This window comes from Natator depressus, chromosome 24, assembly GCF_965152275.1.
Source record: "Natator depressus isolate rNatDep1 chromosome 24, rNatDep2.hap1, whole genome shotgun sequence".
In the NCBI taxonomy this organism is placed as follows: domain Eukaryota; kingdom Metazoa; phylum Chordata; order Testudines; family Cheloniidae; genus Natator; species Natator depressus.
In genome coordinates, this window is record NC_134257.1 from 14,839,340 (window position 1) to 14,900,287 (window position 60,948).

A 60,948-nucleotide genomic window follows, 5' to 3' on the forward strand; every position below is an offset into this window, starting at 1 on the left:
CCCCAAACCGAGCGTTGATGAGTGACTCGGCTGTGATGAGCCCTGAAAGGGAAAGAGAGTCAGGGGTAGCGATGCCAGCTGCTGCCTGGACCTCCCCAACCCCCACTGCCCAGCGACCCCAGATGCAGCCCCTCCCCCGAGGGACCCCACAAATCGCAGCTGCAGTTATACACAAGCATCACAATTTAGTTCACAGACGGAAGAATGGAGGCACAAAGGCACTGAAATGATGGACTCAAAAGTCACCCAGTCAGTGGCAAAGTCAGGAAGAGAACCCAGGAGTCCTGTGTCCCAGCCCCCCCAACCACTAGGCCCCACCTCCCTCCCAGAGCCAGGAATAGAACCCAGGAGTCCTGGCTCCCAGACTCCTCGGCTTTCACCCAGTGGCCCCCAGCCTGGTCTCTGCCCCGGGACTTCTGGGCTGGAGCTCCAGGGGTCCCCCCACTGCAGGGGGAAGGGGAGGGGCAGAAGCAGTGACCCACCTCACACAGGAGGCGGGGGGGGGGGGGAAGAGAAGACTGAGCTCTGATTGGTTGCTCCGCCCCTAGTATAGGCGGGGCAGTGAGGCAGACAGCCAATCAGAAGGCAACTTCCCTCAGTACTTGTTCAGATAATTGGCCGCGTCTCCCTGGCGGGATTTAAGCCCCGCGCTGGGGAGAGACCAGCGGCACCCGCTGCACCGCCCGCCCCCGCCCCCGGCCCCGGCCCCGCCCCGCGGGGAGAGCTCGGGGCGGCTCCCACTGCCCGGCCGCTCCCGCGCCTGGCTCACCCGCGGGGAACCTCACAGGGGGCGGGGTGGGAAGGCGCAGGGACCCCAGACCCCGCCGGGGCCGGTCCTCCCCCCACAGCGCCCCCCCTTCCCGCCCGCGGCCGGCAGGGGGCGGTCCTCCCCCCACAGCGCCCCCCCTTCCCGCCCGCGGCCGGCAGGGGGCGGTCCTCCCCCCCCCACGCGGCCCCCCTTCCCGCCCGCGGCCGGCAGGGGGCGGTCCTCCCCCCCCACGCGGCCCCCACGCGGCCGGCAGGGGCGGTTCTCACCCCACAGCGACCCCCACGCGGCCAGCAGGAGCAGGGGGCGGCCGGAGCCCGGGACCATCGCGCTGCAGAGGGGCGAGAGCAGCTGGAAGAGATGGGGGGAGAGTGGGTGTTAGCAGGGGCCGGGCCCAGCATCTGCCACCAGCGGGGGGGACTGGGCTCTGCCACTGCCCCCTCCGCCCCATCGCATCCCCCCCGCACTGCCGGTCACCGGCCCCAGCCCCACACGCACCTGCCCGTCTCCGAGAGAGTGTTGGGGCCGGCGTCAGGGAGTGGGGGGGTTTGAATCTGCCGCGTGCGATCCTATTGGACAACCTGCTCCCAGCAGCGCCGCCCCCGTCTCCCTTACCCCCGTTGATTGCGTTGGGCCCCCGCCCACACAGCCCGCCCCCCGTTCCCTTGTAAATCTGCCTCCCTGGACGCTGGGAAGTCTGCCCCGGGCGGGAGCCCAGCTCTGCCCCCACCCACGTGGGGCTCGGAGTCCAGCCGGGGCGGGGCGCTACCCCCTGCAGCAGGGCTGGAAGAGCCAGAAACCGAAGAAGCTCGATCTGGTTCCTTTCTCCCGGGGAGGGACTTGATCCCGGTCTGTCAGCGCCCCCCGGGACAAGGGCCGAGGGAGACCCGACGGCCAGAGCCAGACCAATCCCGACTGCAAACAAGCGGCAGATTTTCCTCAAGGAAGGGAATTGACCCTTGGAACAACTGCCCCAGGGACAGGATGGCCCCTCCAGCCCTTGGAGTGGCTCCATGGAGATTGGGTGTCTGCCTGTAAACGTGCTGTGCTAGCTCTCCCATCAGATGTGGGCTGAAGGCAGGGGTGTGTGTGTGTGTGTGTATGCTCCTCACCTACCCATCACCCCCAGCCCTCCGGAGCTCAGCATCGGGCCCCTTCCCCACAAGCCTCCCCAGCCACTCCCTCCCCCAAGCAGGCTGAGCAACACCCAGCCCCTCCGCCTCCAAATCAAGCCTAGGAAACAGCTGTACACCCTTGTGCTTCACACCATGTTTCCCTTGCTCTCACATCCTGCCCCACACCAAATGGTGAGACCTACTGTGACCTGCAGAGGGCAGAGAACCCCAGGAGGGCAGCCTGCACCCCACTCTGGATCCATAGCCCATCAGGCGTATCAGCTGCCTGCTCATCCACGGAGCCATGAGCCCAGGCATGTAGTTGGTATGGTGCACAAACTCCTGACACCGGCCCCTTCTGCAGCAAGGGAGACCCTGGCACACATCTGCAAAGGGCGTGTCAGCATGCAGCCCCTCCAAACCTTCTGTCTAGATTCTGACTGCACTTGTCCCCCCACCTCCCAATCCATGTGCACCCTGGCCACACAAAGTCACGGGACTTCCTCGGCAGCCTGCTCCCAGTGCTCGCCGCAACTGCCGTCCCTCTGGAGCGATGGAAACTGGACACTCCCCCCCCCCCCCGAATCACACCTTCCACTGGTGTCCACTGACTCTTTAGATGAGTGGGGGGTGCTATCGGGGGCTCTCTGCTCATTGTTCCCCCCCCCTTGACTTTTAACCCTCCCTCCCATCTCTGCTTTTTCATTGGTTGACCCCAGAACTTCAGTCCCATGGCTCCTCCCCTTGGATTGAGGGGTCCTTTACCTGGGGGTGGGGGGGCCTTAGGCCAGCAGTCTCTTGCTAATCCAATAGGGCACAGCTGTTGTGCCACTTTGACAGCACCAGTCTAGTGAAAGCTACACCAGCCTGCTAGGGGGGTGGGGGGGATGATACCATTACAAAACTGCTTGTACTGGTCTAGCTTGTTCCCGGTACAGGAAGGCCCCTTTATCCTCGTCTACCAGCAGGGAACAGACTGGTGTGATGACAGCAGTCCCAGGACACGGCTCAGCAAACTGGGTAGACTGGCACAAAAGCCAGCCACAGATCAGAGCTAATTCTCACCCCTTCATTACAGTGTTGCATGTCATCAGGGTGAAGAAACATTTATGAGATGTGTCAGTCAAATGCCTTGAGGACACAGAGCAAGACCTGGCATGTACTAGGTGCTGTACAAACCCATAACGCTGCAGTAATGGGAAAAGTGCCAATGGCCAAAGAGGCAGAGAGCAGCCGGGAGAGCAGGGGTTAAACGCTGCAGGAGACAGGAATTCCCGCTTGAAGGGTTGGGGAAGAACAGACAGGCTAGCGCCCAGCCATCAGCATTCGCCGGTGGAGCGACCTAGGCCGGGATCGTCAGGATGTCTGAACGAGTTGAGGGTGGAGAGGTAGCTCAGCTCTCTCTGGTTCAGGGTGGGGGCTAGCGGTGCTGTGCCCCCTGTTGCTATTCATTGCCTCTCTACCGCAGAGAGCTGCCACCAGGAAGCGCTGCAACAAGCTTGCCAAGCTGAGGCACAAGCAGCCCAAGTTCCAGACAGCCTCCTGCCACATGACGTCTCTTCCTTTCATCCCCGCCTGCAACCCCCGGGGGGACGGGAGAGAGAACGGAGCTGCTTCCTCGGCGCAGAACGCAGGTTTAGAAGGGTGACAGAGGCTGGGCCAGTGTCACCCTCTAATTGCACATGCAAGACTCCTGGGTTCTCTCCCCAGCTGGGGGAGGGGAGTGGGGTCTAGTGGTTAGAGCCAGGGGGCTGGGAGAGAATAGCTCCTTAGCATATCCCGTCATGGTCCCAACGAAAGAGAGAGACAGATAATGTAGGTTTCATCCCTTTACTTTTATCATCAGAGTTTGCAAGGCCCAGACTCTGCCCCATCGCAGGACACCGAACTCTCGAGCAGATGGGACCGAAGACAAAGACAATCAAAGAATCGGCCGGAGACATCGAACCGAGGGGCCGAGCAGAGCCACTGTGCCCCGGGGCAAGGGGGCACAAGTGGCCGACGCACCAACACCAGCCAATCAGATCTTGCCGGGAAAGGTCCCTTCTGCCCGGCGCTCATCCCAGGCGTTGACCTGAAAGAGACCAACAGGTTCCATTGATCACCCATTCCTGCATGATCAGAAGAAAGGAGCTCCGGCTTGGGGCGGGAGGGGATGGCCAGGACTAAGGCTAGCTGGATAATGGCTTCTGGACTTTTCTGCACCATTTGTTTGCGGAAAAGCCAGAATTTTGATTAGTGCCTCATGGAAATTGTACTTCGGGGCCACCTCCCCCCCCCCCCCATTCTCTATTGGTGGAGCATCCTGGTTGGACTACAACTCCCATAATGCACAAGGATCTCCTCTTGGGGAGGCAGTTCATTCATGCTAACCCCTGACCACAGTGCATCATGGGAAATGTAATACAGCCAGGAAGCCTAGTTCATAGAGGGCAGGGGGCCAGGAAGAAAAACTACAATGCCCATGAGACATTGCAGCAGAGGAACCAAATGGAAATATTTTGGTTTTCAAGCATTCAGCTTTGATGACAATTTACGATTTTTCCTGCAAGAAGCAGACACTTGTCATGAAAAATTGTTCCGTTGTGGATCTGATTTTCCATCAGAATCACCCGACAGGGATGTGCCAGAGCTAGGACATGTAGATTAATCGCCTGTATAACAAGGCAACACTTTTTCTTAGTGCTCCAGCCAAGGGGCTACAGGCTGGGGATTCTCCAAAGGGAACTCCCTGTATCCCACAATCCTTTGGGTCTGCAAAGGATTATGGGAACTGGGTCCCTGGGCAATTTTTCAGGTGGAGGGGCAGGTGTGACTGAAGAGGACAGGGGCCCACACAGTTCCTGGGGCTCTAGATCACAGAGACCCTCATGTTGCAGCTTCCTAGCTATACCAATCAGCTCCTGCAGCCATCTCTAAACAGAATTAACGCAGATGCAGACCCAATTCCGAAAGGCGCTGAGCGCCCTCTGCCCTCCCCCACACGCCTGATAACCCTGCTTTCTAGCCAAGAACCTTTCAGCCCCAGTGACCTACCCAAGAGATGGGACAGAGGGACGTGTACACACGGCGGTACCACTGGCAGCATGTGGTGTCGGCTCCCTTGGCTGCCATGGCTTTCTCGCAGCGATGGAAGTCTACAAGAGAGAGAGAGAAGTTTCAAGGCTAGAAAAACTCCCCAAAGGACAATCCTGATGCTTCTGGGGCAGCAGTTTCATAGATTCCAAGGCCAGACGGGACCCCTATGATCATCTATCTGACCTCCTGTACAAAACAGGCCATAAAACTTCCCTGAATTCCTTCCCAGAGCAGATATTTTAGGAAAACATCCAATCTTGATTTAAAAATTGCCGGTGATGGAGAATCCACCACAACCCTTGGGAAACTGTTCCAATGGTTATTACTCAGTCAAAAATTAACACCTCATTTACAGTCTGAATTTCTCTAGCTTCAACTTGCAACCCCGGGATGAATCATAGAATATCAGGGTTAGAAGGGACCTCAGGAGGTCATCTAATCCAACCCCCTGCTCAAAGCAGGGCCAATCCCCAATTTTTGCCCCAGATCCCTAAATGGCCCCCTCAAGGATTGAACTCACAACCCTGGATTTAGCAGGCCAATGCTCAAACCACTGAGCTATCCCTCCCCCCAATCACTCCACTGACTTAACAGGACTTACCACAGGAATGAACTTGGGGAAAGCTGCCTGCCAGTTGGAGTACCGGGTTTAGTCTGGGGCAGGGGGGTCCAACACAATAGCCCTGCGTGTCCCCCTTGAGAGGCTAGTGACAGGGAGGGGGAGGATTTCTAGCCCTTGGCACAGCGGGAGCAGGAATCCTGCACTGCAAAGTGGCGTAACTCCAGCACCATCCCTGTGGATTGAGTCCTTGCTGAAGCCCCCGCCCTCCCGCCTCTCTTCTCCCCCCCCCCCAGTGTCTGGCTCACTCTCGGGATGGGCGAAGTCTGGGATCACCCCTTCCCTGCATAGTCTTGCTTTCCACTCCGTGGGTTTCTCTCTTGTTCCATTTTTATTTTCTATTTTTGCATACTAATTAGGTGCCTGCTTTTTAGTTTGGTTTTATGGCCTACATATTCTCCATGTTTCTCTGGCAGCTGATGGGTCTCTGGGGATTGCTGCAAATTGCTTATGATGCAAATTGCTTATGATGCTAGCAGATTGAGGGACGTGATCCTTCCCCTCTATTCAACATTGGTGAGACCTCATCTGGAGTACTGTGTCCAGTTTTGGGCCCCACACTACAAGAAGGATGTGGAGAAATTGGAGAGAATCCAGCGAAGGGCAACAAAAGTGATCAGGGGACTGGAACACGAGTTATGAGGAGAAGCTGAGGGAACTGGGATTGTTTAGTCTACGGAAGAGAAGAATGAGGGGGGATTTGATAGCTGCTTTTAACTACCTGAAAGGTGGATCCAAAGAGGATGGATCTAGACTATTCTCAGTGATAGCAAATGACAGGACAAGGATTAATGGTCTCAAGTTGCAGTGGGAGAGGTTTAGGTTGGATATTAGGAAAAACTTTTTCACTAGGAGGATGGTGACACACTGGAATGCGTTACCTAGGGAGGTGGTGGAATCCCCTTCCTTAGAAGTTTTTAAGGTCAGGCTTGACAAAGCCCTGGCTGGTATGATTTAGTTGGGATTGGTCCTGCTCTGGGCAGGGGGTTGCACTAGATGGCCTCCAGAGGTCCCTTCCAACTCTGTTATTCTGTGAAGCAGTAGGCCTCTTTTCCTCCGGTGGGTTCTCAGTGCGGGAGGAGCGGGCAAGGGATAAGTGAATCTCTGCAGACTGATCAGGCAGTCCCCTAACCTGTTCTCCTGAAGATTGAGCCGCACTTACAGCTGGAGCATTCATATTCTCCTCAGGTCTTCAGGAGTACGTGGACTGAGAGGGAGCAGTTTTTGGAATGAAAGTTTGGATGGTGTTAGACCTTCGTCTACCAGAGTGAAGAGCCCATTATTAAATATTTGTTCCCCACTGCAGGAATATAGGCCCATGTTACATGTGGGTGAACTGTGGTTTTAAACTGAGTTTGGATATTAGCACGAGCAACCAGCCCAAAGCACGTGAGATCAGGAATGAGAGGAGTAGCTGTGACACACATGTAGTGACCCATCATGGTATCGGCGTTATCTTACTTAAGGTTTGAGCTGAAGTAACAAATAAAACAAGGTTAATTGGGTACCGGGGGCAGTAAATAATTGGCTATTTAATGAACTGCTTCATCCAGCCATAGCTAAGGTCTGATAATTGGCAACGACATCATAGGTTTATTACAGGGTATTAAAGGATTCTCTGCAAATACCCGCCTGACCAAGTTGGAGGCAAGCAATATGGGGCCAAGTCTACACTGCAGGCTTATCTTGGCATAACTCCGTAGCTCAGGGGTGTGAAAAATCCACACCCTTGAGCGACTGAGTTATACCAACCTTAACGCCCCCACGTGTAGACAGTGCTATGTCAAAGGGAAAGCTTCTCCCATTGACCATCGACACAGCTACTGCCTCTTGAGGAGGTGGATTAACTACACCACGGGAGAGCTCTCTGTCATCGGTGGCGGAGCATCTTCACTTAAATGCTGCGCCGATGCAGCGTTTTAAGTGTAGACCTGCAGGATTTAGCACGTTTGTAAGTATCTTGGTCAAATGCTTATCAAGGTTTTGTTACTGTAGTAAACTGCTTATTATTTAGGTGTGTTTGGAGTAATTGAATTAATACCATTTGGCCTTTCGATTTAATAGAGGAATTTATGGTTAAATTAGTGTCATGGGAATACCCTGTATACCTCCTCCAACTCCCACACAAGCACTTACAGACTGGGATCAAGCCACCCCTTAACCTTCCCCTGAAGCTAAAGAGATTGAGCTCCTGGAGTTTCTCACCATAAGGCAGCTTTTCTAACCCTTTAATCTTTCTCCTGGCTCTTCTCTGAATCCTGCTAATTTATCAGCATTCTTCCTGAACTGTGGACACAGGACTCCAGTCGCGGTCGCACCAGTCCCGATTCAAAGGGAAATCAACCTCCCTGCTCCTGTTCAAGACTCCCCTGTTTACGCACCCCAGGATCGCATTAGCTCACATTGGGCCAATTACACACCATGACCCCAGATCTGTTTCAGAGTCACTGCTTCCCAGGAGAGAGTTCCCCAAATGAAAGGTTGAGGGATTAAAGACACCCATGGCTGATAGGCCTTGAGGAGGCTACACCGATGCTAATAGCGACAGGTGCTGAGCACTGGAAGTCAATGGAAATTGACAGCCAGCTGCTAGCCCTTATTCTGTACATGCTCAAGGACAAGCTTGCTTCTCCACTGCTCTCTAACGCACCTTAGATTGAGGGCTCGGTGCTAATCTGGCCCCCATTACCATTGTATCTGAGCACCTCAAAATTTTTTTCCATAGACCAGTTTTCCACTGGAAAATGCAGTTTCACCAGAATCACAGACTTTGCAAGAACATGTTGATTTCAAGAATTTTCAAGGGGAAAGAGTCAAAACGAGTCTTTTCATCAAGGTCAAAATGTTTTTTTGAGACTTTATCATTTAAATTTGTACATTATGTTAACTTTTTATACGATATTTATATTATATGAAGAGTCAAAACAAAACATCGTGATGGTTCTGAACCAAGTTCTGAGGGAATTTTCATTCCATGGAGAATTTTGAAAGTTCAGCTTTTTGTTCTGATTTGGTACCAAAATGTTCAGAATTTCCCACTGAATGGAAAACCAACTTCCAACCGGCTCTGCTTTAATGGGTTTATCCTCACCACACTCCCATGAAGCAGGGCAGTGCTATTACCCCATTGGACAGATGGGGAAAGTGAGGTACAGCGAGGCTAAATATCACACATGCAGTAGAGCAGGAAATTTAATCCCAGGTTTCTGCAATTCCAGGCTAGCAGTGCCCTAACCACTTGGCCATCCTCTCTCTCGTTACCAAGAGACAATATGCTACCAAAGCCTTTAAGAGAAGAAATTTTTTAAGCCGAATATTGTTTAGGCCTTATTAAATGAAAGCTAAAAAGCCCAGAGCTAGATTTCTCCTTGCAGTGCTGGAAGCCAGACACATCGGTGATATGGACACAGACATCAGCAGATTTTTTTTTTTTGGGGGGGGGGGGAGGGGGAAATCATTGAAGGTTCTCTCTGTCCTTCATACAGCAGCATAATTCCAATTTTCCATCCTTCACAGATGATGTTTGAACAAAAGCTGCTGCAGCTTTACTCACACGCGTCCAGTTGAGCTACTCACAGGAGTAACAGGCTGAGACACGGAGTAACTCAAGAGCCTGGGAAAAATGAGGTGTTCAAAGCAATTCTGGATTCATGGAAGCCTGTTTGGGCCAACTGAATTGGCCATTATGAAGCAGCAATTCAGGATGGATTGCCTAGGACTGGAAGTTCAGACAAGTCCATCATAGCATCTAATGAGGGCCTGTTAAATTAGATTAATAAACAAACTTCCCCCGTCACCTTTAGATTGACCTTTGGGGCAGGACTTCTGTACTGTGCACTGTACAACAACATCTAACAAACCAATCGTCTCACTGGTATCTCAAGTTTGGGATGGCATGTACCAGAGCTTTCTATTTCCTGGTTTTCGGAGGGTTAAGTTTAGCCCCTCCCCACATTCTGGAGGGCATGAGGTAGCACCAGCTGCCTTAAACTCTGCATTAACTAAATCTGGAGGCTGTTGACATGCACTTAATGGAATGTGAAGCAAATTGGTATTGGGCTCAAAACAGGGGAGGCCAGGTCAAATTCTCTGGCCTGGGTTATACGGAGGTCAGACTAGATGATTTAATGGGCCTTCTGGCCTTTAAATCTATTCATCTCATTCAGGGGACTTCAAAGGGTCTACACACCATGTGTAGAGCCCTGCAAATCTGTGGATATCCACTTTATATCTGCAGACCATGTTTGCAGATTGGATGCGGATACATATTTTGTATCCGCGCAGGGCTCTAACCGTGTGCAAAGTTATGCAGGTCCTTAAGTCTTTGCAGGATCAGGGCTTCAGGTTATAAACTCTTCAAGACAAGGACTGTCTTTTCATGGCACGTGTGCCGAGCATGCAGCACAATGGGGCCCCCATGGATGGAGGCCATTAGATGCTACCTTAGCAGTGCATAAATTTAGAGTCAGTTACAGGAGCCGAACGCAAATGTGTTTCATCATTACCTGGATATTTTTAACTATTTAAACAATAGACAAGAAGCGAAACTGACTAGGTCTGTGTCACCAGCCAAAGCGAACAAGCTGCATCAGAGTTCAGATCATTTGGTTGCTAACAGCCCATCTCACCGAGGTAGTTCTGCCAGCAGTTGCGAGTCTGGTTCTGATTCGGGAACCTGCTGTCGAAGGGGGCAGTTTTGTAGTTGTCCAGCTTGGCCTGGATGCTGTCAGCCATTTTTCTTGTTCTAGGGAGAGGGGGGAAAAGATCATGTCATTTGTATTGTGGCAGTGCCTAAAGATCCCCAAACAGGGCCCCATTGTGACAGACACAGAGTGAGAGAGAGTCCCTGCCCCAGCTGAGATTGGGGTCCCGTTGTGCCAGGCACTGCCCAGACAGACAGACAGAGCCAACCTCTACCTCAAGGAGCTAACAATTTAATCCCCCCAAAGCCTCTGAGCTTTGCGCAGCAGGGGAGCCCCAGCAAGAATGACAGCGCTCTGAGCACGGGCTTCACACCCCTTTGCTCCGGGATCTGGGTCCCCCACCATGGTATTTAGACTCGCAGCTACATTCCTGTCCATGGGAGGCAGCAAGTGAAGGCCCCTTCGAGGTACCACTGGGGCCGGTTTGCAACACCCCTACATCAATCGATCCAGGGAGCGCAGCCAGAACAGACTCAGAGAGCCAGCTCCAAGGCAGGGAAACCTTTGCGGTCTTCCTCCACTGACGGCTCCGCAAGGAGAGTCCTGAGGGGAAACCGGGGTGAGCTCGGGGGCCTCCCATCGCCCTCGCCATCTGCCGCAAGAGCCAGCCCCTGATCTCACCCCATCCGCCCCCTGGGGCTGAAACCCTTCGGATCGTGGCGGAGGGACCCGCCGCCGAGCACCCAGACCCCCCTCGCGGGCCGCTTCGCCCACGCCGGCTTCTGCGGGGGCGGGGGGGTTAAACCCCGGCGCGAACCCCCCCCCCGAGCCCTCCAGCGGGTGCCCCCCAGCGAGGAGGCCGGAGAAAGGCCGCCGATCCCGGCCAGGGCTGAGCCGAGTCCCGGGGGGGGGGGGGGGGGGTTGGCCCCAGGTTCGCGGGCTTCAGGGCGGGGGCTGCGGCCGCGCGAGGGGCCCGGGTTCGAGTCCTCGGGGCGGGGGTCCCCCCCAGGCACTGGCGGTGCCGGCGCGGAGGGAGGAGCCGGGGGACAGGGGGCGATCCCCCGCCCGGGTCCGGGTCCGGGTCCGGGTCCGGGTCCGGGTCCCGGTCCCGGTCCCGGCCTCACCTGGGCGGCGGCTCTTCTTCAAAGTGACTTTCACCCTGAAACCGACGGCCTCAGACCGGAACCACAGAGGCGGATGGGGCTAGAGAGGCGCCGGAAGTGACGGTTTATCATGCAGGAAGATGGCGGGGAGCATCGCTGCGACCTCCCGCTGCTACCATAATACCCGGACACACAGTGCAGAGACTTACCACAATACACATAATAAACGGGCACGAAAAAAAAGAGACACTGTTACCATAATACTCATTTCAGAGTAACAGCCGTGTTAGTCTGTATTCGCAAAAAGAAAAGGAGTACTTGTGGCACCTTAGGATTTGTGCTGGAAATGGCCCACCTTGATTATCATACACATTGTAAGGAGAGTGATCACTTTAGATAAGCTATTACCAGCAGGAGAGTGGGGTGGGGGGAGAGAAAACCTTTTGTAGTGGTAAACACCCATTTTTTCATGCTTTGTGTGTACAAAAAGATCTTCTATACTTTCCACTGAATGCATCCGATGAAGTGAGCTGTCGCTCACGAAAGCGTATGCTCAAATAAATTGGTTAGTCTCTAAGGTGCCACAAGTCCGCCTTTTCTTTTTGCATAATACTCATAATAGTCGGACACGCAGAGAAGACACTGTAGATTCCGCTCCCGCTGCTCAGCCACCAGCTGATCCCACCCCGCGTGCAGTGAGAGGCTCCCAGGGGGTGCTGCAGTCACCAGCCCAACCGGAAACGTTGCCCCAAGTGGCTCGGTAGAAGAACCATGCCAGTTGCCAGGCCCCTTTACACGCATCAAACACCCAGAGCCTCTGCCGGTCAGACCCAACCAGCCCCGAACTCCTTGCAGCTGCACCAGGCCCACTTTAGGCGTGAGCTGTGGGCCGGCTAGGTGATGGCCCAGGGCAGCTGGTTCAAGGGGGCACTAAGGGGGCTGTGCAAAGGGGGGTTGTCAGTGGGATGGTGCCGCTCTTAGGGTGACACCCATCCCTTATTTTAAGGGACATCCCTTGTTCATTTTAACATTACATTGAAGCTCATAGGAACATAAGAACGGCCATCCTGGGTCAGACCAAAGGTTCGTGTAGCCCAGTATCCTTCCTGTCTTCCGACAGTGGCCAAAGCCAGGTGCTTCAGAGGGTATGAACAGAACAGGGTAACCATCAAGTGATCCATTCCCAGCTTCTGGCGTTGCACTGTATGCGTGAGAGCAGTGGAAATGCAAACTGGAGAAAAAATATCCCATCTGCAAATGGAAATGGTGTTTCCTTCAATGTCCCTTAAAATAAAGGATCCTCCCTTATTTTCATGTCCTTTCCCCTTATTTCTGTCCAACAAAGGTGGTCACCCTGACCCCTAGGGAGGTGCTGTTCAATTTTAACTCTGAGGCCTGGTCTACACTTAAAATTTAGGCAGATGCTACGGCCCACGATGCTGTGATATATCCACCCCCCTGAATGTCGTAGTTATCATGACCTAACCCCTGCTATAGACACAGCTAGGCCAGTGGACGAATGCTTCTGTTGACCCAGCTGCTGTCGCTTGGGGAGGTGGTGTTCTTACAGGGTACGTCTACACTTAAAACATGGTGCCGTTGTAGCGCTTCAGGGTAGACACTCACTTCAGTGATGGGAGGGGTTCTCTCAGCCCTGGAGTTAATCCACCTCCCGGAGAGACGGACACTCTGTCAACAGAGGCCTCGTCTACACGAGAGAGTTAGGCCGACATAAAGCAGATTACGTCGATCTAACTCTGTAAGCGTCTACACTACAATGTAACTCCCCCTGATGTAACTCACCCACTACACTGACAGTAGTGTAGACATGGCCTAGGTTGTGCTGCTTTCAGGACACACACGTTTTGCTGTCTGCTGTGGGCTTGGCAGAATTCAATTTTTATTTCTTTTTATAATTTCAACAGAAAACCTTGATGTTTATTTATAAGCATTTGTAAAAGCTGTGTAACCATTTAAATTTTCACGGTTGTGGGACATTATGGTGGGCGGAGATCAGGCAATAATTATTCAATGACTGTAGGCATTGAGACCAACAAGTTAAAGCTTTATAACCATTGAAACACAAGGTGTCAACATCCCATGTCAAAATATACCAAGTAAATAGCCTTAAATCTGATACGTTCTCAAGCTGTGTTTTTCTTCCTTTGCCTCTCTGTATAGTCCGCTTATTCTCAGTGGAAATAGTTTTCTGTTGGTGTGTGCGTGCACAATGAAATCGACGCTCGGCAATGTTTACTGACACAAATTGAATCCTTCCAAACTTAACTGCCGTTCAGTTTTTAATTAATGTCAAGCTTCTTCCGCATTTCAGCGGCTTCAGCCCTGGCACGTTCCTGACTGGTGGTTTGGACTCTGTTTAAAGGGTGCTAGATGCTGTTTGACCCTCCCTGTCAAGTGTTTGAAGACAGAGCTAACCAGTCTGGTGTCTTCTCAGTTACCGTTAGCTCTGAAATCACTGATCCAGCTGGTCCAGGGGGCTGATGAGCTAGGATGGGGACAGTGTTGTGGTGGAAGACAATGCGGAGGCGGCAGGAGCAGCGAGGTTGCCTAGTGAAATTGCTAGCACAGAAATCGCTGAAGAATGGCTTTGGATCACAGTGAAGGCCGAAGAGGGCGGGGGGGGGGGGCAAACCAATGAATGCAGCCGGGGACTCGCTGACCTCAAACCCCCAACTGCATGGGGTGCAGCGGAGGGGAAGGGGAGTGGTGCGTTAGAGGGGCATTCGTTCAATGGACATTTGTACAGCACAAGATGGGAAACTGAGGCAAAGCACTATTACCAAGGATACCATGGGGCAGGTGTTTTACGAATGGTTTGCATTGCTGCAGTGCATTCCCGCATCAGTGCTGAGTTCCCTCTCCCCTTAATTAAAGGTTTCTCTTGCTATAGATTCAGACAGACTTGGAGCTCGTGACTAGGAAAATTAGAGGGGTCCAGAGGCAGTAGAAAGATCAAAAATCCCAGTCCCGTAGCTCCTGACCATTGGTTCTTTCTCTGCTAGCAGCTGGGCTCCCCCAGCCCCCTGAGCCAAGCTGGCAAGAGCCTGTGAAATTGTGGCTACCAAGTGACTGACTTTGCTCGCGGAGGGGTGGAGCTGCTGTCGCTCACTCCTGGGATCAGGGACTCTGCGGCGTGGGGGGGTTTGCATAGCAAGGTATGTTTCCAGCAGCAGCAGCCAGCTGATCACCTAGGCGCACGGACACCCCAGCAGCCTGTTGGGGGGCGGGACGGGGTGGGGTTTTGAATCTGCCATGTAAAGATCCTATTGGACAATCTCCTCCCAGCAGCCCCGCCCGCTGCCTTCCGCCCCTCCCCGCCCCAGTCTTTGATTGGTGCAGGGCTGCAACTGTTTGGAACGTTGATACTTTGTTTCCGGTTTGGGCTCCCCCCGTCCCCGCCAGCCTGGTTCAGCGCCCAGTGGCCCATGCAGCCCTGGCAGTCAGCTACAGCCCCAGTTGCCCTCCCTGGCCGGCTGGGGTTGCCAGTTTTGGCTGGACGTTTTCCTGGAGCCAGGTTTCATCACATGATGTAATCTTTAATTAAAGATTACTCTTTAATTCCTGGAGGGTTGGCAACCCTACCAGTGGGCGGTTCCCTTGTTTTCTTGTAAATCTGTGCATCCCTGGAAATGGGCAACTTTGCCCGGGAGCCCAGCTCTGCCCCCCACGTGAGCGTCAGTGGCCACAGCGGGGGTGGTGCTACTTCCCACCAGAGATGGAAGAGCCCCATGGGGCCAAAGCCACCTGAGAGCAGGAGACCGAAGGAGATTGTTCTATTTCCTTTCTCCTAGGGAGCGACTTGATCCTGGTCTATCAGCCGCCCCCCCCATTCCCCCCCTCCCCCCCGCTCCCAGGGAGGAGATTTTGGGGAACAGAGGGCTCATTAATCCAGCAGACAGGCGGAGTGAGAGCCCACGGCTGGAAGGTGAAGCCAGACAAATCCAGACTGGAAATAAAGGGCAGATTTTCCTCAGGGAGGGGAATTGACCCTTGGAATGACTGCCCCAGGGCTGGAATGGATTTTTCCACCCCTTGGAGTCTTTCATGGCGGTCGGGCATCTCTCTGTAAAAGCTCTGCTCTAGCTCAACCATCAGATCGGGGCTGGAGGCCAGGATCCCCAGGGAAGGTTCTCCAGCCTGGGCTAGGCAGCAGGGCAGGTTGGATGGTCCTTTGGAGCTTAATCAAATAACAGGGCTATAAGCACAGTACAGAGGTTCCGGCTGGTTTCTTTCCTATGCCTGGCCTACCCACACATATTGTTTCTCTTGCTTCTCTGAAGCAGGCCTGATACCAGTCAGCTCTGTGTTCTTGGGAACCAGGGCACTGTATCCAGCCTGTCTGACCCATGAAGGACACCCCCCACCCCTGCTTGAACCAAACCTGATCAGAGAAAAGACCTGCAGAGAGCAGTGAAGGGTGGTGGGAGACAGTTAGACCCCTCCTGACAAGAGTGATAGGATTTAGGCAACTCCCCTAGCCTCATCTACATCAAAGATGGGACAGGGAGCCATCTCCATTAGCATACAGAATGGAAACCAGAGATTCCAAGGCAAGAACCGCACTGAACTCTGGGACCAGAAAATCAGGGAAGCACTTCATCCTGGGCGATCTCTGCTCCAGATGTTAATGAACCTACGCCTGCACACACCCAGCTCAGCCGTTATCAGACCAATTCTAGTAATGAATCTTTGATTGATATCTAAAATATGGAAGCAGCCTAACTGCATTGTGAGCTCCCTGGAAGGAGCACAAGGCATAGCCAAGAGTGATCAGCCCCTATTGTCTAGCCTACAGAAAACCCTTGAGTCATCAGTTTACCCATAAACAAATCTAGTGTTCTCCCTTGAACCATTGTTGTTTCCCTACAAGAAACCCCGACCCACGCTCAAGTGTGTTCTGATGCCTGGATCCAAACTCCATATCCGTTCCACTGGGATTTCATCTTCTCCTGACAGATTGTGCTGGGGGCTCTGCCTGTCTCCAGCACTCAGGACCCTGAGCTACTGCCATCACCAGGGAACCCCGACCAGTTCAAACTTCATAGAATGGTGAGATCCCAGCTCTCTCTCTCTCCTGCTCTCTGTTTTCTTTTCTATCTTAGGTATAAGTTTCTAACCCTGACTTGTTTGATCAGGTATAGTTGTCTATATATGACTTTGGTGATCTTTAATAATGTAACTATTGTGTTTGTTTAGCCTCTTCTTGTGTGGTTATCACTATTTTTCAAGAAATAACTTTTATGGTTACGCTGGCAGCTTCCCTCCCTCTCCCTCTGAACTGTACTCTTTTGTGTTTTTAGTTTCCCCATTTACTCTGCAGCAACGCTTCTCTCACCTAAGCTAAAGATCCCTGTAGTGCCCAAAAATACTGTGGGGTTTGCCCATCAAGGGGGTTCCTGCCAGAATAACTGTGATGTGAAAGGGGGGATAGGCACATGCTGAACCTGTGACTTACAAGGGTGGCAGCTTGGAAGTGCGCTCGACCCAGACTACTGAGTCCAGGGACATATAAGGGGTCAACCTGAAAGTGCTGATTGACCCGGTCCACTCAGACTTGCTGTTAATATGTGTGTGTGTGTGTGTGTGTCCATCCGGTTCTGGGGCTGGAGAAACCCAGCCCTGGGGATCCTAGGTGCTGCAGGGTAGCTCCATTGGGAGGGGACTTGCAGAACGGAGAAGTAGCGCTCCATGTGAGAACACACGTGACACAAGTGGTACATGGATAGAATTACAGAACACCGCCCCCCTAACCCTATTATTAACCCTAATAAATGAATATACCCCAAAATAACGGGCAAAGCTGGTAACAGGCCCTGTAGGAGGGTGCTCCTCACTCCCGGCCCTCTGAAGTTCGTCATTGGGCCTGCAACCCTCCCTGGCCACCCCGACACCACCTAAACCAGCTGGTCTGCCCAGTACAGAATAAGCCGGGTCCACTGACCAGGAGAGGTTGGGGCTGAGTCCTAGGGGATCGGCTGGAGCAGAGCTGGAATCACCGTGAGCAAGATCTTGCACCACACGGGCTCCATCATCACCCAACTCCTGCTGTCCCGGCTCTACCATCCGGCCGTGCCCCTCTGCCTGGTGCCCTTGACCTTGGCCAAGAGCTGGGAGACCTTCCTCCCACCGTGAGAATCGGGCCCCTGCCGTGGCCTGTTACGTTCCCGGCGTGCGCACACAGAGACATTAGATCAAAATAGAAAATCCTCCTGTTGGGAGGCTGCAATGTCCCACAACTTTTTTGCCTAGACCCCGGGAACCTCATCTGACACACAAGAACCCAGCCCAGTGAGAGACAAAGCAGGCTGCTCTCGAAGGGAACGAGGTACAACTCCCCCCACCTTGCTTTAAGCTGACTCAGACTGACTCTAGAGCACTCTATCCTGCCAGCTGGACTGGTAACGCCACTGGGAATATGCCAGGTGAGGCCTGCATTTGCCCCCCTCCCCATGCGCCCGTCCCACCCGGGAACCCGGTGCATGGAGCCCCGGGTCTGCCGATTCCTGAGCAGCTGCTGTATCCACGCTGCCACCTCTGGTGCAGCGGGGAACAGCAGCTTATGAGCCCTGTGGGTTCAAGCACCATTCACTATCCCTCCCACTGAGGTCTTGATCGATTGGTGGAGCCTACTGCCGTCCCTGATTGGCCAGGCACGCTATTTAAGGCCCCGCTGGCGGGGCTGAGCTGTGTCCCAGGACTGACACACTCTCAAAGAGGGTGGCAGGTGCCTATGCGGCTGGGGCAGGTGACTGGCAATGGGGGCAGTTGCAGAGCCCAGCTCAGCTCAGTCCCCCCGTCCCATCTGCTGGCAGACGCTTGACCCGGTCTCTGCTAACAGGGTCTCCCCCCCTTGTCTCTTCCAGATTTGTCTCCCTGCAGTACGGTGGTCCTGGGCCCTGGCCACCCCCTACCCCTGCTGTCTGTGTGTGGGGGTCCTGTGGGGTGAGTACCACCCCCTGCTGGGGGTCTGGAGTCCCTGCCCCTCACCCATCCCCTGCGTGTTTTCCATCCCCACTGACTTGGCGGGGCAGGGCAGAGACCTGCCAGGAGAGACCCGCTCTGGAGCCACACCAAGCTCGGGCTGGGCCATGCAGCTGGTGTCGCTGGTCTCTCCCCAGTGCGGGGGTTAAATCCCACCGCGGCCCCCTCGGCCATGATCCTGGCCCCCCCTCCGGGGCACAGGCTGGAGCTGCTGCCTGGGCGGTGCTAGCCAGGGAGACCTGCAGTGCCGGGGTGGGAGCAGCGGTTCCCTCCCCATGCATGCCGCTGAACTTAGTGAGAACAAGGGGGGAAGCCACCTTCTGATTGGCTGTCTGCCTCACTGCCCCGCCCACTCCAGGGATGGAACAACCAATTGGAGCTCAATCTCCCTCTCCCCCACCTCCCCTCCTGTATGAGCAGGGAGACAGCGCCTCTGCCCCTCCCCTTCGCTCCTGCAGCCCCTGGGGCAGTGGGGGGAGCCCCTGGAGCTCTCGGTGTGCCATGCCAGAGAAAAGGGTGGGAACCCCTGGGTGAGAGCAGTAGAGGCTGGGAGCCAGGACTCCTGGGTTCTAACCCCGGCTCTGGGAGGGGAGCGGAGTCATAGAATCATAGAAGATGAGGGTTGGAAGAGACCTCAGGTCATCTAGTCCAACCCCCTGCTCAAAGCTAGAGCTGACAACTTTCCAGTTGCAAAAGCTGAACATCCTAGCTCCGCCCCTTCCCTGAGGCCCCGCCCCTTTCCCCGCCCACTACATTCCCCCTCCCTCAGTGGCTCGCTTTCCCCCGCCCTCACTCACTTTCCCTGGGCTGGGGCAGGGGGTTGGGGTACTGGAGGGGGTGAGGGTTCTAACTGAGGGTGCAGGTTCCAGGGTAGGGCCAGAAATTACGGGTTCAGGGTGTGGGACTGGGCTCTAGGCTGGAGCAGGGATAAAGGCTCTGGGCTGGGGGTGTGAGCTCTGGGGTGGGGCTGGGGATGAGAGGTTTGGGGTGCAGGAGGGGGCTCTGGGCTGGGGGTCGAGCTGAAGGATTCGGAATGTGGGAGGGGGCTGTGGGTTGAGGCAGGGGGTTGGGGTGTGGGAGGGGGTGAGGGCTCTGGGCTGGGGGTGCGAGCTCTGGGGTGGGGCTGGGGATGAGAGGTTTGGGGTGCAGGAGGGGGCTCTGGGCTGGGGGGTGGAGCTGAGGGATTCGGAATGTGGGAGGGGGCTGTGGGTTGAGGCAGGGGGTTGGGGTGTGAGAGGGGGTGAGGGCTCTGGGCTGGGGGTGCTGGCTCTGGGGTGAGGCTGGGGATGAGAGGTTTGGGGTGCAGGAGGGGGCTCTGGGCTGGGGGGTGGAGCTGAGGGATTCGGAATGTGGGAGGGGGCTGTGGGTTGAGGCAGGGGGTTGGGGTGTGGGAGGGGGTGAGGGCTCTGGGCTGGGGGTGCTGGCTCTGGGGTGGGGCTGGGGATGAGAGGTTTGGGCTGCAGGAGGGGGCTCCAGGCTGGGGGGAGGGATTTGGAGTACAGGAGGGGACTGCAGATTGAGGCTTGGGATTGGGGTGCAGACTTGCTTCCGGTGGCTCCTGGTCAGTGGCGCAGTGGGGGGGCTATGGCAGGCTGCCTGCCTGCCCTGGTACCGCGCTGCACGCTCCCCAGAGCCGGCCAGCAAGTCCGGGTCTTAGGGGGAGGCGCGGCCAAGCGGCTCTGTGCACTGCTCTTGCCCATAGCCACCGTCCCCCCTCCACAGCTTCCATTGGCCGGGAACAATCGGCCATAGCTCCGCTGGGGTCAATGCGGCCAGATCAGAGGCACTAACTCCATGGGTGCTCCAGGGTTCAAGCACCCATGGAAAACAATAGGGGGTGCTCAGCACCCACCAGCCACAGCTGTTTGGCGGGGCCCAGGCCTGCCCCTGATCAGCTGTTTGGTGGCTGGCAGGAGGTGCTGGGTGGGACGGAGAGGAGCCAGCAGCAGGGGGGGGAACTTGGGGGAGGGGCCTGAGAGGAGCTAATGAAGGGCGGGCAGGGGGGCCTGGGGAGAGGGTGGGAAGAGGTGCGGAGAGGGTGGGGCGGAGCTGCTTTGGCCAAACTGAGATCTGCTAGGACCCAGCTCTTCCCCCACCCCACCCCACCCCACCCCTGCATTTCACACCTGAATGTCTCTCTGCTCTGCTCTGGATGTTATTTTAATAGATTCCACGGCCAGCAGGGACCACTGTGCTCCTCCAGTCTGACCTCCTGCATCACACAGGCCAGACACCTGCCCTGAACTATTTCTCAGAGCAGATCTGTTTGAAAAAGAGCTACTCTTGATTGGTTTGGGGTTCTATACAGGAAGGAAGGACCCCACTCAAACTAAACCAGAACCAGATTGCTGGCATGTAAAATTAAATAGGTTGCAGAGGAGTTTTTAAACCTAGGGTTTGCCTATGCTGGCACTTTTGTCGCTAACAATTTTGTCGCTCGGGGTGAGAAACCCGCCCCCCACCCCGAATGACAAAAGTTTTATCCATGAAAAGCAGCGGTGTGGACAGCGCTTCGTTGGCTGGAGCCGTGTTGGTGTGACGAAGCCACTGCCCCTCGTTGGAGGTGGTTTTATTTTGTTGCTGGGAGAGCTGTGTGCTAGCGATAAAGAGCGGCCACACAGCGCACCTTACAACGGCAGGGTTAAAGTGGCACAGCCGCGCTGTTGTAAGGTGCGCAGTGTAGACGTAGCCTCAGAGCTGGGGGAAAGCCAACAGGTGCTGAGGAGCACAGGGTTTGGACAGAGACATCCGTTAGGAGAGGAACTACTAACAGGGATTCTCTATATCCTAGTAAGGAGGATGGGATGGAAGATGATAATGTACAGGTAGGATCTGATGAGAAACAGTCAAATGAAAGAGTCTCATTCAATTACATCATGTAATAGCAGACAGCTAAAAAGGGACAAATTTTATAAGTGCTTAAATACAAATGCCAGAAGTCTAAATACTAAGATGGGTGAACTAGGGTGCCTCCTATTAAAGGAGGATATAGATATAACAGGCATCACAGGAACTTGGTGGAATGATGATAATCAATAGGACACGGTAATACCAGGGTACGAGATATATAGAAATGACAGAGCAGGTCGTGCTGGTGGAGGACTGGGGCTCTATGGGAAAGATGGTGATAGTGACTGTGAAATGCTCAAGGAGATTAGAGAGGCTATACAAATACAAAACTTAATAATAATGGGGGATTTCAATTATCCCCATACTGACTGGGTACATGTCACCTCAGGACAGGATGCAGAGCTGAAATTTCTTAACACCTTAAATGACTGCTTCTTGGAGCAGCTGGTCCTGGAACCCACAAAGGGGGAGGCAATTCTTGATTTAGTCCTAAGTGGAGCACAGGATCTGGTCCAAGAGGTGACTAGAGCTGAACTGCTTGGTAATAGCAACCATAATATAATTAAATTTAACTTCCCTGTGGTGGGGAAAACACCACAGCAGCCCACTGTGGTAGCATTTAACTTCAGAAAGGGGACCTACACAAAAATGAGGAAGTTAGCTCTGGTCTACACTAGGAGTTGAGGTCGAATTTAGCAGCGTTAAATCGATTTAACCCTGCACCCGTCCACACGACGAAGCCCTTTTTTTTTTTTTTGACTTAAAGGGCTCTTAAAATCAATTTCCTTACTCCATCCCCGACAAGGGGATTAGTGCTGAAATCGGCCTTGCCGGGTCGAATTTGGGGTACTGTGGACACAATTAGACAGTATTGGCCTCCGTGAGCTATCCCAGAGTACTCCATTGTGACCGCTCTGGACAGCACTCTCAACTCAGATGCATTGGCCAGGTAGACAGGAAAAGGCCTGTGAACTTTTGAATTTCAATTTCCTGTTTGGCCAGTGTGGCAAGCTGCAGGTGACCATGCAGAGCTCATCAGCAGAGGTGACCATGATGGAGTCCCAGAATCGCAAAAGAGCTCCAGCATGGACCAAACGGGAGGTATGGGATCTGATCGCTGTATGGGGAGAGGAGACCGTGGTATCAGAACTACATTCCAGTTTTCGAAATGCCAAAACATTTGTCAAAATCTCCCAGGGCATGAAGGACAGAGGCCATAACAGGGACCCGAAGCAGTGCCGCGTGAAACTTAAGGAGCTGAGGCAAGCCAATGAGAAAACCAGAGAGGCGAACAGCCGCTCCGGGTCAGAGCCCAAACCATGCCGCTTCTATGATGAGCTGCATGCCATTTTAGGGGGTTCAGCCACCACTACCCCAGCTGTGTTGTTTGACTCCTTCAATGGAGATGGAGGCAACACGGAAGCAGGTTTTGGGGACGAGGAAGATGATGATGATGAGGTTATAGATAGCTCACAGCAAGCAAGCGGAGAAACCGGTTTTCCCGACAGCCAGGAACTGTTTCTCACCTTGGACCTGGAGCCAGTACCCCTGAACCCCCCCAAGGCTGCCTCCTGGACCCGCCAGGTGGAGAAGGGACCTCTGGTGAGTGTGCCTTTTAAAATACTATACATGGTTTAAAAGCAAGCATGTTTAAACAGAAATTAAAAGGTCCAGCGCCAAAAGTGAAATCCCTGCAAGCTGCATAGACACTTTTAAAAAACACCATAATAGAGGCTTAAATTAAATGTGTTCCCCAAATTAAAAACACACAGTAAGAGGATTAAGAAAGTTCCACCATGGCTAGACAACAAAGTAAAAGAGGCAGTTAGAGGCAAAAAGGCATCCTGTAAAAATTAGAAGTTAAATCCTCCTGAGGAAAATAGAAAGGAGCATAAACTCTGGAAAGTCAAGTGTAAAAGTCTAGTTAGGCAGCCCAAAAAGGAATGTGAAGAGCAACTAGCCAAAGATTCAGAAACTAACAGCAATTTGTTTTTGAAAGTCCATCAGAAACAGGAAGCTGCCAAACCACCAGTGGGGCCCCGAGGTGCTAAAGGAGCCTTCAAGGACGATAAGGCCATCGAGAAGAAACTAAATGAATTCTTTGTGTCGGTCTTCACGGCTGAGGATGTGAGGGAGATTCCCAATCTTGAGTCATTCTTTTTAGGTGACAAATTTGAGGAACTATCCCAGATTGAGGTGTCGTTAGAGGAGGTTTTTGAACAAATTGATAAATTAAACAGTAATCAGTCACCAGGACCAGATGCGATTCACCCAAGAGTTCTGAAGGAATCATAGAATCATAGAATATCAGGGTTGGAAGGGACCTCAGGAAGTCATCTAGTCCAACCCTCTGCTCAAAGCAGGAGCAATCCCCAATTTCTGCCCCAGATCCCTAAATGGCCCCCTCAAGGACTGAGCTCACAACCCTGGGTTTAGTAGGCCAACACTCAAACCACTGAGCTACCCCTCCCCCTCCCCCTCCCTTCAAGGAACTCAAATATGAAATTGCAGAACTACTAACTAGTATGTAACCTATCGTTTAAATCATCTTCTGTACCAGATGACTGGAGAATAGCTAATGTGATGCCTATTTTTAAAAGGGATTTTGGAGGTGATCCTGGCAATTACAGGCCGGTGAGCCTCACTTCAGTACCAGGCAAATTGGTTGAAACTATAGTAAAGAACAGAATTATCAGACACATAGATGAAAACGATTTGTTGGGGAAGAGTCAACTTTTCTTTTCTAACAGGAAATCATGCCTCACCAATCTATTGCAATTCTTTGAGGGGGTGTCATAAATATAAAGGGAAGGGTAACCACCTTTCTGTATACAGAACTATAAAATCCCTCCTGGCCAGAGGCAAAACCCTTTCACCTGTAAAGGGTTAAGAAGCTAAGGTAACCTCGCTGGCACCTGACCAAAATGACCAATGAGGAGACAAGATATTTTCAAAGCTGGAGGTGGGGGGGGGGAGTTGAGAGAAATAAAGGGTCTGTCTGTCTGTGTGATGCTTTTGCCGGGACCAGGTCAGGAATGCTCTTCAGAACTTCTGATAAGTTAGTAAGTAATCTAGCTAGAAATGCGTTAGATTTCCTTTTGTTTAAATGGCTGGTAAATAAGCTGTGCTGAATGGAATGTATATTCCTGTTTTTGTGTCTTTTTGTAACTTAAGGTTTTGCCTAGAGGGATTCTCTATGTTTTGAATCTGATTACCCTGTGAGGTATTTACCATCCTGATTTTACAGAAGTGATTCTTTTACTTTTTCTTTAATTAAAATTCTTCTTTTAAGATCCTGATTGCTTTTTCATTGTTCTTAAGATCCAAGGGTTTGGGTCTGTGTTCACCTGTACAAATAGGTGAGGATTTTTATCAAGCCTTCCCCTGGAAAGGGGGTGTGGGGTTGAGGGGATATTTTGGGGGAAGACGTCTCCGAGTGGGCTTTTTCCCTGTTGTTTGTTTAACACGCTTGGTGGTGGTAGCATAGGGTTCAAGGACAAGGCAAAGTTTGTACCTTGGGGAAGTTTTTAGCCTAAGCTGGTAAGAATAAGCTTAGGGGGTCTTCATGCAGGTCCCCACATCTGTACCCTAGAGTTCAGAGTGGGGAAGGAACCTTGACGGGGGGGGTGGGTCAACAGACATGTGGACAAGGGGGATGCAGTGGATATAGTGTACTTGGACTTTCAGAAAGCCTTTGACAAGGTCCATCAACAAAGGCTCTTAAGCAAAGTAAGCTGTCATGGGATAAGAGACAAGGTCCTCTCATAGACCAGTAACTGGTTAAAAGACTGGAAAGAAAGGGAAGGAATAAATGGTGAGTTTTAAGAATGGAGAGAGGTAAAGAGCAGGGTCCCCCAGGGAACTGTACTGGGACCTGTGCTGTTCAATATATTCAGAAGTGATCTAGAAAAAGGGGTAAACAGTGAGGTGGCAAAATTTGCAGATGACACAAAATTACTCAAGATAGTTAAGTCCTAAGCAGACTGCGAAAAGTTACAAAGGACCTCACAAAACTGGGTGACTGGGCAACAAAGTGACAGATGAAATTCATTTGTTGATAAATACAAAGTAATGCACATTGGAAAACATAATCCCAACTATACATACAAAATGATGGGGTCTAAATGAGCTGTTACCACTCAAGAAACAGATCTTGGGGTCATGGTGGTTAGTTCTCTGAAAACATCAGCTCAATGTACAGCAACAATCAAAAAAGCTAACAGAATGTTAGGAACTATTGGGAAAGGGAGAGATAAGACGACAGAAAATATCTTAATGCCACATCTTGAATACTGTGTGTAGATCTAGCCACCCCATCTTAAAAAAAAAAAATATATATATATATATTAGCATCGGAAAAGGTACAGAGAAGGGCAACAAAAATTATTAGGGGTATGGAACAGCTACAATGTGAGGAGAGATTAAAAAGACCAGGACTGTTCAGCTTTGAAAAGAGAAGACTAAGGGGGGATGTGATCGAGGTCTATAAAATCTTGACTGGTGTGGAGAAAGTGAAGAGGGAAGTGTTATTTACTCCTTCACACAAGAACTAGGGGTCACCCAAGGAAATTAATAAGCAGCAGGTTTAAAAACAAACAAAAGGAAATACTTCTCACAATGCATAGTCAACCTGTGGAACTCCTTGCTAGGAGATGTTGTGAAAGCCAAAAGTAAAACAGGGTTCAAAAAAGAGCTAGATAAGTTCCTGGAGGATTGGTCCATCAATGGCTATTAGCCAGGATGAGCAGGGATGCAATCTCATGCTCTGAAGTGTCCCTGGCCTCTGTTTGCCAGAAGCTGGGAATGAGCGACAGGGGATGGATCACTTGATGATTCCCTGTTCTGTTCATTCCCTCTGGGGCACCTGGTGGGGGTCAATGGGGCCTGATCCCAGGTGGGGTCAATGGTTTAGGCCGTGCAGCTTTGCAGCATCCCGGAATCTAGCTTGTGCAGGGTTGTGGATTTGTGTCAGTGCACACAAAGGAAGAGACTTTGCTTTACAGTGAAAACACATCCGTTCATTGTGGTGTCCCTGTCCTCACTCCACTGGGGTGCCTGCATGGATTGAAATGTTCCCGGGGGTGGGAGACACAGAAACAACCCTTTTCCAGAGAAACCCCAGCAGATCCAGGTACAGTAACTCCTTGCTTAACGTGGTCGTTCTGTTCCCGAAAAATACGACTTTAAGTGAAACTATGTTAAGCAAATCCAATTTCCCCATAAGAATTAATGTAAATGGGGGGTTAGGTTCCAGGGAAATTTTTTTCATCAGACAAAAAACTATATTATATATGTACACACACACACAGTATAAATTTTTAAAAAAATTAATACTGTACACAGCAATGATGATTGTGAAGCTTGGTTGAGGCGGTGGAGTCAGAGGGTGGGAGGGTTCCCAGGGAATGCCTTACTGCCGAATGATGAACTCGCACTCGGCTGAGCCCCCAAGGGTCAACACATTGTTAATGTAGCCTCTCACTCTACTAGGCAGCACGAATGGAGGGGAGACAGCATGGCAGAGAGAGACACAGACACACCCCCTGTGTGTGGGGGAGAGAGAGGGGTGCACATTGCCCCTTTAAGTACGCTGACTCGACTCTAAGTACATTGCCTTTAAAAAGATCAGGAAGTTGAGACAGCAGCTGCAGTCTCTCTGTCCTGAGCCCTGGCCTGTCCCCACCCTGCTGTCTATGGAGAAGGGGTAAGCGGGTGGCAGGAGTGGGGGGAGGGGGACATCCTGACATTAGCCCCCCTCTTCCCCCCTCTCCTGCACAGCGAGCAGGAGGCCCCCAGGAGCAGCTCCAAGGCAGAAGGCAGGAGCAGCGCAGGGCAGTGGGGGGAGGGACGGCTGAGCTGCTGCACTGGGAACTTAAGGGAGTGGGGAGCTGATGGGGGGGCTGCCGGTCCGCTCCTGGTTCCAAGCCCCCACACGGGCTGCTCTTCCTGCAAGCAGTGGACAAAGCAGGCGGCTGCCAAACAACGTTGTACGGGAGCACTGCGCACCTTTAAACGAGCACGTTCCCTAATTGATCAGCAACGTAACAATGAAACCTTCACGGGGATGACTTTAAGTGAGGAGTCACTGTACTGAACCCGACCCTTGTTGCTGCAACACTGTAACGATGCTGCCCTTAGGGGGACACTTCTGACAGTACCAATTCAGGACAAATCGCTCAGAGCAGGGCAGTTACAGCCCAAGGCTGAGGTTCCTTTACTTTTAAGGCACACCAAACCAGCCAAACAGAGAGGACTTCAGTTTTACCCCACTGGCTAATCATAAGTCACACAAGAAATTCCCTCAGACACTCCAGTTTCCCAGTATCACCACCAGCGCCACTCGTTATGGGGACAAATGGTTATGAAAACGAATACCCCAGTGAAAGAAGAAAGGTTCTCCCGATCCCAAAGGGCCAAGCCCCAGACCCAGGTTAATATACCAGTCAGATCTTACCCACAAATCACGCTGTTGCCAAACCTTTAGAATCTAAAATCTAAAGGTTTATTCATAAAAAGAAAGAAATATAGATGAGAGTTAAAATTGGTTAAATGGAATCAATGACATACAGTCATGGCAAAGTTCTTGGTTCAGGCTTGTAGCAGTGTTGGAATAAACTTCAGGTTCAAATCAAGTCTCTGGAGAACAAGCACAGCTGGGATGGGTCATTCAGTCCTTTGTTCAGAGCTTCAGTTTGCAGCAAGGTTCCTCCAGAAGACAAAATGGAGATGAGGCAGCTGCCTTTTATAGTCTCTTCCAGGTGGAAGGACACCTCTTTGTTCTTGGCTGTGGAAAATTACAGCAGCAAGATGGAGCTTGGAGTCACATGGGCAAGTCACATGTCCATGCATGAATCAGTTTGCAGGCCGACACCATTGTTTACATGTTAGTTTGAACATTCCCAAGAAAGCTCAGATGTGGATTGGCATCCCCCAAAGTCCATTGTCAGTTAAGTGTTTCTTGATTGGACACTTACTAAGAATAGTCCCTTCTCAAGAAGCTGACCAAATGCTTCACTGAAGCTACTTAGAATCAAAACACATTGATATACAAATACATAGCCATATTCATAACTTCAGCTACCCAAATGACACACGCATACAGCTAGCATAATTATAACTAGCAAACTACAACCTCTTCATAGACACCTCACACAACAACCTTTGTACAATATTGGCTGCAAATATATAACAGTGGTTGCAACAATGATCTATACGGTCACAGTTTATGTCAATAAGGTCGCAGGTTACAAATACATTTCTCTTTGTTTCTTTTAAAGAATACCCAATAGATTTAGTTTAAAAATAAACATTTTTGAAAGTCTTGTTTCTTTTGAAGAAAATCGCTCTGTCTGCCAGCAGAAATAAATAAGTGACACAATAGCTGCACATTATGTGCAATAACTTCCTGACTGTCCCCAAATCCTGTGAGCTCCTGCCACCCACCCCAGCCAATCCCCTGCCTCTGAAACCCACGAGGCAGGTCCTGGAAATCAAGAGCTGGGCTTCAAAATCATGGTCCTCAAGGAATCAATTCTGAAGCACTTAGAGCAGAGGAAAGGGATCAGGAACAGTCAGCATGGATTCACCAAGGGCAAGTCATGCCTGACTAATCTAATTGCCTTCTAGGACGAGATAACTGGCTCTGTGGATGAGGGGAAAGCGGTGGACGTGTTGTTCCTTGACTTTAGCAAAGCTTTTGACACGGTCTCCCACAGTATTCTTGCCAGCAAGTTAAAGAAGTATGGGTTAGATGAATGGACTATAAGGTGGATAGAAAGCTGGCTAGATCATCGGGCTCAATGCGTAGTGATCAATGGCTCCATGTCTAGTTGGCATGTCTCGTCTGGTATCAAGTGAAGTGCCCCAAGGGTCGGTCCTGGGGCCGGTTTTGTTCAATATCTTCATAAATGATCTGGAGGATGGTGTGGATTGCACCCTCAGCAAGTTTGCAGATGACACTAAACTGGGAGGAGTGGTAGATACGCTGGAGGGTAGGGATAGGATACAGAGGGACCTAGACAAATTGGAGGACTGGGCCAAAAGAAATCTCATGAGGTTCAACAAGGACAAGTGCAGAGTCCTGCACTTAGGATGGAAGAATCCCATGCACCGCTACAGACTAGGGACCGAATGGCTCGGCAGCAGTTCTGCAGAAAAGGACCTAGGGGTTACAGTGGACGAGAAGCTGGATATGAGTCAACAGTGTGCCCTTGTTGCCAAGAAGGCCAGTGGCATTTTGGGATGTATAAGTAGGGGCATTGCCAGCAGATCGAGGGACGTGATCGTTCCCCTCTATTCGACACTGGTGAGGCCTCATCTGGAGTACTGTGTCCGGTTTTGGGCCCCACAGTACAAGAAGGAGGTGGAAAAATTGGAAGAGTCCAGCGGAGGGCAACAAAAATGATTAGGGGACTGGAACACATGACTTACGAGGAGAGGCTGCGAGAACTGGGGATGTTTAGTCTACGGAAGAGAAGAATGAGGGGGAATTTGATAGCTGCTTTCAACTACCTGAAAGGGGGTTCCAAAGAGGATGGATCTAGACTGTTCTCAGTGGTAGCAGATGACAGAACAAAGAGTAATGGTCTCGAGTTGCAGTGGGGGAGATTTAGGTTGGATATTAGGAAAAACTTTTTCACTAGGAGGGTGGTGAAACACTGGAATGTGTTATCTAGGGAGGTGGTAGAATCTCCTTCCTTAGAAGTTTTTAAGGTCAGGCTTGACAAAGCCCTGGCTGGGATGATTTAATTGGGGATCGGTCCTGCTTTGAGCAGGGGGTTGGACTAGATGACCTCCTGAGGTCCCTTCCAACCCTGATATTCTATGATTCTATGAGATTTTAAATCATCATAAATAAATAGTCAAATCTGCCCTCGGGGCCACCACGGGAGGCCGCCGGCGCCCCCTGTAGGAGGGTTGGGGGTGCTCCAGCCAGGAACCGAACACACACAGGGTTTCTGGGGACAGCTCGGGGGCAGTTTGGGAGTCATGTCCTTCCGCTAAGCCTGCGGTGGGGGAGCTGCCATCCTATTGCTCTCCATCCCATCCTTACTACTTTATACTCCCCAGTCCACCTCCTACCCGCCCCAATCCCTTGGTCTCCCTCCTGCCCCCCCCGTGATAAATTGTTCTCCATTTCCACTGGAGGCAGGAGAAGCAGCACTGGGCTTAACCTGCAGCCAGGGAGAGTGAGGGTAGAGATCAGGAACCACTTGCTAGCTCCCAAGGGAGTTCAGCTCTGGACTCTGTGTCCAAGGGAGGTCGTGGGATCCCTGCCACTGGAGGTTTCTAAGCCCAGGCTGGACAAACCCCTGTCAGGGCAGCTCTAGGGTTACGTGGTCCCACCTCTGCATGGGGGGGTGGACTGGCTGCCCTCAGAGGTCCTTCCTCTGGGGCTCTATAAATACCTTTGAGCCTTTGGCCCTAGCCCTGCAGGGGTCTCACTAATCGCTTTGATGTGGGGCAGTGATTAGAGGGGGACAAAGAGCTGCCCTGCATGGGCGGGGTTAGGTTCCCCTGTGGGGGCCGCAGTGTATGAGCCCTGTTGTAGTGACATGGGTCAGTCCCCGCCGGGCAGGGCGCTCTCCCGTCACAGGGGTCAGGGACAAAAGCAAGCCCTGGTGCAGTGGCTCTGTGCTGAACATAGAACTGCGCTGTCCTTGCTATAAAGTGCGGCTGTTGGGTCTAGAGACCCCTGGCTTCCAGCTACAGAGCCTTGGCATGAAGGGAGGTGCGAGGGAGCTGCCAGAAGATCAGCCCCGAGGGCGGTGGTGGGTGTACCCATGGCTGGGCAGGTGCCAGGGCCCAGCTGGCCCTGGGGTGAAGGATCCTCCACATCCCTCGTCCCGGCAAAACGACTCTCTGAGCAGCGTCCGCAAGTCCCACGGCTGGGAGGGCGAAGGATCCCCGCAGCCACTATCACAGACAGGGTCATGGCACCCAGACAGGCCACCAGCAGCCAGACATGGCTGCATCTCTGCCCTGCAAGAGAGAGCCCAGAGCTTCCTGTGAACAGGGCCTGAGAGCCGGAGCGAGCTCCCCAGGCTCAGTGTGTTGTCCTCCCGCCTGGGCCAACACGGCAAAGCCCAAACTCGGGGCTGCTGAGCGGCAATACCCCGCTCTGCCACTGGGGAGCGACAATGGGTTAAATAACTGTGCTCAGCCACTAATCCCCTCCCCACGTCCCGCTGTGGGGCAGAGCCCTGCGCCGGCTGGACAATTCCCACCCCCCTTCCCCCACTCACCGGGTCCTTCTGCCACTGTGACGTGCTGCACGGGGGTCTCCCGTCCGTGTGCTGTCACCAGGAACACGGTGAGGTTGGAGCTCTGCCCCACGGGCACGACCAGCTCGCTGCGCAGGGTGTAAAGGCCCTGGGCGTCCACGGACTCTGTAGTACTGCTGAGCTCTGTCAGGTTGGTTCCCATCCTGTTCCTCCACACCACACTTGCTCGGGGGTACCCGCCCCCTGAGCTGAAGGTCAAAAGAGTGTGGCCCAGCCGAAACGAGGGGTCAAGGGTCAGATGAGGCTCACTGTAGGGTGCTGAAAGGAAAAAACACTTCCCATGTCTCTGGAGTTTTTCACCTCCAGTTGCTTGACAGGCTCCAAACACAGGAATTGCTTCCCCAGTGCAGAGATGCAGCCGCCTCTGGGGTGGAACAGCCAGGTAACAGCTGCCCAGTAACACAGCACAAGAGGTTAAACTGTGCAGTTTGAGGTTAAACCATGAAGTTTGGTGTTTGAGCCAGCTTTGAGGAGGGACATCGTCTACAGTTTGTCTGAGATCAGATCCACTTGGGATGGCCGCAGTGTCCACCCCACACATGAACACTCTCCCCACCTTGGTCTTACCAGCCAGAGCCAGTTACCATTTACAGGAATACCGGTTTCCTTCTGCAGAAGGTGTTTTGGGCCAGATCCCCAGCTGGTGTCAATCGGCAATGGCGCCATTGGAATCATGCTGGATATCTCAGCTGAGAATCTTGTCTTTGGCCTTTCAGTCATGTTTCCAACATTAGCTTCATTTTCCTCCCGCTGATATTTAAGAACATAAGAATGGCCAGGTTGGGTCAGACCAAAGGTCCATCTAGCCCAGTATCCTGTCTTCCGACAGTGGCCAATGCCAGGTGCCCCAGTGGGAATGAACAGAACAGGGAATCATCAAGTGATCCATCCCCTGTTTGCCAGAAGCTGGGAATAGGCGACAGAGGCCAGGGACACCATCCCTACCCATCCTGGCTAATAGCCATTGATGGACCCATCCTCCAGGAACTTATCTTGTTCTTTTCTGAACCCCGTTATAGTCTTGGCCTTCACCATATCCCCGGCAATGGGTTCTACTGGTTGACTGTGCTTTGTGTGAGGAAATACTTCCCTACATTATAAACCTGCTGCCTATTAATTTAATTGGGTGACCCCTAGTTCTTGTGTTATGGGAAGGAGTAAATAACAGCTCCTTATTGACTTTCTCCACATCCGTCATGAGTTTATAGACCTCAATCAGATCCCCCCTTAGTCGTCTCTTTTCCAAACTGAACAATCCCAGTCTTATTAATCTCTCTTCATACGGCAGCCGTTCCATACCGCTAATCATTTTTGTTGCCCTTTTCTGAACCTTTTCTAATTCCAATATATCTTTTTTGAGATGGGGCCACCAGAACTGCACGCAGTATTCAAGCTGTGGGCGTACCATGGATTTATGTAGAGGCAACATGATATTTTCTGTCCTATTATCTATCCCTTTCCTAATGATTCCAAACATTCTCTTCGCTTTTTTAACTGCTGCTGCACAGTGAGTGGATGTTTTCAGAGAACTATCCACCATGACTCCAAGATCTCTCTCGAGTGGTAACAGCTAATTTAGACCCCATCATTTTACATGTATGGTTGGGATTATGTTTTCCAGTGTGCATTACTTTGAATTTATCAACACTGAATTTCATCTGCCATTTTGTTGCCCAGTCACCCAGTTTTGTGAGATCCCTTTGTAACTCTTCGCAGTCTGCTTTGGACTTAACTTGAGTAGTTTTCTATCATCTGCAAATTTTGTCTCTTCACTGTTTACCCCTTTTCCCAGATCGTTTATGAAAACATTAAATAGGACTGGGCCCAGTACAGCCCCCTGGGGGACACCATTATTTACTTCTCTCCATTCTGAGAACTGACCATTTATTCCTACCTTTGTTTCCTGTCTTTTAACCAAAAAAAACCAACAAGGAGTCTGGTGGCACCTTAAAGACTAACAGATTTATTTGGGCATAAGCTTTCGTGGGTAAAAAACCCACTTCTTCAGATTCCATGCATCTGAAGAAGTGGGTTTTTTACCCACGAAAGCTTATGCCCAAATAAATCTGTTAGTCTTTAAGGTGCCACCAGACTCCTTGTTGTTTTGTAGATACAGACTAACACGGCTACCCCCTGATACTTGTCTTTTAACCAGTTACCAATCCATCAGAGAACCTTCCCTCTTATCCCATGACGGCTTACCTTGCTTAAGAGACAGAACCCCAATTTGTGCCTCTAGTCCTACCCACCCTATCCCAGTCTGAACTGTAGAGTCTGGAATGCCGGTGGCCAGCCTAGAAGGACACAATTCCGAATCTGTGGATAAGTACCAATCTCTGCCATCCTTCAGCCCTATGGCACATTGCTTTGAGCCCCAGACCCCTAAATGGAGTTGACAGAACAGTAAAGGCTGATTGTAGGCAATATTTCTCCGACCACAGTACATGCCTAACCCATGGAACTCCTTGCCATGGATATCACTCAGGCCAGGAGCACCGAAAGACTGAAGAAATGATTGGACAATGCTATGGAGCAAAGCATCCAGAGTCATGGTCGAGGGCTGCAAACCCTCCTGCTTTGGGGAATCAGCTGTAGGTCGGAGATCTTCGAATCTCTGTTCCTGACAGCAGACCTCTCGAGGTCCCTTCCAGCCCTACATTTCGATGCTAAGATGCCGCAGGTGTTAGGTGGGAGATTATCTCTGAATAAACCAGCTTCCAGTGCAGCCTCCCTCAGCCCGTCAGATATCGAAGGGCAAAGGAGCCTTAGGAGAAACCTCAGGTTGAATGAAAAAAGAAAAGGAGTACTTGTGGCACCTTAGAGACTAACCAATTTATTTGAGCATAAGCTTTCGTGAGCTACAGCTCACTTCATCGGATGCACACTTCTGCAGTTTCCACAGTATGCATCCGATGAAGTGAGCTGTAGCTCACGAAAGCTCATGCTCAAATAAATTGGTTAGTCTCTAAGGTGCCACAAGTACTCCTTTTCTTTTTGCGAATACAGACTAACACGGCTGTTACTCTGAAACCCTCAGGTTGAACGAGACATACCCATCACTGTAACCTGCCTCGTCTCCGAAGTTGTCCCCCGCTCCGAGGTGACGTGGCAGCGATAGACACCCTCATCCTGCGTGCGGACGCCCCTCAGCGTCAGGGACGCGTTCCCCCGGGCCAGCCCCTCCGGATCCAGCCAGGTCCGGTTCCTATAAGCCTCATCCTGTTTCACCAGCTGGTCCTTCCCATAATAGTGACTATGAACCACCAAGGCCTCTGTTCCCGCCCCCTCCTTCTGCCAGGTGAGGGTCAGGTGCTGGAGGTTCATCCCAGGCTGGGACTGGAAGAGGCAGCTCAGGGTGACGTCCCTCCCGAACTGAGCAGTGATGGGCGACTCGGCTGTGATGAGCCCTGAAAGGGAAACAGAGTCAGGGACAGAGATCCCGGCCACTGCCCAGCCTCCCCCTGCCCTGGGACCTCTGTAACCCCAGGGGGTTAGCGCCAAATGGGGTGGGAGCTTTGGGGCAGGAAGAGATGAAAGGGGACATGGGCTGACATGCTCAAGGGACCAGGACATGGAGCCTTTCACATGTCAGCCATTAGGTCAGTTAGTGGCTCACATGTCCACGCCAAGGAAACCACCCTCCCAACTGGCCCTTTGCTTAGCAGCAGAGGCTGAAGGCTCGACAGGCTCCAGAGCTTGATCTCCTGCCATCCCCCTATATGGCAGTGGGGCAAATTGGTGGAGGGACGAGAAAAGGATCTCCATGATGCTCTCTCCCCTAGCATGGACATGACTGACGCCGAAACAGAAAGGCTGGGGAGAAGTTTGAACACTGGGGGGCCCAGTGAGTTCCGTATCACCTGCCCCAAACCCTCAAACCCTCATGATTCAGGCCCCCAAAAGTCATGAGCTCAGCTTAGAAATCAGGCGATTGTAACTGATAATACACTTGCTGTTCTGCTCATTGGCCTTCTGAGCCCGCGGGTTGCACCCAGGTCGGGTTTGCACTAGAGTGGGTCGTAAGTTTGGTCTGAAATGTTGTTTTCAAACAAAAAATGGCTTCTGAGGTTTAAATGAACATGTCCCCACCCCGTCCCCAACGGCTGAACGGTTTTGGGCAGCCAAAATCCCCCAAATTTCAGTCACAAGCAAAAATATTTTCAGTTTGCTAGTTTTCAGGGTTTTCAATGAAAACGCCCCAAAAATTCTGAGGAAAAATTTCAGCAAAACCCCAAACTTTTCTACTGACGTTTTTCTTGGCAACAAAAATCCACATCCCGGCCTGCTTGGGTTTCCAAGCTTTTCTCCACAAACGTGGGGGCGGAAATCTTAGTTTTTAACTAAATAATTCCTCTGTAATTCAGAGTCAGCAAGAGCTGGGCTTTTTGTGAAACACTCAATATCACCATCAAGTCATGACCCTCTGGCACCAAATGGGCAGGGTGTGATTAAGAGGAGGTTTCTTAATCAAAATGGTTTTAGAGAGCTGAACGAATATCAACTCAGTTTCCTGTTAGTGTTCAATAACACCACTTCCCCCACTGTTGGGCACTAGAGCGTCTGCCCTGAAGCCGAGCTCGGGAGCTACAAGAGAGCTTGGGAAACTCCCCGTGGTTTGTAAACGGGGCAGGACAGGACAGCAGGGGCTAGCAAGTGAGATACTCACCCCAATGAGCCCCCCACACAAGGAACAGGAAAATTGGGGAACAAAGGCCAGGGCACATTACACGCTGTAGAGACTCAGATTTGCCCTGCAAGAGAAGGGCAGACACTGATTGGCAAAGTGACCCCCCCAACGCCCTACGAAATTGATTTCACAGTTTCGCCCCCCATCCTCCAATCTCCCAGCTCCCAAGCAGGATCCAGCTCAAACCAGTGACTTCATCCTGGCCCCAGGTCAGCAACGAGCAAAGGCTGGTCCCCTTTGACACCTCCTAATGGATGTACTGGCTCAGCCAGCCACATTCTGAGCATATCAGCACCCTCTTGAGCCCACTGTCCCATCTCCACACCCCATTCCCCTCCCTCTGCCTCTTGCTGCACCACAACCGCTCCCCGGCCATGATCAGAGGTCAAGACAGTCCATGCCTGGATCAGACGTCGCTGCTCAGCCACGGGGCAGATCCCCTCCCAACCGTGGAGACAGGCGGACGCTGTCTGAGACAAGCAACCCAAGTCACTGAGGTACTCACTGGCGCAGCCCAGCTGGATCCTGGCAGACAGAGAGCCCAGAGAGAGTCGCAGTCAGGAAATGGGGGATGGGCACAGGCAGTGTGGCCTCCTGAAGCCTGCTCTGAATATCAGTCGCTCCTTGTTGGGTTTTTAAATCGCTGAACTAATGGAATTCCCGGCAGCCCATTGCTATGGGGGAAGCACAGGGGTTTGCAGATGTCCCCAAACATTGCATCATGCCTGCATGTGACCGAGGAGTTTCCATCAGCCCAGCTCTGTCACGAGGATCTGGCCTCGGGACACATTTACTGAAACCTCTGCTGCTTCTAAGCCTGTGTAACCAATTTCCCGTAACCAGGGTGGAAGCGAAACAAATACAGAATCACCTGCAGTTTGCTTTAGTCCTCGACCCACCCGCACAGGCAGCCTCTGAGGGACCTGCTGCTTCTCACCGTGGAGCTGTCAGACCCCTCAATGGATGGGGGGCTAAACGGCCTGTGACCACAGCGTATCCTGTGGTAACTGAACCCTGCTGCCAAGTGGAGTCGGCAGCAACAAGGGCCGGGTTCCATACCCAGGGGTCCCTGTTAACAACCCAGCGCAGAGCCGGCTCGAGCCCCCAGCCAGTAATCTGGAGAAATGCACACCAGCCCCTGTCATAAATATAAAGGGAAGGGTAAACCCCTTTAAAATCCCTCCTGGCCAGAGGAAATCTCCTCTCACCTGTAAAGGGTTAAGAAGCTAAAGGTAACCTCGCTGGCACCTGACCAAAATGACCAATGAGGAGACAAGATACTTTCAAAAGCTGGGAGGAGGGAGAGAAACAAAGGGTATATGTGGTCTGTCTATATTTTGTCTTTGCTGGGGATAGACCAGGAATGAAGCCTTAGAACTTTTAGTAAGTAATCTAGCTAGGTATGTGTTAGATTATGATTTCTTTAAATGGCTGAGAAAAGAATTGTGCTGAATAGAATAACTATTTCTGTCTGTGTATCTTTTTTGTAACTTAAGGTTTTTGCCTAGAGGGGTTCTCTATGTTTTGAATCTAATTATCCTGTAAGGTATCTACCATCCTGACTTTACAGGGGGGATTTTTTTTTTATTTCTATTTACTTCTATTTCTATTAAAAGTCTTTTTGTAAGAAAACTGAATGCTTTTTCATTGTTCTCAGATCCAAGGGTTTGGGTCTGTAGTCACCTAGGCAAATTGGTGAGGCTTTTTACCAAACCTTGTCCAGGAAGTGGGGTGCAAAGTTTTTGGGAAGTATTTTGGGGGGAAAGACGTGTCCAAACAGCTCTTCCCCAGTAACCAGTATTTGTTTGGTGGTGGTAGCGGCCAATCCAAGGACAAAAGGGTGGAATATTTTGTACCTTGGGGAAGTTTTGACCTAAGCTGGTAAAGATAAGCTTAGGAGGTTTTTCATGCAGGTCCCCACATCTGTACCCTAGAGTTCAGAGTGGGGGAGGGACCTTGAGAGCCCCAGATTCCCGACACCCTGAATCAGTGCTCAGCAAAAACCCCTGCCTCCGAGTACAGCGTCCTTGGCCTCAATTTCTCACCGCGCAGCGTGAAAGTCTGATGGACAAATGCCCCTTTAACACCCTGCTCCCACTTCCCCCCCGCCGCACCCCACTCACTGCTGCTGCCCTGGGTCCGCGAAGACCAGGTCAGACAAGGTCAGAGGTGTGTTCACGTGAGTTCATCTCCCACCGGAGGGGAACGTGGAGCAGCGCCTCCTTTGCTGTCACCACTGCGCCGCCGTCTGCCGTGCCGGCGATGGCCCTGCTCCATCAGTTTCTGCCGCCACCTGCCTCTCGGTGCCTTGAGGCTCCCCCCCGGCTCTCTGGGATTTCAGTGGCTAGTGGGGGAACCTCATGGCTAGGGCAGATTCTTCCACAGGAATATTGTACCACAGCAGGGGTAAGCAAGGTCGGCCTTTGGGAAAATGGTGCCCTGGGTGAACTTGTATTTTGGCACCCCCCCATTACCCCTCCCTGGCTCCCATGGGCTCCCCATTCCCCCATCACCTCTGGGCCCCACTGCCTAGCCCCAGTGCTTAATTTGTATTGAAAGAGATGCCAGAGCTCAGCCCTGGCACAAATTAAGCACTGGCAGCGTGGCCTGATACCCGTGGGTGCTGGCCGGGCGCCCAGCTCTGAAGACATCACTGCCAGCAGCAGCGCAGATGTAAGGGTGGCCTGGCATACGGTGTATTGCCACCCTCACGTCTGCACTGCTGCTGTGGCTTGTGATGCCTGGTGCTCGGCATGTGGCTCAAGGCTTCACACTGTCACGTGGGGGCTGCATTTTGCCAGAGCCCACGGCCCTCCTGCAGCCCTCTGGCCTGGCTCACCAGGGCGCCATTTCAGATTTTCGGGAGTGGAAGGAAACTTTAACCATGATTCCAGGGACTACTTAGGCGCCTGAAGACTCTAGGGGCTTTTGCTGATAACAACTTAGGAATTAGCTGACAGGAGCTCTGTATCTAATTGTTATATAGAGAAAGAAAAAAATATATACAAACGCCAATTAAAGCCTCGTTTAAAGTTTCTATTTAAATTTAGAACAATCAGGAGATAATACAGCAAAATATTCCCAATCCCAAACCTTGAGGTACCAGTTCTGGTGCTTTAACACTGATATCAGAAACGCAAGTTTGATACTTTGTACCAGAGGGTCTCATGACAAATTTTTTGGTGGCCTCAGAGTGTGGCTGGTGGTCGCTCTGATAATTTCCCCTAAAATAATTAACTTTGGGAAAAACAAATACATACGCACATCAAAATCATTGTAATTTAATTATTGCTAGCTAGGAAGTCTGCTGCTGTGAAAAGTGATATTAACAAACATACAGGTATCACTTTTCACAGCAGACTAACTCAGCCTTGGGAAGCCTGGGGACAAATTAAGCCCTAGATGGGGAGGTCGATGGTTAGGCAGCAGGGACCAGGGGCGATGAGAGGTGGGGGAGGCAGCAGGGAGCCAGAGCCTGAAGCCCGGGGGATGGGGCCCCCAGAAGGAGCTTGAAGCCCTGGGGCCATAGCCCAAAGCCCTGTGGCCAGAGCCTGCCACCCCACAATCCCAGGGCTGAAGCCCAAGCCCCACCACCCCCGGGAAAGCAAGAAATTCACAGTCTGCCGTCTCCTCCAGTGTTGTGCCCCAGGTGTCTCCAGAGGGGAGCAGCGGCAGGGCCCAACCCCGGCTGGCAGCCCCAGCGGCCAACATCAAGATGGCGCATCCAGGAGCAACAGGGAAGGGGAGGGGTGGCTGCTTTGCCCCCCAGGACGCTGTGACCACAAGAAAAGCCCCTGGTGGCCACATGCGGCCGTGGTGGTCGCATTTGAGAATCGCTGCTTTATACACTATCTTTAGCAGAGATAAATAGAAATAAATAAATCTGATTAAAATCTGTTTACTTTCTATAACAGACACACTCTGTGTTACTACCATTATCTTAGTCAATTGTTTTTCACTCCACTAAAACATACTTAATTTTAACATACATGATTAAGGGTTTATTAAAAACGGGAATTTATTTTTCTAGTTATTCTGGCATTTATGTTTCCCGATCACAATCATGTACGTGACTCCCTAACATTGGACTCCATCATTGCTTTTACTACCATACCGGGAACTTCACTGATTTTCCATACACGTGTTATTTTACAGATGTAACTAAAAATACAATTTGAAAATAAGTGACCTTCATCTGCCCAGTATCTAAAGTTATGTTTTTAGCAAATGTTTTTTAAACTGGCACTAGCTTTACTCACCTTAGCAAAGTTACATTCTAGAAGGATACTATTATTTGATTGTACTGTTTTAAATAAGGAATGACAAAGCACAATATGGTAATAACAGTAATAATGATAATTATGCCAGCCAGGACAGGTTAGGCATTTTAGAACTCGCTACTCAAAGAATTAAATTTCAGCATTAGGGGGAAATATAATTATGAAATGCACAGACCAGTCAAAACCCGAAAATAACAGCACTGCAATCCTTAACGAAGTTTGAAAGAATAAAATTCCAGAGAATATATGTACATTGCGCACTTCAACAGGAAGTACCAAGTAATAAGTACCAAGCACAGACTCCTGTTCCGCACCCCAGCTCAGCAGAGACAGGGTACATAGGCAGGGGTGGAGAGAACAGCCTGAAATCAGCCCCCGCAACCCTCTGCACAGCAGACAGGAAGCTCCTGGGAGCAGCTTGGCCGAGGGGGTGGGGGGGCTGCAGATGGCAGCGGAACAAGGAGGGGCACCCCTGGGCAGTCACCCAACCTACCCACCCCTAAAACCAGCCCTGGGTATAAGGCTAATGCTTCGCCCTGGTTATCAGTGATTTCAGCTCTAGCCATCACCCGCCACAAACCCCAAGACTCTCAGCCGAGTCTAATCAGCTCTGTCTTTAAACAGTGCAGAAAGGGAGGATCAAAAAATGTCCATACCACTAAGCCCACAGCCTTAGCCAGGGCATGTTCGTCGAGGGTGAAAGCCCTCGATCAGGGCGTGCGAAGCACAGTTCTGCCACCCCTTTGGGCACACAACCGGGATAACAACATTTAATTACCGCTGCCCTCAATACTAGTGTGATTTGTGGCAGAGTGGGCGTGTCTGTGCAAAACAAGCTCATTCAGACCCTGCTTAGAGCCCTGCAAATCATTTGACAAGCATGGAGCAAATCCAGGACAGCAGAGTCCTGAGCCCCACAGGGTCCACCCGCCTTCCGCGGTCAGCGGCTCCAGCCCCCATTTGGACCAGCCTGGTAGGTGCCATCGCAGGAGCCACTGTTGCTGCCAGTGGGGTTAGTTTGCTGGGGAAAAGGGGAATAAGAGGGAGCCCAGGATGGGATGGGGGAGTCAGAGGTGGAGGAGAGGGCTGGGTGACACCGCTCTCCCCATATGGGCCAGGCACCCCTCTGTCCCTCCCACCCATCCCTGGCCAGGTGTGCTGGAAAAGGCTAGACTGGAACCACGGGAAACCATCTTCACAGTTGCCCGGGCACCGTGGAGCAAAGTAAGGCGTGGGGCTGTGGGGAAAGGAGGTCAGCCCACTTGTGGGTGGGGGTGGCTCTGATCTACATTAGGCTCAATGGGAAGGGGGGGATCTGTGGCTCGTAGGCAAAGGTCCTGGGGATGGACTGGAGGAGGGCCCGTCCGGGGCGGGGAGCCACGAGCTGGCAGGCAGAGCCAAAGGGCAAACGTCCTAGCCGAAATGTGGGAGAATTACCTCGAGTGCTGGGGTTTTGGGGGAGGGTGGAGGCATTTTTAAGTGCCAGCTCCGAGAACGCGACCCTGGAGAGAAGCGTTGCAACCGCGCTGGGTTGAACAACCCTCCCCCGCCCCCGTCTCTGGTGGGTTTCAGGTTCCTTTTCATGCTGTCATGAAACTGAAACGCACCAAAATACCCCAGGTTGCTGCCCAGACCTGGCACCGTCCCCACTGGTGCAACACACGGAGGCTGGTGGTGGGGAACAGTCCCCGGGAGGTTGAGGGGGGGGAAGAGTTTGGTGTGGGCCAGCGAGCTCAGGGGAACTTTGTTGGCTTGCCCGTTTCTGAGCCTTGTCTTCTCGCTTTCCTCTGCAGCCTGGTGGGTACCGAGCCGCTCCCCTGACTCCAGGAGCTCAGCAAATATCACTAGGCTTCAGTGTCACTTAAACTGTCCTGCAAGTGAGACGCCCCCAATGAAATAGTTCATCCCCTCTCTGCTCCGTGACTCATTGTGCTCCCCTCCCAGCCCCCTTCTCCCCCTCCTACCCCTCACTCCCCCTCCTCTCTCATCCTGTCTCTCCCACACCCTTCCTCAGCTCCTGTCCCCATCCCCCTTCCCCCCCAGTACTTCCCTCTCCCCTCCCCCATCTCTCCTCCCAGCTGGATTCAGCACTCACACCCTGCCGCTCCTGGGGCTGACCCTACCACTGCCAGGAGCCATGCGGCTGGGCCAGGGAGGGCCAGACAAAAGGGGCTCCTAGGGGATGACAGAGGGGGCGCGGGTGAAGCAGGTGGCAGGATGAGGGTGTCACTGCCGTCCGCCTCAGGGCAGATTCCAGACTGTCAGAACACAGGGCAAACACCCCAAACAGGTGGGGTGGCCTATAATTAGATTTCACCCAGCCTGGAACAAACGTGAACACCTGGATTACGGCACCAGTCTCACCGCAGAGTCCCAGACAATTCCCCAGGGCTCTCCAGTCCGTCTCTCCCCCAGGCAAGTTGGATTTAGTGATCAGTGGTGACCGACACCAAAAATACCACCACATCCAGGTTGCTCCTAGTCCCAAGAGACCAGTCACTCACCCTAAATCCAGTGGTACCCTAGAGCAGTCTGTGGATCCTGGGGGAGCCGCAGACAGGTTCTAAGATTTCCAAAGGGGGCCACACCACCATTCAGAATTTTTTAGGGGTCAACAAATGTAAAAAGGGTGAAATCCCCTGGCTTAGATCTTCTCCCAAAGACAACACCTGTAGCCAATTCTAGTGTAAACTAACGAAAGGCTTATTAGCTAAGAAAAAGAAAGGGGAGTTGCTGAGAGGTTAAAGCAGGTTCAATATAGGGAGAAGTGAGACAGTCTGTAATTCCCAATGGCAGCAGAGAGGTAGTAAACTGCTAGTCACACAGAAGTCTCTCAGGACTGCCCAGAATAACCATGGGGATTTCCGTCTTCTCGTTCAGTTATTGCGTCGTTAGAATCCAAATGGTCCAGAGATGCAGAATCTTTCCCTGAATCCATACAAGGAAAACAAGCTGACAGTGTCACCACCCATGTGGGCTCTTCCCTTGAGGATGGAGCGACAGGAACGCATCTAGAGGCTTTGACCTCCGATCATCACAAACAGCACCCACTTGCTTTCAAATTAGCCCTTCTCTGTTAAAGTGCTTAATTTGCATAAGGTTGCCAGGTGTCTGGTTTTCGACTGGAAAGTCCGGTCGAAAAGGGGACCTGGCAGCGTCCGGTCAGATGTACTGACGAAAGCTTATACTCAAATAAATTGGTTAGTCTCTAAGGTGCCACAAGTCCTCCTTTTCTTTTTGCGAATACAGACTAACACGGCTGCTACTCTGAAACCTGACCAAACACTGAACATCCGGTGACTGCAGGGCAGGGGGAGGTGCCAGGTCATTAACCTGTGCCAGCCCCTGCTCAACAGGGGCTGTCGTCTACCTGCAGATTCCTTTTCAGGCTGCAGCAGCTAGGCAGGCCAGCTGGTGGGGAGGGAGGTGGAGACTACCCAGAGATGAGGAAAGGGGTGGGGAGAGGAGCAAGTGGGGTAGGGTCTTGGGGGAAGAGGTGGAGTAGGGGGCAGGGCCCGGGGAAGAGGCTGAGTGAGGGGTGGGGCCTCAGAAAAAAAGCAGAGTAGGGGGCGGGGCCTCAGGAATCCAATTGTCAGCAATTAGAAAGTTGCCAACCCATTCCACAAGGCATCTTTCTGGTTCGGTGGGTTATTTAGTTACAGGGATGTACACCATGTAAATGTTTGTGGTTACATTATAACGGGGTACAGATAAGTAAAAGCAAGGCATGTCACACCCCATTAGTTTTCATGATGTTTAAAACACGAACTACTCTTATACATCTCACAATCACTTAGATCCATACTAATACCCAAGTGAATCGGCCTAGCTTCCAGCCATGCATCTGTAAGCACTCAGCGAGCCCCGGGGCTCACCTCATCTGCCAGCGTCACATAGGGTGCAGAGGGTGAGATGGGGGAGGCTGGAGCATGGGGAATATCCCCCGCTCCAGCCACGCTGGCTCAGACCAAAAGGTCCATCTAGCCTGGTATCCTGTCTCTGGCAGTGAGGACGGTACAAGGCACCGGCTAACCTGGGGGAATTGTGTATCACTGCGCACGCAGAAATTAATGTTTTTTGCACAGAATTTCCTTTTCCTCCACAGAAATGGGCTGCAGAGCTGCTGGCCGCCACTAGGGGCCGCTGCGCCCAGCAGGGAGGTGGGGGAAGAGGGCGGGGGAGGGAGCTGGAGGGTTGCCCGCAGCTGCGGTTCGCAGCAGCCCCTGAAGGAAGGAGGCTGCAGGCAGGAACCTCCATGCAAGCCCGGGACCCAGCATCAGGCTCTCTCTCTGGATCTAGGGCAGGGGTTCTCAAACTGGGGGTCGGGACCCCTCAGGGGGTCCCGAGGTTATTACATGGGTGGGGGTCACGAGCTGTCAACCTCCACCCCAAACCCCGTTTTGCCTCCAGCATTTATAATGGTGTTAAATATATAAAAAAAGGTTTTTAATTTGTAAGGGGGGGGTCACACTCAGAAGTTTGCTATGTGAAAGGGGTCACTTGTAAAAAAGTTTGAGAGCCACTGATCGAGGGTCTCTGGATCTAATTCCAGAAAACAGAACACCCTTGCCCCACTCACTGCCCCGCCCCATCTCCGAGGCCCCCCCGCCCCCTGCATCCCTTGCTCGCCCCCACCCTCTCTCACACGCTCATTTTCACTGCAAGACCCAAACAGTCATTTGTTGTTTTGACAGATGTATTATGCCAAGTTCAGGTTTTATTTGTTACAGGATGCTAGACCTGGCCGCAAAATACTCAAAAAGGGCAATTTAAAAAAAAAAAAAAAAGGAAATTTCACAAAGTTTTTCATGATTCTTTCCCGCCTCTCTTCCCATTTTTCATAACCGGCTCCATGTGTTTTGTTCACTCAAGTTCATAAATTTGTGTGTGGAATGAGGACCACACAGTATCGCAGCTGCAATGGGTCGATTAAAGGCCCACTCCTGAAGCCCAAATACAAATCCATAGAGCACAGTCACAGAAATGCACACCTGTCCAGATACCTATATAAATAAATCTGTAGAAACTGACTCCCACACCTACATGCAGATACACACGTGTATTCATGGGTACACATCTAGCATGCACTAACACATATACTTCCACATTACAGTATTTAATATTACAATTGTTGTTTCGTGCCTAGAGACCCCAGCTAAGATCAGGGCTCTAGGGTGGTAGGTGCTGGACACACACATAAATAGAGAGAGTCTGCAACAAAGAGTTTATAATGTAGCTCGACAAAGGTGGGGAGAAAGGTATGATACATTGGCTCTTCTGCAATTACTAGTCAACAACATTCACTTTTAAAGAAATAATACATTTCTTTTAGAGTAAATTTCTCTTTTAAAAACTTGTTATGAAATTAATACACACATTTTATGTCAATTTTTTTGTGCACAAGCCAGCAAAAGGAATAACAGTCAAAGAGTTAGGCTGCAAGTTTTATTCACACAGGTATACACACATGCAGCAATATGCACACCTCCCTACACAAAGACACACAGTCTCTTACACACATACAATGCATGCATGCACACACTTGTTTGCACAGAGACACTTTTCACATACACTTTTCCATGGGCTGCCTAAATCACCCAGCCGGGAAGGGAGGAGGGCGGGTTGGAGGGGAAAAAATGGCGGGGAGGGGGGAGAGGAGAGGAGAGAGGCCAAGGATGAAAGCAGGATGGGGGTGAGAGGGGGCAATGAAGGAAAGAGGAGGGTATGTGGGATGGATGGGGATGCAGGGTGAGGCAGAAGGCTACAGGTGCATGAGGATGTGGGAGGAACAGGGGTGTATATGGACATAATGGGAGTGCAGCAGTGTATGGAGGTGAATGGGGTGCAGAGCTGTGGGGGGTGAGGGACATGGGGGTGGTGGCTCTGGGAGGTGGAGAGGATGGGTGGAAGACCGCTGTAAGGGGTACAGGGCTGGGATGGGTGGGTGGGGGCAGGACAGGATGGGACGGGGAGGGATGGGAATGCGGTGGGTGGACAGGGAGGGATGAGGGTGCAAGGGGACGGGGGGGGTGCAGTGATGGGGGTGAAGCCCCATTCCAGCACTCAGAGAGGGGGATACACATACCTCGAACTCCTGGGTGCCGGCGAGGGGGCGACAGATTGCCCGGGGTTCGCTGCAGGAGCAGGTGCCCGAACTCAAGCCCAGCCACGCGAGGAGCATGAGGAGAGAGGGGCGGGCCACGACTCCTCATCAGCCGTCTGCCGAGCGCTCAGGAGTCATGCTAGCTCTGCCCCTGCCCTGACCCAGCCAATGGGAGCCGCACCTGCGGGCAGGGAACAGGGCAGCGTGCGGACGCCCCTGGCCACCCCTAAGGCTAGGAGCCGGACATGCCTGACCCAGCCCCTCTGCCCAGCGTGGCCGCACCACCAACCGGACAGTCAACGGCCCCGTCAGCAGTGAGCTTTCCCCTGGGGTTCTGGAGCCGGGGCTGCGGCCAGGATCTCTGGGGTCGCTGGGCAGTGGGATCTCTGCCCCTGACTTTGTTTCCCTTTCAGGGCTCATCACAGCCAAGTCACCCGTTACCACTTGGTTGGGGGGAGAGGGGAGGGGGAAACGTGACCCTGAGTTGCCTCTTCCCACCCTACCTCAGGATGAACCTCCAGCACCTGACCCTCACCTGGCAGAAGGAGGGGGGCTCGACCCCTCCTTTTCCCTCATTTCCTGGCCCAGGGTCCTGAGCTGCTCACACCTTTAAGTAGCGCGACTGGATCTTTCTCCCAGCCATGAGGGGGGCATTCAGGACACTTTTCTGGGCTGCTCCCTATGCAAGTCCATAAGTTCGGGGCATGGCCCCATTAGTCCAGTTAGCTTAGCTGTAGGTTCCCCTTAGCAGGGGGGAAACGTACTCATTTCCTGTGACTGGCAGGGTGCCAGCCCCTGCCTTCTGGCAGGCGGTTCCTGCCTCTTCGCCAGTCAGCCCCTGACTGAGGGGGGCTCCCTTCTTTTCTCCCTCCTCCAGGCCTGGCATTGGCTGAAGGTATGATGTGGGGGGGGCTAGCTGAACCCACAGGTTTTCTTTAACCCCTGATGTGCCAGACGGCAGTTTCTCTGCTCCTTCACAATTACACCCACGAAAACAAAAGTGCCTGGAACAATAGCAAATTCAGAGGACTAACCGTCTTAACACCATGGATGCAGGAACTGAGTCCAGTCACTTTAGCTGTTCGCGTGTTCCAGGCATTGATACTGTGGCATCCGCGATGTCGCAAATGAAGTTGGGCCTTCGGAAGAACAGAAAGTGACAGACAGGCTGAGGAAGAAAAATGCTGCCGGAGAACGCAGCAGAATTTGATTTCAGGATATCTACAGATGCATATTTTGACCTGGGATGCTGCTAATTTCTCTTGCTGCCGTCGCCGTGTTGGTCCCAGGATCGTAGAGAGACAAGCAGGCTGAGGGAATAGCTTTTATGGAACCGACTTTTCCTGGTGACAGGGACACGCTTCGGAGCTTCCCAGAGCTCTTCTTCAGGGCCACTGTTTAGGGGATTCCCCCACACCAGGAACGGGGTTTCTCGCCACCTGCTTTGGAACTTTAGGTGGCTTAATGCTCTGCTCCCATGGCTCAGAGCCCTGACACCAGTACCCCTCCCACAAGCATAAAGGTTTCACCCTGGCTCCGGACAGCCTGGCTGCCCCTTGCAGGATGACCTCAACTGGCCTTCCAGTCCGGTGTGTCCCCGAATCCTTCCACTGCGAGTTGCCAGCCGGTCGGACTTTTCCCCTTGGTTCGTCACCCCCGGAGGGGTGGAATCAGCCCCCTACTATCACTTCACTCTGGCCCATACCGTTTGCACCCCAGATCCACCCGGGGTTAAAAATAAACAAAAGTCTATTTAATAAAGAGAAACTCACAGATTCAAAGTAAGGCACAGATCTTCCTGATAACACCATCCTGGCCACTATGGATGTAGAAGCCCTCTACACCAACATTCCACACAAAGATGGACTACAAGCCATCAGGAACACTATCCCCAATAATGTCACGGCTAACCTGGTGGCTGAACTTTGTGACTTTGTCCTTACCCATAACTGTTTTACATTTGGGGACAATGTATACCTTCAGATCAGCGGCACTGCTATGGGTACCCGCATGGCCCCACAGTATGCCAACATTTTTATGGCTAACTTAGAACAACGCTTCCTCAGCTCTCGTCCCCTAACGCCCCTACTCTACTTGCGCTATATTGATGACATCTTCATCATCTGGACCCATGGAAAAGAAGCCCTTGAGGAATTCCACCATGATTTCAACAATTTCCATCCCACCATCAACAGCCTGGTCCAGTCCACACAAGAGATCCACTTCCTGGACACTACAGTGCTAATAAACGATGGTCACATAAACACCATCCTATACCGGAAACCTACTGACCGCTATTCCTACCTACATGCCTCCAGCTTTCACCCTGACCACACCACACGATCCATTGTCTACAGCCAAGCTCTGCGATACAACCGCATTTGCTCCAATCCCTCAGATAGAGACAAACACCTACAAGATCTCTATCAAGCATTCTTACAACTACAATACCCACCTGCGGAAGTGAAGAAACAGATTGATAGAGCCAGAAGAGTTCCCAGAAGTCACCTACTACAGGACAGGCCTAACAAAGAAAATAACAGAACGCCACTAGCCGTCACCTTCAGCCCCCAACTAAAACCCCTCCAACGCATTATTAAGGATCTACAACCTATCCTGAAGGATGACCCAACACTCTCACAAATCTTGGGAGACAGGCCAGTCCTTGCCTACAGACAGCCCCCCAACCTGAAGCAAATACTCACCAGCAACCACATACCACACAACAGAACCACTAACCCAGGAACCTATCCTTGCAACAAAGCCCGTTGCCAACTGTGCCCACATATCTATTCAGGGGACACCATCACAGGGCCTAATAACATCAGCCACACTATCAGAGGCTCGTTCACCTGCACATCCACCAATGTGATATATGCCATCATGTGCCAGCAATGCCCCTCTGCCATGTATATTGGTCAAACTGGACAGTCTCTACGTAAAAGAATAAATGGACACAAATCAGATGTCAAGAATTATAACATTCATAAACCAGTCGGAGAACACTTCAATCTCTCTGGTCACGTGACTACAGACATGAAAGTTGCTATATTACAACAAAAAAACTTCAAATCCAGACTCCAGCGAGAAACTGTTGAATTGGAATTCATTTGCAAATTGGATACAATTAACTTAGGCTTGAATAGAGACTGGGAGTGGCTAAGTCATTATGCAAGGTAACCTATTTCCCCTTGTTTTTTCCTACCCCCCCCCCCAGACGTTCTTGTTAAACCCTGGATTTGTGCTGGAAATGGCCCACCTTGATTATCATGCACATTGTAAGGAGAGTGGTCACTTTAGATAAGCTATTACTAGCAGGAGAGTGGGTTTGTGTGGGGGGGGGGTGAGAAAACCTGGATTTGTGCTGGAAATGGCCCAACTTGATTATCATACACATTGTAAGGAGAGTGATCACTTTAGATAAGCTATTAGCAGCAGGAGAGTGGGGTGGGAGGAGGTATTTTTTCATGCTTTATGTGTATAAAAAGATCTTCTACACTTTCCACAGTATGCATCTGATGAAGTGAGCTGTAGCTCACGAAAGCTTATGCTCAAAGAAATTGGTTAGTCTCTAAGGTGCCACAAGTACTCCTTTTCTTTTTGCGAATACAGACTAACACGGCTGTTACTCTGAAACCGTTCAAGAGACTGGGACTGTTCAGCTTGGAAAAGAGACGCCTAAGGGGGGGATCTGATCAAGGTCTACAAAGCATGACGGGTGCGGAGAAAGTGAATAGGGATGTGTTATTTACTCCTTCCCATAGCACAAGAACTAGGGGTCACCCAATGAAATTAATAAGCAGCAGGTTTAAAACAAACAGAAGGAACTATTTGTTCACACAACACACAGTCAACCTGTGGAACTTGTCGCCAGGGATGGGGATGTTGTGAAGGCCAAAACTATAATTGGGTTAAAAAAAGAACTAGATAAGTTCCTGGAGGATAGGTCCATCAATAGCTATTCAGGTGAGGGGTAGGGTCATGCCAGTGGGGGGTGGGGTCATGTTGGCATGGGCAGGGTCATGTTGGCATGGGGGGGCGTCAAGGTTCCTTCCCCACTCTGAACTTTAGGGTACAGATGTGGGGACCTGCATAAAAGACCCCCTAAGCTTATTCTTACCAGCTTAGGTTAAAAACTTCCCCAAGGTACAAACTTTGCCTTGGCCTTGAACCGTATGCTGCCACCACCAAGTGTTTTAAACAAAGAACAGGGAAAGAGACCACTTGGAGATGTCTTCCCACAAAATATCCCCCCCTCCCCCCAAGCCCTACACCCCCTTTCCTGGGGAAGGCTTGATAATAATCCTCACCAATTGGTACAGGTGAACACAGACCCAAACCCTTGGATCTTAAGAACAATGAAAACTTAATTAGGTTCTTAAAAGAAGAATTGTAATTAAAGAAAAGGTAAAAGAATCACCTCTGTAAAATTAGGATGGTAAATACCTTACAGGGTAATCAGATTCAAAACATAGAGAATCCCTCTAGGCAGAACCTTAAGTTACAAAAAGACACAAAAACAGGAATATACATTCCCTCCAGCACAGCTTATTTTACCAGCCATTAAACAAAAGGAAATCTAACGCATGTTCTAGCTAGATTACTTACTAACTTTACAGGAGTTGTACGGCTGCATTCCTGTTCTGTTCCTGGCAAAAGCATCCCACAGACAGACCGAACCCTTTGTTTCCCCCCTGTCCAGATTTTAAAGTATCTTGTCCCCTCATTGGTCATTTTGGTCAGGTGCCACCGAGTTTACCTTAGCTTCTTAACCTTTTACAGGTGAAAGGATTTTGCCTCTGGCCAGGAGGGATTTTATAGAACTGTATAAAGAAAGGTGGTTACCCTTCCCTTTATATTTATGATAGGGGGTCATGCCAATAGGAGCAGGAGTGGGGTCATTAAGGTGAGGGTTGGATCATGCCTATGAGGGGCAGGGTCACACTGGCAGGGTCAGGGGTATTTCAGGTGGGGATAGGGGACATACTGGTGTGGGCAGGGTCAGTCAGGTGAGAGAGCAGGGTCACACCAGCAGTGGATGGGGTCACGCCAGTGGGGGGGTGGCCACGCCGGCAGTGGGCAAGCTCACGCTGTTCCTGGAAGTACCAGAGTAGCCCATATTCTGGGAGTGGGTCAGTGGCCCCCTTCCTGGGGGGCTGTAAATTCAAGCAACTGGCGCCACAGGTGGTAGCTCAGCTGGAAGAAGGCACTAAAAGCTCGGTGGTGGGGAAGGAGCCTGCATGGCCTGGCCTGTATTTAAGGTGACAAAAGATTCATGGGGCGGGGTCCACCCCAAAATGGAGTTGGAAAGACTCTGGCCTCTTGAAGCTGCCTAAGACCGCCAAGTAGGTGCTGGTCAGCTTGTTGCACATGGACGGGAATGTCTGTCAGGTTTTGATGGTTTGTCCATAAGCTTTTACCCAAAGGAGAAGTGGCTCTTGCTGTGTGAAGGCTGGGCAGAGACGTTTGGTGCTGGAGCTTCTGGAGAAGGGGTGACCACGGGTGCAGAAGGTGGGTTGGGGAACAGGGAAGACACACTGAAGTGCAGCGGGATGGCAAAGCTAAGGTCTCTGGTCGGGAGGGAGACACCAGTCTCTACCCAAGCAAGATGGCAGCTGGGAGCTGGAAATCTTTAAGCAGGTGCCCTTGGGCAAGATCAGGGGCACAATGCCAATCTCATGGTGTGCCTGGTGATGGGGCCTGGGCAGGAGACCCTTGGACAATGGGCTAGAATGGTTCCAGAACCAGACAAATGCGGGGCAAGGGGTGTGGGGAATAGCCCTCAGCCGGTGGGTAGCCACGGGACGATGGAGTTAAGTCATCCCAGTCTCTCTCTGTACTGGGATGTTGTCAAGTGCAGAAGGTGGGGGACAGCAAGGATTCTAAAAATTAATACTGGCAGAACTAAAATTCATTTGCAAATTTAACACCATTAATTTGGGCTTGAACAGGGACTAGGAGTGGCTGGCTCACTACAAAAGCAGCTTTGCCTCTCCTGGAATTGACACCTCCTCATCGATTATTGGGAGTGGACTACATCCGCCCTGATTGAATTGGCCCTGTCAACACTGGTTCTACACTTGTAAGGTAACTCCCTTCTCTTCATGTGTCAGTATAAAAATGCCTGCATCTGTAATTTTCACTCCATGCATCTGAAGAAGTGGGTTTTTACCCACAAAATCTTATGCCCAAATAAATCTGTTAGTCTTTAAGGTGCCACTGGACTCCTTGTTACAATCCCAACTGTACATATAAAACGATGGGGTCTATATTAGCTGTCACCACTCAAGAAAAAGATCTTGGAGTCATTGTGGACAGTTCTCTGAAAACATCCACTCAATGTACGGTTGCCACGTGTGCGGTTTTCAACTGGAACACCTGGTCAAAAAGGGACCCTGGTGGCTCCGCTCAGTACCGCTGACCGGGCCGTTAAAAGTCCGGAAAGGGGTGGGGAAGCGGTGGGGCAATGGTGTTCGGTTTTGTGAGATCAGAAAGTTGGCAACCCTAGTTCAACGTGCAGCATCAGTCAAAAAAGTGAACAGAATGCTAGGAACCATTAGGAACGGGAGAGATAAGACGACAGAAAATATCTTAATGCCCCTGTATAAATCCATGGTGTGACGATGTGACGCAGCAGGGAGGGGGGAGTGTTGACCTGGGAATGTGCCCTGGGGACGGGAGACCTGAGAGCCTGTCACCTGAGCCAGGAGGGGGAGGGGGAGGTAACACCTCTGCCCAGGAATGTGGACGGAGGCTGCAGCAGGGAACCTGCTGGGTGGGTTTAGTTTCAGTTTGGGGCTGGGTGGAGGAACACAGGGAACCCCAGGGCTGGGGTCTAAGCTCCCTGCTCCCCCAGAAGGACTTCACTGAGGGGTCCTGGGTGTACCCACAAGCTCTGTTTTGGACTGTGTTCCTGTTGTCCAATAAACCTTCTGTTTTACTGGCTCACTGAGAGTCTCAGTGAATCCCAGGAAGAGGGGTGCAGGGCCTGGACTCCCCCACACTCCGTGACAACTGGTGGCAGTGGTGGGATCTACTGCACCCCGTGAACGGCGCTTCCTGCAGTAAGTGACTGGGAAACAGTAAAACGAAGGGGGATTGACGGGGACCAGGCGTGCTGAAGATTCAGAGAGAGACGGTTTCAGGGGGCGGTTAACCCCTGGGAGTGTGTGACCAGAGAGAAGGACTTTTGCAGTAACAGGGTCCCCCGGGGGATTGCAGCGAGCGGTCCCAGGGGCGGAGGAGTCTGCAGCTCGACCCTGGCAAAGAGGTGGTGACCTCAAGAAGGACTGGCACACTAGGGGCTTTTCCTGGAAACCGTGGACAGCTGCCCAGCCTGCGAGTGGCCAGCCGGGAGATGTACGCTAGACGCCTTAAGAGCGACCTGGTGGAGCTGTGCAGGCAGAGGGGGCTGCGCGTCGGGAGGTCCACCAAGGAACAGCTGATTGCCCAGCTGGAGGAGAGGGATCGCTTGGATGACCCGATCCCTGTCCCTGAGGGAAGCCGCCCGGCGGACGCAGCGTGGGCCCTGGGGCCTGACCAGGCTGGGAGGGGTCAGACTGCTGCCCAGGACACCCCGAGACCCTTCCTACCTATGCCTGGGGGAGGGGTTGTGGGAAGCCCAGCGAATACCGAGGGCACCCTGACCCCAGCAGCCAGCAGGGGATCCTCCCAGCGGAGCTCCCCATCCCTGGAGCGGATGCGGCTGGAATGGGAGAGGGAGAGGAAAATGAGGGAGCTGGAGGATCATGAAAAACAACGTCAACATGAGGAGAAACAACGTCAACATGAGCAGGAGGAGAAGGAGAGGGAGCGTCAGGAGAAGGAGAGGGAACGTCAACATGAGCAGCAGGAGAAGGAGAGGGAGCGTCAGGAGAAGGAGAGGGAACGTCAACATGAGCAGCAGGAGAAGGAGAAACAAAGACAGCATGAACTGGAGCTGGCCAGGATGAGGAGCAGTGGGGCCCCGGCTGCGGTGAGTGAGGGGGGACCCAAGACTGCAAGGAGCTTTGATAAGTGCTTCCTGGCCCAGCGGAAGGAGGGGGAGGACATAGATAGCTTCCTGACGGCCTTTGAGAATGCCTGCGAGCTGCACAGGGTTGACCCTGCAGACAGGCTCCAGTTCCTCACCCCCTTACTGGACCCCAAAGCCGTGGAGGTCTACAGCCGGATGACAGGGGCAGAGGCAGGGGACTATGAACTGTTCAAACAGGCCCTGCTCCGTGAGTTTGGGCTGACCCCCGAGATGTACCGGAGAAGGTTCCGGAGTCAGCGTAAAACGCCTGAGGTCACATACCTACAACTGGTCAACAGGATGCAGGGATATGCCCGCAAGTGGACAGCGGGGGCCCAAACTAAAGAGGACCTGCTTGACCTGTTTGTACTGGAGCACCTGTATGAACAGTGCCCTTCCGACCTGAGGCTGTGGCTGGTGGACAAAAAGCTCGCGAACCCCCAGCATGCAGGGCAGCTGGCCGACGAGTTTGTGAACAGTCGGTCAGGGGGTAGCCGGGAGGAGTCCCAAAAGAACAGGCCCCCCCCGATGCAGAGAGAGAGTCACCATGGGGCCTCCCAGCGGGGAAATAGGGAGAACCCCCTCCAAAGGGGAACGCCTGGTGTCGGGCCCCTCCGACCCGTTCGAGGGGACCAACGTGACCTGAGCTGCTACCACTGTGGCCAGAGAGGCCACGTACGGGCCCAGTGCCCCGGGCTCCGGGACAAACTGAGCAGACCCAACCTACCCAGGGTTAACTGGGTAGGGACTCAGCTGGACGAGGGGCAGGCGACCCAGGAAAGGGGGGCTACCAGTTTGCCACCTGCTCAGGAGGGAAGAGTACCCCCAGCCAGCCCCGCCAGAGGGCTGGAGGCTCTGGACTCAGGGTGCTCGGTTTACAGGGTGGGTGCGGGGCTGTCCCTCCGGAGAGAGTGCCTTGTTCCCCTGGAGGTGGATGGGAGGAAGGTCAATGGATACTGGGACGCGGGCGCGGAGGTGACGCTGGCCCGGCCCGAGGTGGTGGCCCCAGATCGGGTGGTGCCCAACACCTACCTGACCCTGACGGGGGTGGGCGGGACCCCATTTAAGGTGCCCGTGGCAAGGGTACACCTGAAATGGGGGACCAAGGAGGGCCCCAAGGATGTGGGGGTACACCACCATTTGCCCACTGAAGTTTTGATGGGGGGAGACCTAGAGGACTGGCCAAGCGACCCCCAGACCGCCCTGGTTGTGACCCGTAGCCAGAGCCGGCGAGGGGCACTGCGACCTGACCCTGGGGAGGGTACCACACTGGAGGCGCGAGACCCTACTCGGGTGGGGAGGGAGCGCCGAGGGGCACGGCTCAGAGAGGCTGCGGCCTCAGACCTGGCCACGGAGGGGGAACCGGGCCCCATCCCTTCCCCAGCTGCTGAGTTCCAGGCCGAGTTGAGGAAAGATCCCTCCTTGCAGAAGCTCAGGGACCTGGCCGACCTCAGTGAGGGACGGACCATGAGGAGAGGCTGCCAGGAGAGGTTCCTGTGGGAGAAGGGGTTCCTGTACCGAGAATGGGCTCCCCCAGGGGAAGGGGAGTCCTGTGGGGTCAGGAGGCAGTTGGTGGTCCCCCAGAAGTACCGCCGCAAGCTCCTGTCCCTGGCCCATGACATCCCCCTCGCAGGGCACCAGGGAATCCGGCGCACCCGGCAGAGGTTGCTACAGAACTTTTACTGGCCCGGGGTCTTTACCACCGTCCGGCAGTATTGCCGATCCTGTGACCCCTGTCAGAGGGTGGGGAAGGCCCGGGACAAGGGGAAAGCGGCGTTGAGACCTTTGCCCATCATAGAGGAGCCTTTCCAGAAGGTGGCCATGGACATCGTGGGGCCTCTCAGCAAGACGACCCGGTCGGGGAAGAAATACATTCTGGTGGTGGTAGATTTCGCCACCCGCTACCCCGAGGCAGTGCCCTTAGCTTCCATTGAAGCAGACACCGTGGCAGATGCGCTCCTGACCATTTTCAGCCGAGTGGGGTTCCCCAGGGAAGTCTTGACAGACCAAGGCTCCAACTTCATGTCGGCCCTGCTCCGGTGCTTGTGGGAGAAACGTGGGGTCCGGCATGACTGGGCCTCAGTGTATCACCCCCAGTCCAATGGGCTGGTGGAGAGGTTTAACGGGACGCTAAAGATGATGCTGAAAACCTTTATGAACCAGCACCCGCAGGATTGGGACAAGTACTTACCTCACCTGCTGTTCGCGTACAGGGAGGTGCCCCAGGAGTCTACCGGATTTTCGCCTTTCGAACTGTTATATGGAAGGAGGGTGAGGGGCCCCCTGGACCTGATGAGAGACGAGTGGGAGGGGAAGGCCACTCCCGATGGAGAGTCAGTGGTGGAGTATGTCCTGACCTTCCGAGAGAGACTGGCTGAACTCATGGGCCTGGCCAGGGAGAATCTGGCCAGAGCCCAGAGGAAGCAGAAGGTCTGGTATGACCGCACGGCGCGGGCCCGGGCCTACGCCACCGGGGATCAGGTGATGGTTCTCATCCCCGTGAGAAAGAACAAACTACAGGCCGCCTGGGAGGGCCCGTTCAAGGTCGTCAAGCAGCTCAATGAGGTAAACTATGTGGTGGAGCTGTCGAACCGGGCCCACCACCGCCGGGTGTACCATGTGAATATGATGAAGCCATATTATGCCAGGGGGAATGTGGTGTTAGCTGTGTGTGGTCAGTGGGAGGAGCAGGGAGATGACCCTTTAGTAGATCTATTCCCTGGGACCAGAGCTGGTTCCCCCCTGGAAACAATCCCCCTCTCGGATCAGCTCACCCCTGCCCAGCAAGCTGAGGTCAGGGGGGTGCTGCATCCGTACCGACAGCTGTTTTCCAACCAGCCTGGACGCACTAATCTGACTGTCCACCGGGTGCAGACAGGGTCGCACCCGCCGATAAGATGCTCCCCCTTCCGAGTCACAGGGAAAACTGCTCAGGACCTGGAAAGAGAGGTCCGGGACATGCTGGCTTTGGGGGTGATCCAGCCATCGGCCAGCCCTTGGGCCTCGCCGGTGGTGCTGGTCCCCAAAAAGGATGGGTCAGTCCGGTTCTGTGTGGACTATCGGAAGCTCAATGCCATCACTGTATCGGATGCCTACCCCATGCCCAGGCCGGACGAGCTCCTAGACAAGCTGGGAGGAGCTCGGTACCTTACCACCATGGACCTTACAAAGGGCTACTGGCAAGTGCCGCTGGATGCAGATGCCCGGCTGAAATCGGCCTTTATCACCCCTCTGGGGCTCTATGAGTTTCTGACCCTGCCTTTCGGCCTCAAGGGAGCGCCGGCCACCTTCCAGCGCCTGGTGGACCAGCTCCTGAGGGGGATGGAGAGTTTTGCCGTGGCGTATATTGACGACATCTGTGTCTTTAGCCAGACCTGGGAGGACCACGTGTCCCAGGTTAGACAAGTGCTGGACCGACTCCAGGGGGCTGGGCTGACTGTCAAAGCGGAGAAGTGCAAGGTGGGGATGGCTGAAGTATCTTACCTGGGCCATCGGGTGGGGAGCGGCCACCTAAAGCCGGAACCGGCCAAGGTGGAGGTGATCAGAGACTGGCCCGCTCCCCACACCAAAAAGCAGGTCCAAGCCTTTATTGGGATGGCAGGATACTACCGAAGATTTGTGCCCCACTTTAGCGCCATAGCCACCCCCATCACTGAGCTATGCAAGAAGGGGAAGCCAGACAAGGTGGTCTGGACCGAGCAGTGCCAGGAGGCTTTCCGGGCGCTGAAGGAGGCTCTGGTCAGTGGCCCAGTTCTAGCAAACCCAGACTTTGACAAGCCCTTTGTGGTGTTCACCGACGCCTCCGACACGGGACTGGGGGCGGTGTTAATGCAGGAGGATGAAAAGGGGGAGAGACACCCCATCGTGTACCTGAGCAAGAAGTTGCTACCCCGGGAGCAACACTACGCGGCCATCGAGAAGGAGTGCCTGGCCATGGTGTGGGCCCTCAAGAAACTAGAGCCCTATCTCTTCGGGCGACACTTCACCGTGTACACCGACCACTCGCCCCTGACCTGGCTGCACCAGATGAAAGGAGCCAACGCCAAGCTCCTGAGGTGGAGCCTGCTCCTGCAGGATTACGACATGGACGTGGTCCATGTGAAGGGAAGTGCCAACCTGATAGCGGATGCGCTGTCCCGGAGAGGGGGCCCCGAACTTCCCCAGGTCACTGGTCACAGTGACCCCGCTCAGTTCAGTCTCGAAGGGGGGAGAGATGTGACGATGTGACGCAGCAGGGAGGGGGGAGTGTTGACCTGGGAATGTGCCCTGGGGACGGGAGACCTGAGAGCCTGTCACCTGAGCCGGGAGGGGGAGGGGGAGGTAACACCTCTGCCCAGGAATGTGGACGGAGGCTGCAGCAGGGAACCTGCTGGGTGGGTTTAGTTTCAGTTTGGGGCTGGGTGGAGGAACACAGGGAACCCCAGGGCTGGGGTCTAAGCTCCCTGCTCCCCCAGAAGGACTTCACTGAGGGGTCCTGGGTGTACCCACAAGCTCTGTTTTGGACTGTGTTCCTGTTGTCCAATAAACCTTCTGTTTTACTGGCTCACTGAGAGTCTCAGTGAATCCCAGGAAGAGGGGTGCAGGGCCTGGACTCCCCCACACTCCGTGACACATGGTATGCCCACATATTGAACACTGCCTGCAGATGCGGTTGCCCCATCTCAAAAAAGATTTATCGGAATTGGAAACGTTTTAGAAAAGGGCAATAAAAATGATGAGGGGTACGGAACGGCTGCCGTATGAGGGGAGATTAAGAAGACTGGGACTGTTCAACTTGGAGAAGAGACGATTAAGGGGGGATCTGATACAGGTCTATAAAAATAAAATCATGACTGGTGTGGAGAAAGTAAATAGAGAAGTGTCATTGACCCCTCATAACCAGAGGCGGCGGTAGAAGCGGCCAGGGGAGGCTAAGCCTCCCCAGACAGCGGGCCCACCACCTTTGGAGACCATGGCTGCTGAAACAGTGGGTGCCCCGCCCCGAGGCCCCGCTCCCGCTTGTCCGAGGCCCCACCTTCCCTCCGCCTCTTCCTGCCCCACTCCACCAGCATGGGGGTCTTGAGGGAGGGGTGAAGAGGGGTGCGCGGGCAGTGAGGGGTGAAGAGGGGTGTGCTGGTCAGCCGGTGGGTGGGCAGGGAGGGAGGCTGGGGGAGGGGGTGAAGAGGTGCGTGCATGCGAGCGGTGAGCCAGCTGGCCAGTGGGCGGGCGGGAGGTGTGTGTCTGGGTGAAAAGGCACGAGCAGTGGGGGGGGAGGGTGGGGAGGGTAGGCAGGGGCGGAACATTGGAAGGCCTTTCAGAGATGGCGACTGAGCAGGGGTAGGCCTCGGAGCGGAGCCACGGCCCAGGCGCACCCAGCCTCCCCAAATGGAGGAGTCACGTACTGCTCATGCTCATAACACAAATGAAATTAATAGGGAGCAGGTTTAAAACAAACAAAAGGAAGTATTTCTTCACACAATGCACCATCAACCTGTGGAACTCCTTGCCAGAGGATGTTGTGAAGGCCAAGACCATAACAGGGTTCAGAAAAGAACTAAATAAGTTGCTGGAGGATAGGTCCATCAATGGCTATTAGCCAGGATGGGCAGGGATGGTGTCCCTAGCCTGTGTTTGCCAGAAGGTGAGATCGGGGACCTGTCGTGCCTGGTGCTGCACAGACACAGTATCCAGAAGAACTTACAATCAAAATAGACAAAGGACAGGAAGAGAAATTAAGAAGGAAAAGTCCAAGATCACGCAAGAGAGATGAGTCTAAAACCTACATCTCCTGACTCCCAGCCCAGTGTTTTAGCCCCAAGACCACATTGCCTTTAACCTTTACCCACTACTATGTATTCCATCTCCTTCCCCTTGTCTCTCCCCATAGGGGGTCAGTCACTCACTTGTTCTTTAATTCTTTTTTCCTCTTCTTCATTCATCTGGGTTATAATTCTTTACATAGGGGTCAGCATTTGAACTGACCTTTCCTGTCAGTCTGAGAGCATCGTCTCCTCCCATCGGGTTGTACTCCCGGCTTCTCTGGAACAAAGACTACATGCACTGGGCTGACATATGAGACAGCCAGGCCTTGATTACCCCTGGGATTTGGCCATGAGGGATCCTGGCTCTTCCTTTATGCAGATTGTGACATTCCTCTGGTGTTATCTGGACCGGGGATCTGCTAGGTCACTCCAATCCTCGACACTGCGAGCCAGCCTCACCCTGCTCTGCTGTGAGAACCCCACTCCTGGGCTGTTCACGCACAGCCTCTGGCATGTAAGCTGCTCCCAGCTACGTGACTGGGCACCTTTGGCCAGCCGCTGCTTGGACTGTGCACATGAATGACACTAGCCAATATCTCCGGTCCCAGACACAACCCTAGGAACCTCCGTCTTGCAGTGTCCAGTTATGCCCGCTGGACGCTGC

General features: G+C 52.7%; 3 protein-coding genes across 3 annotated transcripts in view; all 3 read right to left on the reverse strand.

Moving 5' to 3' along the window:
- LOC141977216 (V-set domain-containing T-cell activation inhibitor 1-like) overlaps window positions 1-1,293 on the reverse strand; it is a 2,926-nt gene extending 1,633 nt beyond the window's left edge. Inside the window, exons 1-3 of the mRNA XM_074938584.1 lie at window positions 1,265-1,293; window positions 1,036-1,117; window positions 1-42 (exon numbers count right to left, since the gene is read on the reverse strand). The exon at window positions 1-42 is cut by the window's left edge and continues 363 nt beyond it. Of these exons, the coding sequence (XP_074794685.1) occupies window positions 1-42; window positions 1,036-1,093 (100 nt within the window). The 5' untranslated portion in view covers window positions 1,094-1,117; window positions 1,265-1,293. The remainder of the gene's footprint in view (window positions 43-1,035; window positions 1,118-1,264) is intronic.
- Window positions 1,294-3,697: 2,404 nt separating this feature from the next.
- Window positions 3,698-11,479, reverse strand: LOC141977066 (cytochrome c oxidase subunit 6B1). The gene is made up of 4 exons (XM_074938314.1): window positions 11,346-11,479; window positions 10,207-10,322; window positions 4,918-5,018; window positions 3,698-3,955 (listed from the first exon to the last, which is right to left on the reverse strand). Exons 2-4 carry the CDS (start codon window positions 10,310-10,312, stop codon window positions 3,902-3,904), a joined length of 261 nt encoding a protein of 86 aa, XP_074794415.1. The 5' UTR covers window positions 10,313-10,322; window positions 11,346-11,479; the 3' UTR covers window positions 3,698-3,901.
- Window positions 11,480-30,344: 18,865 nt separating this feature from the next.
- LOC141977519 (CD276 antigen-like) lies at window positions 30,345-46,638 on the reverse strand. Its single transcript, XM_074939038.1, has 6 exons — window positions 46,512-46,638; window positions 36,652-36,671; window positions 36,126-36,210; window positions 34,513-34,866; window positions 31,421-31,717; window positions 30,345-30,349 (listed from the first exon to the last, which is right to left on the reverse strand). The coding sequence occupies exons 1-6, from the start codon at window positions 46,636-46,638 to the stop codon at window positions 30,345-30,347; spliced, it is 888 nt and encodes a 295-aa protein (XP_074795139.1).
- Between the last annotated feature and the right edge of the window lie 14,310 nt (window positions 46,639-60,948).

What these genes read in the sequence shown, in the direction of transcription:
- LOC141977066 (XM_074938314.1), bottom strand. Translation starts at nt 10,312, where the DNA reads ATGGCTGACAGCATCCAGGCCAAGCTGGACAACTACAAAACTGCCCCC. An exon ending in CTGCTGGCAGAACTACCTCG is followed by an intron (nt 5,019 to 10,206) that starts GTGAGATGGGCT and finishes TCTCTCTTGTAG; the next exon opens with ACTTCCATCGCTGCGAGAAA. An exon ending in CCCTCTGTCCCATCTCTTGG is followed by an intron (nt 3,956 to 4,917) that starts GTAGGTCACTGG and finishes GGTCTCTTTCAG; the next exon opens with GTCAACGCCTGGGATGAGCG.
- LOC141977519 (XM_074939038.1), bottom strand. Translation starts at nt 46,638, where the DNA reads ATGAGGAGTCGTGGCCCGCCCCTCTCTCCTCATGCTCCTCGCGTGGCT. An exon ending in CCGGCACCCAGGAGTTCGAG is followed by an intron (nt 36,672 to 46,511) that starts GTATGTGTATCC and finishes TCTGTCTGCCAG; the next exon opens with GATCCAGCTGGGCTGCGCCA. An exon ending in GATCCAGCTGGGCTGCGCCA is followed by an intron (nt 36,211 to 36,651) that starts GTGAGTACCTCA and finishes CTTCTCTTGCAG; the next exon opens with GGCAAATCTGAGTCTCTACA.